Source organism: Oncorhynchus gorbuscha, linkage group LG16 (genome assembly GCF_021184085.1).
Source record: "Oncorhynchus gorbuscha isolate QuinsamMale2020 ecotype Even-year linkage group LG16, OgorEven_v1.0, whole genome shotgun sequence".
Taxonomy (NCBI): Eukaryota; Metazoa; Chordata; class Actinopteri; order Salmoniformes; family Salmonidae; genus Oncorhynchus; species Oncorhynchus gorbuscha.
In genome coordinates this window covers 32146607-32217861 of record NC_060188.1, presented here as the reverse complement: position 1 = coordinate 32217861, position 71255 = coordinate 32146607, and the positions used below count along the sequence as shown (strand labels likewise).

The 71255-nt window shown below is 42.8% G+C and overlaps 27 non-coding genes across 27 annotated transcripts; all 27 read right to left on the bottom strand.

The window, feature by feature from the left end:
- Positions 1-28373: 28373 nt before the first annotated feature.
- Positions 28374-28454, bottom strand: trnas-cga. Its single transcript has one exon. It is a non-coding gene; the product is annotated as a tRNA-Ser (tRNA).
- Positions 28455-29876: 1422 nt separating this feature from the next.
- Positions 29877-29958, bottom strand: trnas-uga. Its single transcript has one exon. It is a non-coding gene; the product is annotated as a tRNA-Ser (tRNA).
- A 777-nt stretch (positions 29959-30735) lies between these two features.
- Positions 30736-30817, bottom strand: trnas-uga. The gene has a single exon. It is a non-coding gene; the product is annotated as a tRNA-Ser (tRNA).
- A 779-nt stretch (positions 30818-31596) lies between these two features.
- trnas-uga lies at positions 31597-31676 on the bottom strand. The gene has a single exon. It is a non-coding gene; the product is annotated as a tRNA-Ser (tRNA).
- A 493-nt stretch (positions 31677-32169) lies between these two features.
- trnas-uga lies at positions 32170-32251 on the bottom strand. The gene has a single exon. It is a non-coding gene; the product is annotated as a tRNA-Ser (tRNA).
- A 483-nt stretch (positions 32252-32734) lies between these two features.
- trnas-uga lies at positions 32735-32816 on the bottom strand. Its single transcript has one exon. It is a non-coding gene; the product is annotated as a tRNA-Ser (tRNA).
- Positions 32817-33594: 778 nt separating this feature from the next.
- trnas-uga lies at positions 33595-33676 on the bottom strand. Its single transcript has one exon. It is a non-coding gene; the product is annotated as a tRNA-Ser (tRNA).
- Positions 33677-34456: 780 nt separating this feature from the next.
- Positions 34457-34537, bottom strand: trnas-uga. Its single transcript has one exon. It is a non-coding gene; the product is annotated as a tRNA-Ser (tRNA).
- A 495-nt stretch (positions 34538-35032) lies between these two features.
- trnas-uga lies at positions 35033-35113 on the bottom strand. Its single transcript has one exon. It is a non-coding gene; the product is annotated as a tRNA-Ser (tRNA).
- A 483-nt stretch (positions 35114-35596) lies between these two features.
- On the bottom strand, positions 35597-35678 carry trnas-uga. The gene has a single exon. It is a non-coding gene; the product is annotated as a tRNA-Ser (tRNA).
- A 1336-nt stretch (positions 35679-37014) lies between these two features.
- On the bottom strand, positions 37015-37096 carry trnas-uga. Its single transcript has one exon. It is a non-coding gene; the product is annotated as a tRNA-Ser (tRNA).
- Positions 37097-38149: 1053 nt separating this feature from the next.
- On the bottom strand, positions 38150-38231 carry trnas-uga. The gene has a single exon. It is a non-coding gene; the product is annotated as a tRNA-Ser (tRNA).
- Positions 38232-39011: 780 nt separating this feature from the next.
- Positions 39012-39092, bottom strand: trnas-uga. Its single transcript has one exon. It is a non-coding gene; the product is annotated as a tRNA-Ser (tRNA).
- A 494-nt stretch (positions 39093-39586) lies between these two features.
- trnas-uga lies at positions 39587-39668 on the bottom strand. Its single transcript has one exon. It is a non-coding gene; the product is annotated as a tRNA-Ser (tRNA).
- A 482-nt stretch (positions 39669-40150) lies between these two features.
- On the bottom strand, positions 40151-40232 carry trnas-uga. The gene has a single exon. It is a non-coding gene; the product is annotated as a tRNA-Ser (tRNA).
- A 1053-nt stretch (positions 40233-41285) lies between these two features.
- trnas-uga lies at positions 41286-41367 on the bottom strand. Its single transcript has one exon. It is a non-coding gene; the product is annotated as a tRNA-Ser (tRNA).
- Positions 41368-41850: 483 nt separating this feature from the next.
- trnas-uga lies at positions 41851-41932 on the bottom strand. Its single transcript has one exon. It is a non-coding gene; the product is annotated as a tRNA-Ser (tRNA).
- Positions 41933-42995: 1063 nt separating this feature from the next.
- trnas-uga lies at positions 42996-43076 on the bottom strand. Its single transcript has one exon. It is a non-coding gene; the product is annotated as a tRNA-Ser (tRNA).
- Positions 43077-43570: 494 nt separating this feature from the next.
- On the bottom strand, positions 43571-43652 carry trnas-uga. The gene has a single exon. It is a non-coding gene; the product is annotated as a tRNA-Ser (tRNA).
- A 483-nt stretch (positions 43653-44135) lies between these two features.
- trnas-uga lies at positions 44136-44217 on the bottom strand. Its single transcript has one exon. It is a non-coding gene; the product is annotated as a tRNA-Ser (tRNA).
- Positions 44218-45281: 1064 nt separating this feature from the next.
- trnas-uga lies at positions 45282-45362 on the bottom strand. The gene has a single exon. It is a non-coding gene; the product is annotated as a tRNA-Ser (tRNA).
- Positions 45363-45855: 493 nt separating this feature from the next.
- Positions 45856-45937, bottom strand: trnas-uga. Its single transcript has one exon. It is a non-coding gene; the product is annotated as a tRNA-Ser (tRNA).
- A 2151-nt stretch (positions 45938-48088) lies between these two features.
- On the bottom strand, positions 48089-48170 carry trnas-uga. The gene has a single exon. It is a non-coding gene; the product is annotated as a tRNA-Ser (tRNA).
- Positions 48171-48665: 495 nt separating this feature from the next.
- On the bottom strand, positions 48666-48746 carry trnas-uga. Its single transcript has one exon. It is a non-coding gene; the product is annotated as a tRNA-Ser (tRNA).
- A 494-nt stretch (positions 48747-49240) lies between these two features.
- On the bottom strand, positions 49241-49322 carry trnas-uga. Its single transcript has one exon. It is a non-coding gene; the product is annotated as a tRNA-Ser (tRNA).
- Positions 49323-51431: 2109 nt separating this feature from the next.
- Positions 51432-51513, bottom strand: trnat-cgu. The gene has a single exon. It is a non-coding gene; the product is annotated as a tRNA-Thr (tRNA).
- A 660-nt stretch (positions 51514-52173) lies between these two features.
- trnas-uga lies at positions 52174-52256 on the bottom strand. The gene has a single exon. It is a non-coding gene; the product is annotated as a tRNA-Ser (tRNA).
- Between the last annotated feature and the right edge of the window lie 18999 nt (positions 52257-71255).

Below are 71255 nucleotides of genomic sequence, written 5' to 3'. Positions count from 1 at the left end.
TGCCACTTTTATGTTTACATACCCTACATTACTACAGACCAGTATCCCTTCTTTCTTTTCTCTCCAAAACTCTTGAACGTGCCGTCCTTGGCCAGCTCTCCCGCTATCTCTCTCTGAATGACCTTCTTGACCCAAATCAGTCAGGTTTCAAGACTAGTCATTCAACTGAGACTGCTCTTCTCTGTATCACGGAGGCGCTCCGCACTGCTAAAGCTAACTCTCTCTCCTCTGCTCTCATCCTTCTAGACCTATCGGCTGCCTTCGATACTGTGAACCATCAGATCCTCCTCTCCACCCTCTCCGAGTTGGGCATCTCCGGCGCGGCCCACGCTTGGATTGCGTCCTACCTGACAGGTCGCTCCTACCAGGTGGCGTGGCGAGAATCTGTCTCCTCACCACGCGCTCTCACCACTGGTGTCCCCCAGGGCTCTGTTCTAGGCCCTCTCCTATTCTCGCTATACACCAAGTCACTTGGCTCTGTCATAACCTCACATGGTCTCTCCTATCATTGCTATGCAGACGACACACAATTAATCTTCTCCTTTCCCCCTTCTGATGACCAGGTGGCGAATCGCATCTCTGCATGTCTGGCAGACATATCAGTGTGGATGACGGATCACCACCTCAAGCTGAACCTCGGCAAGACGGAGCTGCTCTTCCTCCCGGGGAAGGACTGCCCGTTCCATGATCTCGCCATCACGGTTGACAACTCCATTGTGTCCTCCTCCCAGAGCGCTAAGAACCTTGGCGTGATCCTGGACAACACCCTGTAGTTCTCAACTAACATCAAGGCGGTGGCCCGTTCCTGTAGGTTCATGCTCTACAACATCCGCAGAGTACGACCCTGCCTCACACAGGAAGCGGCGCAGGTCCTAATCCAGGCACTTGTCATCTCCCGTCTGGATTACTGCAACTCGCTGTTGGCTGGGCTCCCTGCCTGTGCCGTTAAACCCCTACAACTCATCCAGAACGCCGCAGCCCGTCTGGTGTTCAACCTTCCCAAGTTCTCTCACGTCACCCCACTCCTCCGCTCTCTCTACTGGCTTCCAGTTGAAGCTCGCATCCGCTACAAGACCATGGTGCTTGCCTACGGAGCTGTGAGGGGAACGGCACCTCAGTACCTCCAGGCTCTGATCAGGCCCTACACCCAAACAAGGGCACTGCGTTCATCCACCTCTGGCCTGCTCGCTTCCCTACCACTGAGGAAGTACAGTTCCCGCTCAGCCCAGTCAAAACTGTTCACTGCTCTGGCTCCCCAATGGTGGAACAAACTCCCTCACGACGCCAGGACAGCGGAGTCAATCACCACCTTCCGGAGACACCTGAAACCCCACCTCTTTAAGGAATACCTAGGATAGGATAAAGTAAATCCTTCTCACCCCCCCCTCCCCTTAAAATATTTAGATGCACTATTGCAAAGTGGCTGTTCCACTGGATGTCATAAGGTGAATGCACCAATTTGTAAGTCGATCTGGATAAGAGCGTCTGCTAAATGACTTAAATGTAAATGTAATGCTAAATTTCTATACACACACCCGCCCACTCAAGGTTTAAGCAAGTTACATCCTATCAACCACGGACCCACGCCGACGTCTTCTAGATGTTTTTTGTGTGTCCTTTTTGTCCCCTTTTGGGGGGGGGGGGGGGGGGGTTCTGGATTGGACCAAATCGGAAACAAATCACAGACGTCAATGTTTGGTTCAGATTTGGTCAGGTCTGTACTGGCCTTGATTTCAACGTCCACAGACATCTAGTCAAGGAAGGCCTTTATTTGGCCTAAACATAGACATCTACAATTGGTTCAGATTTGGTCCTGTCCGGATTTGGCCAAAACATTGACAGATGTCTATGATTGGTTCAGATATCTCAACCTATCATAGACATCTATGTTTCACAGGTTTGGACAGCACAGTACAGTAATGTAGAGCACAGCAGAGTACAGTACAGTAAATAAAAGTAAAGTATAGTTCAAAACAGCAGTGCACAGTAGAGTATAGTACTGTATTGTACCCTACTTTACTCTAATGTACTCTACTGAACTAAACTGTACTCTACTGAATTACACTGTACTGTACTCTAATGTATTAAACTTTACTGTATTGTTCTCAACTGTACTCTACTGAAGTAAACTATACTGTACTGTATCGTACTGTGCTCTACTATACTCTACTGAATAAAACCCTGATTAAACTGTGTAACAAAACAAATTGTAGTCTACAGAATTGATTTGGTAAAATTATTTATCCTATTTTGTATGATCTTGAGTGTACTGTGTACACTAACACCAGTTACTGACCTATTGCTAGCTGGTAGTAACAGGTCTCAGAATGTTATTGTACGAGTGGAAATTGGAGTTGATGATCATTGATTCATAAGGCCTGATGTGTGTCCATAAATTCCTGTCTGTCACATAAACTTATTGAGGTGGTGGTTGCTTCTAGAGAATCAAGTCTATCACTCCACTCCAGCCTTAATTTGACAACCCTCACAAATTGGACCATAATTTTGTATTTGACCCCTCCTGCAGAAGCTGATTGGGATGAGGAGTAAGGAGGTGAGGGAGAAGGGTGTGTACCAGGTGTTGGACTGGGTGGAGGCAGAGAGGCCCAACAGCATCAAGGTGTTCTGGAACTGTGTGTTCAGGGACCACCTCCTGCAGCAGTACCCCACGTTACGCCTGCTCCGAAACCGCCTGCTCGACGGTCAGTTCTGGAGTCTTCACTCTTATTATTGTATTATCATGGCATTCGTTTGCATAAGTTAATATCAGTATATAATTCTAATTCCTAGTTTAATATAAATGTAACCACAATGGTGGATGCTTAGACGTTGAGGTTCAATGCCCTGTCAAATGTATATTCTAATTGTTTTAATTAGTTGTAAATTATTTAGGTTGCATGGTTTACTAAATGTTGCCTCCAATCCCATGCAGGGTCATTCACATTCTATGAGAAACTGCCAAAGAAGGTGGAGAAGGAAGAGGAGGAGGAGGATAAAAAGAAGGCTACAGCTGAAGGAGAAGATGAGGAAGAGGAGAAAGAGGTGGATAAGAAGAAGGCTTCAGAGGAAGTAGAAGAGGAGGAGAAGACAAGACGGAAAAATAGTAAACAGAAAGAGAGAAGTGATAGTGCTGAGAAGGAGCAGCCCAGCACATCCACCCAGTCCAATCCCAGTCAGAAGAGGAAAGTCCAGAGTCCGACCAACTGTGAGTCCCAGGATTCATGCTGCCTTCTGGGAAAGAGGAGGACTTGAGTCAGAAAGTCTAAAGTCCCTCTGTAACCTTTTTGGGGGGTGAAATATGTTTATTTTTAATTTCAAGTCACATCTTAATGTTTGTCCGGAATGTGTCCCCATGCAGGTTTTCCTTCCAGGAAGGGGGAGAAAGATGACATCTGGACCTGGCCCATCTACAAGACCAAGCTCCCAGTCACCTGTGGGGCCAAAGAAGGCATTCTCATCAGGAACAAGCTGGCCAAAGGTAGGTCGTAACAATGCACTTAATGTGATGTGATTCTCTGTGTTTCTGTGTAACGGTGGATGTGGTTCGGTCCCAATAACCGTGCCTGAGACCTTAAAGGGGCAATCTGCAGTTGCTACATCCATTTCTGGACATGTATGATATGTATCAATTGATTGTTGATGAATAGAACTTACAAATGCCTCATGAGCAAAAGTTCAACTGTCAGAACAAAATATAAGCTTGTTTAACTCCAATGTTTGTTAACAAAGTAAATGTAAACAAACCCTCAAAACATGGTTAAAACTAGAATGTTAATAGTATGGATGTTCAGTCTTTGCACCCATAGCACATTTGATGAATTTGAGAGTGGTTAAATTTATCCAACCCAGAGACCAGAGCCCATATCAACAAAGCATCTCAGAAAAAGGTCCTAGGGATCCTGTTAAAACAAAACAAAATAAAACAACAAAAGACAACTCACAGTAGGTTTTAGGATATCATAAAATACTGCCCAGACCAATTCTGAGCCAGGATTCAAATCAAGTTTATCTCAGCGGGGAATGGCAACATTTTGAGCAAAGGAAATATAGTGATGATGCTCATTGACAATGTGGCAAATGATGGGGAATAACCAATCGTGATGAGACATTGCCAGTTGTGAACTCTATAGGTAATGCGCTTCAGACAACCACGCCGAATCGGACACTAGCCAAATGTTGCAAAAGTAAAAAGTTTGATATAATTTTCGCCTGGCACGATCACTTTTCCTACTCTAATATGTTGGCAAATATAACCTGTTTTTTATTCTTCTGATGGTTTCTAAAAGTTAATTATTTTCACAAGATTACCTTTATATCAACACACTCGTCACTCCCATTTAACAACTCTGAATTGCTTTGCCACAGGAGACATCAAGTCACTTGCCGATAATGTTGCATACAACGTTTGAACGGTCTATCATATCCATCGAACACAAGTCAACATAAGCCCTAGATGCCTTCAATTGCCAAATAAGTATATATATACTTGTAGATTAGTTCTCGTGAAATCGTTGTCAAAAGCTCAAGACATACTGTTAAATGGACTGTAGGTCTATATTATTTTGGATTGATCATATAGAAATATTAAAACATTATTTTAACAACTCCAAAGTAATTGCATGTGGGGCAGGAACCACAGACTTGCTGCATTTTTCTATTATCAAGACACCTGCTGAAAACCCTTAACTGGTTAGGACTGTTTATGAGGTGTACAAAGTATCTGTCGGCATGGTGTGACTTTTATGACTAAATGCATAGCTTTTATGTTTACCCATCAGCACTTACAATAAATGTTCTACTCTGAGACCCTTTCTGGATACGGGCCCAGATCTAATGCATAGTCTTTAGTGGGTTAACACAGTATTGTGATGCAGGATAGCCAGGTTTCAATTACAGTCAGGCACGTGTACTACAGTCTATTTGACTTTGCATGGTTTTAATTTGTGGTGGTGTGTATGATGTCTGACTTCCTCATTGGTTTGTTTCAGGGGAGAGGTGCATTGTGGTCCAGGGTCGCTGGTTCACCCCAAGTGGCTTTGAGGAGTTTGGGGGGGAAGAAGAGCAGTAAGAACTGGAAGTGCAGTATCCGCTGTAGAGGCACCACTCTGGGAAAACTGATCCAGGTACAGCATATATTTTAATTTGATTTATTTGACCATTTAAAAACACAATTCAACCAGACGTGGATACAATTGATTTAAAATCATCAAATAAAACACAGAAAAGTTGAACAGCTTTGTCACTTTTCATACTCTAATCAGGCCTATGTTATTTGGACAATGTTGCCATACACTACTACACTCTGGGATATATATATAGGTCTGTATCATATACAATATCATATAGAGGAGACTGGGGTTGGTTGTCACACTTTTTACTCTCGTGTGTATTTCTCAGGACCAGCATATTTTACAAGACTTTTCAATATTAGGAGAAACACCAAGGTCGGGTTGAAATGGGGACCCTTTTTAGCCTCATCTTATTCCATCACGGAGTCACTGTAAGACCTTTAAACAGGTTCATATTCACAAGGTCGCAGGGCCGGACATTTTACCAGAACGCATACTCAGAAAATGCACTAACCAGCTGGAAAGTGTGTTCACATACGTATTTTTTTGGAACTCAGTCCGGCTGTCAACTTACTTTTGAAAGGTGAAACTTAGACATTGGGCTGTGCATCATCAGTTTTCCTCGTCAGATCAACTAGTCCATGTCAGTTAATGTTGTTTAGCTAGGTTTTTTAGCCCATAGATTTTCTAGGTGGGCGCAGGATGTTCCCTAATGCTGGGAGCCTGAGTTAAAAAGTAGCCATGAAATGCCATGAAAAGGAACACCTACTTGAGAATGCTGTTCATTGACTACAGCTCAGAGTTCAACACCATAGTGCCCTCGAAGCTCATCAATAAGCAAAGGACCCTAGGACTGAACACCTCTCCCTGCAACTGGATCTTGAACTTCCTGACAGAAACTTTCTGTCCAAAAATGATGCAGAAAAAATAATCCATGCTTTTGTCACTTCTAGGTTAGACTGCTGCAATGCTCTACTTTCCGGCTACCCGGATAAAGCACTAAATAAACTTCAGTTAGTGCTAAATACAGCTGCAAGAATCCTGACTAGAACCAAAAAATTTGATCATATTACTCCAGTGCTAGCTTCCCTACACTGGCTTCCTGTCAAGGCAAGGGCTGATTTCAAGGTTGTACTGCTAACCTACAAAGCATTACATGGGCTTGCTCCTACCTATCTCTCTGATTTGGTCCTGCCGTACATACATACACGTACGCTACGGTCACAAGACGCAGGCCTCCTAATTGTCCCTAGAATTTCTAAGCAAACAGCTGGAGGCAGGGCTTTCTCCTATAGAGCTCCATTTTTATGGAATGGTCTGCCTACCCATGTCAGAGACGCAAACTCGGTCTCAACCTTTAAGTCTTTACTGAAGACTCATCTCTTAAGTGGGTCATATGATTGAGTGTCGTCTGGTCCAGGAGTGGGAAGGTGAACGGAAAGGCTCTGGAGCAACAAACCGCCCTTGCTGTCTCTGCCTGGCCGGTTTCCCTCGTTCCACTGGGATTCTCTGCCTCTAACCCTATTACAGGGGCTGAGTCACTGGCTTACTGGGGCTATTTCATACCGTCCCTGGGAGGGGTGCGTCGCTTGAGTGGGTTGAGTCACTGATGTGATCTTCCTGTCTGGATTGGACCCCCCCCCCCCCTTGGGTTGTGCCGTGGCGGAGATCTTTGTGGGCTATACTCGTCCTTGTCTCAGGATGATAAGTTGGTGGTTGAAGATATCCCTCTAGTGGTGTGGGGGCTGTGCTTTGGCAAAGTGGGTGGGGTTATATCCTTCCTGTTTGGCCATGTCCGGGGGTGTCCTTGGATGTGGCCACAGTGTCTCCTGACCACTCCTGTCTCAGCCTCCAGTATTTATGCTGCAGTAGTTTATGTGTCGGGGGGCTAGGGTCAGTTTGTTATATCTGGAGTACTTCTCCTGTCCTATTCGGTGTCCTGTGTGAATTTTAGTGTGCTCTCTCTAATTCTCTCTTTCTCTCTTTCTTTCTCTCTCTCGGAGGACCTGAGCCCTAGGACCATGCCTCAGGACTACCTGACATTATGACACCTTGCTGTCCCCAGTCCACCTGGCCATGCTGCTGCTCCAGTTTCAACTGTTCTGCCTTATTATTATTGGACCATGCTGGTCATTTATGAACATTTGAACATCTTGGCCATGTTCTGTTATAATCTCCACCCGCCACAGCCAGAAGAGGACTGGCCACCCCACATAGCCTGGTTCCTCTCTAGGTTTCTTCCTAGGTTTTGGCCTTTCTAGGGAGTTTTTCCTAGCCACCGTGCTTCTACACCTGCATTGCTTGCTGTTTGGGGTTTTAGGCTGGGTTTCTGTACAGCACTTTGAGATATCAGCTGATGTACGAAGGGCAATATAAATACATTTGATTTGATTTGATTTTACAGGACGCCCCCAGGTGGTGAGGGTAGGCAACAACACAGGGCCCATCAGGGGTGCGCGCTTCCTAAGGATCTATCATGGTCGAAACACACCAACACAGTAGTGAAGAGGGCATGACAATGCCTCTTAGCCCTCAGGAGGCTGAAAATATTTGTTATGGTCCCTTAGATCCTCAAAAAGTTTTACAGCTGCACTATTGAGAACATATTGACTGGCTGCATAACCACTTGGTATGGCAACTGCTTGGCATCTGACTCCAAGGCGCTACAGAAAGTAGTGTTTGCGGCTCAGTACATCACTGGGGCCGAGCTCCCTGCCATCGAGGACCTCTATACCAGGCGGTGTCAGAGAAAGGCCTTACATTTTTTCAAGGACTCCAGCCACCCAAGCCATATACTGTTCACTCTGCTACCGCACAGGAAACGGTACCAATGCACCAAGTCTGGAACCAACAGGACCCTGAACAGCTTCTACCCCCAAGCCATAATACTTCTAAACAAGACTGCTAAATAGCTAATCAAATGGCTACCCAGACAAACTGGGCTCTACCCACACATTCACACATACTTACACTGACACCCGACACACATACACACACACTACACACACCCAGTGAGGATGAATATTTTCCAGGGAATCTACCAATGTTCAATACCTGGAATAATACGTAATTATCCTGAGAGTCCCGGGAAATACTGTGCCACCTTGAAGTAAATGTGCTAGGCTAAAGGTTTCCATACAACAACCTGCTAGGATAATGTGCTATTTTATTTTTTGCTAATCTGATGCTGCTCATGTTGCGGGAAAATGTCATTATATTTTTTGGGGGAAATATGAATAGTGTTCCGGATCCCGGTTTCTCATGTTAATCCTTAACACACACAGACACTTTCACACGCACGCTGCTGCTACTGTCTATTTATCCTGTTGCCTAATCACTTTACCCCTACCTACACTACATAGCTACCTCAATTACCTAATTATCTTTAATTCTACATGGTTGGAAATGGATCCATTAGTTAGTCTACACCTGTTGTTTACGAAGCGTAACAAATAAAATGTCATTCGATTTGATACGCCATCAAACACACTCTTCCCACTTGTTACAACCAGCCCCAGTTGGATGTCACACAGTATGGGGTTGGATGTCACACAGTATGGGGTTGGTTGTCACACAGTATGGGGTTGGTTGTCACACAGTATGGGGTTGGATGTCACACAGTATGGGGTTGGATGTCACACAGTATGGGGTTGGTTGTCACACAGTATGGGGTTGGATGTCACACAGTATGGGGTTGGATGTCACACAGTATGGGGTTGGTTGTCACACAGTATGGGGTTGGTTGTCACACCGTATGGGGTTGGTTGTCACACAGTATGGGGTTGGTTGTCACACAGTATGGGGTTGGATGTCACACAGTATGGGGTTGGATGTCACACAGTATGGGGTTGGTTGTCACACAGTATGGGGTTGGTTGTCACACAGTATGGGGTTGGTTGTCACACAGTATGGGGTTGGATGTCACACAGTATGGGGTTGGATGTCACACAGTATGGGGTTGGATGTCACACAGTATGGGGTTGGTTGTCACACAGTATGGGGTTGGTTGTCACACAGTATGGGGTTGGTTGTCACACAGTATGGGGTTGGATGTCACACAGTATGGGGTTGGATGTCACACAGTATGGGGTTGGTTGTCACACAGTATGGGGTTGGTTGTCACACAGTATGGGGTTGGTTGTCACACAGTATGGGGTTGGATGTCACACAGTATGGGGTTGGATGTCACACAGTATGGGGTTGGATGTCACACAGTATGGGGTTGGTTGTCACACAGTATGGGGTGGTTGTCACACAGTATGGGGTTGGTTGTCACACAGTATGGGGTTGGATGTCACACAGTATGGGGTTGGATGTCACACAGTATGGGGTTGGATGTCACACAGTATGGGGTTGGTTGTCACACAGTATGGGGTTGGTTGTCACACAGTATGGGGTTGGTTGTCACACAGTATGGGGTTGGATGTCACACAGTATGGGGTTGGATGTCACACAGTATGGGGTTGGTTGTCACAATGTTTGCTAGTAGCTTATTACTTTTGTAACAAGAAGTGAAACAATATCGCAAACACATTCATAGAAATAGCCAAGCATTTTTATTATTTAATTTTTTACCCCCTTTTTCTCTCCCATTTCAATCTTGTCTCATCGCTCCAACTTCCCATCGCTCCAACTCCCCAAACGGCTTGGGAGGCGAAGGTCGAGCCATGCGTCCTCTGAAACATGACCCGCCTAATCGCACTTCTTTACACCCGCCCGCTTAACCCAGAAGCAAACCGCACCAATGTGTCAGAGGAAACACTGTAGACCAGCCTGCAGGCGCCCGGCCCGCCACAAGGAGTTGATAGAGCGCGATGAGCCAAGTAAAGCCCCCACCCAAACCCTCACCTAACCTGGTGACGTTGGGCCAATTGTGCGCCGCCCTATGGGACACCCAATCACGGCTGGTTGTGATACAGCCCGGGATCAAACCCGGGTCTGTAGTGACGCCTATAGCACTGCGATGCAGTGTCTTCGTCCACTGCGCCACTCGGGAGGCTTTCTTGGTTGAAAAGACATGCTCTGGAACTTTGGCGACTAGTAAGCTTTTTTTTCAACCTCCCACTTTGGGCTGTATGTGTCAATGTGTAGTTCACACATGCATAACCTATGAGCAGAATGACTCTATTACCTCAATTAGTCATGAAATCCCTAGTTTAAAAGGGATTGTTTCCTGGGATCTGTGTGGTGTAATTTTCCCTACATTTACCCCAATGTGGACAAGCCCCCTAGCAATTAGAGTTCTATCCAATGAGCTTCAGTCCTTTACCATTTGAGTGACAGCTATCGAGATGCACATAGCAGAGCGAGATAAATAGGTTTAAAATATTTCTCTCCCTTGACCCCTTTTCAACAAACGTACGTGTTGACTGATATTCCCATAATTCAAACATTTACTAAATAATTTTTAAAAAATATGAAAAACATAAAACACCTCAATATTTTGTCATGCTGACATGAATCGACCAGGTGGATGAGTTCTTTCAAAGAATTCACATATTTTAATGGAAAAAATATTACACAGCTCCATTTAGATTGGGAGTAATTAGCATTGTGACAACCAAAACGTAAGACAACCAACCCCGGTCTCTGGGGAAGCATGTCAGTTTATCATACATATAGCAGAAAATAGGGACAGACAGAGCAACAAACTATAGCTACACATTATACCCTTTTTATTTTTCTGTAAAGAAACTAACTGTACAGGTATTTCACTGACATTTATTTGAAGTGTTGAGTGACTGAATGGCATGTCTGTTCCCCCTTTTCTCCCCCTTCATTTCACCATCCCACCCACCTCAGGAAGGCCATTTAACTTCACCAGACTTTAAAAGAAGAAAGAGTGCACAGGTAGGAGACCAATCTTTCAATATACCACATCCTCTGGATTAACAGCCACACTACATTTGACTATAGGTTAAGTGCTGCCTCGTCATAGCATCTCAGTACATGTTGTCTAAACTTGACAATAGCTTAGCCTTAGCCGTTGATATTTTGACATTTATACGGGCATGAATTGATATTTATTGTGCGTGATCATACTTTGGCCAATGATAATTTATTTGTCCATGTTCTTACCATATTATATAAAGATTCTATTATGTAACTGATATATGTACAACTGGTCTGTCCCTTTTCTAAAATTCCAAACATCTGCCTCTAACCCTAGGAAGCTCTTTGCCACCTTCTCCTCCCTCCTGAATCCTCCTCCCCCCCCCTATTCCCTCTCTGCAGATGACTTCGTCAACCATTTTGAAAAGAAGGTCGATGACATCCGATCCTCGTTTGCTAAGTCAAACGACACCGCTGGTTCTGCTCACACTGCCCTACCCTGTGCTCTGACCTCTTTCTCCCCTCTCTCTCCAGATGAAATCTCGCGTCTTGTGACGGCCGGCCGCCCAACAACCTGCCCGCTCGACCCTATCCCCTCCTCTCTTCTCCAGACCATTTCCGGAGACCTTCTCCCTTACCTCACCTTGCTCATCAACTTATCCCTGACCGCTGGCTACGTCCCTTCCGTCTTCAAGAGAGCGAGAGTTGCACCCCTTCTGAAAAAACCTACATTCGATCCCTCCGATGTCAACAACTACAGACCAGTATCCCTTCTTTCTTTTCTCTCCAAAACTCTTGAACGTGCCGTCCTTGGTCAGCTCTCCCGCTATCTCTCTCAGAATGACCTTCTTGATCCAAATCAGTCAGGTTTCAAGACTAGTCATTCAACTGAGACTGCTCTTCTCTGTATCACGGAGGCGCTCCGCACCGCTAAAGCTAACTCTCTCTCCTCTGCTCTCATCCTTCTAGACCTATCGGCTGCCTTCGATACTGTGAACCATCAGATCCTCCTCTCCACCCTCTCCGAGTTGGGCATCTCCGGCGCGGCCCACGCTTGGATTGCGTCCTACCTGACAGGTCGCTCCTACCAGGTGGCGTGGCGAGAATCTGTCTCCTCACCACGCGCTCTCACCACTGGTGTCCCCCAGGGCTCTGTTCTAGGCCCTCTCCTATTCTCGCTATACACCAAGTCACTTGGCTCTGTCATAACCTCACATGGTCTCTCCTATCATTGCTATGCAGACGACACACAATTAATCTTCTCCTTTCCACCTTCTGATGACCAGGTGGCGAATCGCATCTCTGCATGTCTGGCAGACATATCAGTGTGGATGACGGATCACCACCTCAAGCTGAACTTCGGCAAGACGGAGCTGCTCTTCCTCCCGGGGAAGGACTGCCCGTTCCATGATCTCGCCATCACGGTTGACAACTCCATTGTGTCCTCCTCCCAGAGCGCTAAGAACCTTGGCGTGATCCTGGACAACACCCTGTCGTTCTCAACTAACATCAAGGCGGTGGCCCGTTCCTGTAGGTTCATGCTCTACAACATCCGCAGAGTACGACCCTGCCTCACACAGGAAGCAGCGCAGGTCCTAATCCAGGCACTTGTCATCTCCCGTCTGGATTATTGCAACTCGCTGTTGGCTGGCCTCCCTGCCTGTGCCATTAAACCCCTACAACTCATCCAGAACGCCGCAGCCCGTCTAGTGTTCAACCTTCCCAAGTTCTCTCACGTCACCCCGCTCCTCCGCTCTCTCCACTGGCTTCCAGTTGAAGCTCGCATCCGCTACAAGACCATGGTGCTTGCCTACGGAGCTGTGAGGGGAACGGCACCTCAGTACATCCAGGCTCTGATCAGGCCCTACACCCAAATAAGGGCACTGCGTTCATCCACCTCTGGCCTGCTCGCCTCCCTACCACTGAGGAAGTACAACTCCCGCTCAGCCCAGTCAAAACTGTTCGCTGCTCTGGCTCCCCAATGGTGGAACAAACTCCCTCAAGACGCCAGGACAGCGGAGTCAATCACCACCTTCCGGAGACACCTGAAACCCCACCTCTTTAAGGAATACCTAGGATAGGATAAAGTAATCCTTCTCACACCCCCCTTCCCCCCTTAAAATATTTAGATGCACTATTGCAAAGTGGCTGTTCCACTGGATGTCATAAGGTGAATACACCAATTTGTAAGTCGCTCTGGATAAGAAGGTCTGCTAAATAACTTAAATGTAAATGTTAAATGTAAAATCTAGGCCAAGAGAGCACGCTTTCCCTTCAACCAATCAGCGGCCTCAATCACAGGTATGTACACCAATCACAACTCAATGGATTCTTTCTGAATCCTTTAGACATGACTATCTGGTAAAGGGGATGGTGTTGTCTCTCTAACTTTGTGTTTTTGTTGTTATATGGTTTTGTGAATAACACAGGCCTGACCCTTTACGCTTATATAGTAAACCATCTTTCCCTAAACCTCTTTGTTTATCTTTACTTCAGAATCTGAGGAGGATGATGAGGAGGAAGAAGAGGGAAATGAAGCTGAGCAGGAAAGAGAGGAAGGAGAGAGAAGAGATCAGGCAAACACTGCTAGAGAGAGCAGTACAGGAGGCAGCCATTGTGGTGTGAAGAAGTCTGTCTTCAAAGTCACCTGTGGAGCCATCAATGGAATGCTACATAAGGATCGGTTTGCATCAGGTACAATTTTTATTCTCAGAAGGTTTAATAAACAACATTCTATAGCTGTTGCCATGTCTTTGAAACGATTGAAGGTACTGGAGACACTTTTACATGTTGGCAAACCTCATTCTCTGGCTGCACCTCAAATACTGACCCCACTTAGTGCTTTTATCAAGCAGAAAACCCATTTCAGCAGACCCACAAGGTCTGCCATGATATAGTTCCCTTAAGGAAAAGCACCTTCAGTCAGACGGCTTTCACTGTGAGAGCTTCCCATGTCTGGAACTCGCTGCCTTCAGACACACGTAACTGTGCAACACTCAACCTGTCTGTAGTTTGTGAGGTGAGTGTTAGTTGTCATATGTTGCTGCTCTCTGCTCTGTATGTGCTCATTGTCTGTCTGTACAGGGACTATGGTCAAAAATGTGCTGACTGACTAAAACCGGCACTTGTACTGAAAATGTCCCCACAAAAATAAACTTAATATTATCGATAATACACTACAAGTTATTTTAACATAGCCCTATGTCACTCTGGTCAGCTGTAGTGACCCATATTGGATTCATCTGAGTTTGCTCTGCCCCTATCTTCTCCCCTTTTCCCCCTTTTTCCTTCAAACATAACAATGGTCATTATGGCCAAACGGTTCTATTTTTGTTTCATCAGACCAGAGAAAATTTCTCCAAAAATTGCAATCTTTATCCCCATGTGCAGTTGCAAACCGTAGTCTGGCTTTTTTATGGCGGTTTTGGAGCAGTGGCTTCTTCCTTGCTGAGAGGCCTTTTAGGTTATGTCGATACAGAACTTGTTTACTCTGGATATAGATACTTTTGTACCTGTTTCCTCCAGTATCTTCACAAGGTCCTTTGCTGTTGTTCTGGGATTGATTTGCACTTTTCGCACCAAAGTACATTCATCTTTAGGAGACAGAACGCATCTCCTCCTGAGCGTTATGATGGCTGCGTGGTCCCATGGTGTTTATACTTGCATACTATTGTTTGTACAGATGAACGTGGTACCTTCAGGCATTTGGAAATTGCTCCCAAGGGTGAACCAGATGTGTGGAGGTCTACAATTCTTTTTCTGAGGTCATGGCTGATTTATTTAGATTTTCCAATGATGTCAAGCAAGGAGGCACTGAGTTTGAAGGTTGGCCTTGAAATACATCCACAGGTACACCTCCAATCGACTCAAATGATGTCAATTATCAGAAGCTTCTAAAGCCATGACATCATTTCTGGAATTTTCCAAGCTGTTTAAATGCACAGTCAACTTAGCGTATGTAAATTTCTTACCCACTTGAGTTGTGATACAGTGAATTATAAGTGAAATAATCTGTCTGTAAACAATTGTTGGAAAAATGACTTGTGTCATGCACAAAGTAGATGTCCTAACCGACTTGCCAAAACTTTTGTTTGTTAACAAGAAATTTGTGGAGTTGTTGAAAAACAAGTTTTAATGACTCCAACCTAAGTGTATGTAAACTTCCGGCTGTAAGTATTCAGACCCTTTGCTATGTGACTCGAAATTGAGCTCAGGTGCATCCTGGTTCCATTGATCATTCTTGATGTTTCTACAAATTGATTGGAGTCCGCCTGTGGTAAATTCAATTGATTGGACGTGATTTGGAAAGACACACACGTCCAGGTAAGGTCCCACAGTTGACAGTGTACTAGTTTGCCAAAAGGCACCTAAAGGACTCTCAGACCATGAAATACAAGATTCTTTGGTCTGATGAAACAAGATTGAACTCAAGCGTCACGTCAGGAGGAAACCAGGCACTGCTCATCACCTGGCCAATACCATCCCTACGGTGAAGCGTGGTGGCAGCATCATGCTGTGGGGATGTTTTTCAGCAAAATACAGAGAGATCCTTGATGAAATCCTGCTCCAGAGCACTTAGGACCTTGGAAGGTGAACCTTCGCCTCAGTCTGACAGGACAACAACCCTAAGCATACATCCAAGACAACGAAGTAGTGGTTTCAGGAAAAGTCTCTTAATGTCCTTGAGTACCCCAGCCAGAGCCCGGACTTGAATCAGATCGAACATCTCTGAAGAGAACTGAAAATGTCTGTTCAGTGACGCTCCCCTTCCAACCTGAGAGAACTTGAGAGGATCTGCAGAGAAGAATGGGAGAAACTCCACAAATACAGGTGTGCCAAGCTTGTAGTGTCATAGCCATGAAGGCACGAGGCTGTAATCGGTGCCAAATGTGCTTCAACAACGTACTGAGTAAAGGGTCTGAATACTTATATAAATGTGATATTTCCGTTTTCTATTTTGAATACATTTGCAAACATTTCTAAGAACCTGATTTTGCTTCATCATTATGGGGTAATGTGTGTAGATTGATGGGGGATAAAAACAATTGAATACATTTTAGAATAAGTGTAACGGCGTTCGTCTGTTGAATGAAGAGAGTCGGACCGAAATGCAGCGTAGTGGTTACTCATGACTTTAATGAAGGAAAACGGAACGATACATGAAATAACTCATAAATACAAAAACAACAAACGGAACGTGAAACCTATTACAGCCTATCTGGTGAACACTACACAGAGACAGGAACAAACACCCACAAAATACAAAGCGAAACTGAGGCTGCCTAAATACGGTTCCCAATCGGAGACAACGATAAGCACCTGACTCTAATTGAGAACCGCTTCAGGCAGCCAAACCTATACCACACCCCTAATCAGCCGCAATCCCAAATAAATACAAACCCCAATACGAATACAACATATAAACCCATGTCACACCCTGGCCTACCCAACCATATAACAAAAACACAAAATACAATGACCAAGGCGTGACAGAACCCCCCCCTAAGGTGCGGACTCCCGGACGCACCTCAAGAGCATAGGGAGGGTCCGGGTGGGCGTCTGTCCATGGTGGCGGTTCTGGCTCGGGACGTGGACCCCATTCCATAAATGTCCTATTTCCTCCCCTTCGCGTCCTGGGATAATCCACCTTCTCCACCGACCATGGCCTAATAGTCCTCACCCAGATCCCCACATAACTGAGGAGCAGCTCGTGACAGAGGGGCAGCTCGGGACAGAGGGGCATCTCAGGACAGAGGGGCATCTCAGGACAGAGGGGCATCTCAGGACAGAGGGGCAGCTCGGGACCGAAGCAGCCCGGGACTGAGGGAAAGCCCGGTACTGAGGGGAAGCCCGGTACTGAGGGGAAGCCCAGTACTGAGGGGAAGCCCGGTACTGAGGGGAAGCCCGGTACTGAGGGGAAGCCCAGTACTGAGAGGAAGCCCAGTACTGAGATGAAGCTCAGGCAGGTAGTAGGCTCCGGTAAATCCTAGCTGGCTGGTAGATCTGGAAGAGATTGGTTGTCGAGCAGCGCTGGGCTGACTGGCGGCACTGGCGGCGCTGGGCAGACTGGCGGCGCTGGGCAGACTGGGAGCACTGGCGGCGCTGGGCAGACTGGGAGCACTGGCGGCGCTGGGCAGACTGGGAGCACTGGCCTCGCTGGGCTGACTGGGAGCACTGGCCGCGCTGGGCAGACTGGGAGCACTGGCCGCGCTGGGCAGACTGGGAGCACTGGCCGCGCTGGGCCGACTGGGAGCACTGGCGGCGCTGGGCAGACTGGAGACTCCGGCAGCGCAGGAGAGGAGAAAGGCTCTGGCTGTGCTAAACAGGCGAGGCGCACTGGAGGCCTGGTGCGTGGTGCTGGAACTGGTGGTACTGGATCGAGGACAAGCACAGGAAGCCTTTTTAAATAGTGTCTAAGTCCGCAAAAATGGAAGAGGCAAATGGAAGGGGGAGAATGTAAGGAACTTGTCTGTCAAAATTGGTTTGAAGAAAATAGTGATAAATAAAAAGTATACCAGTTTCATTTAAGGACCAATGGTTTGTCAACTAATTCCAAAATGACAACCGGATTCAAAACCTTTTCAATTTAAATTATTATATACAATTCTTACATCCAATCGAATGTTATATAAATTATATGGGGGATATAACCATCCCAGTTCTGCAGATTTTGCTGCGAAGAGGCAGAATCATTAGATCACCTTTTTTTGTGGTACTGCCCATATCTAGCTTGTTTTTGGTTGCAGATTCAGGAATGGATGAAGAATTACAACATTTACCTAGAGCTAACTCTGCAAATAGCACTGCTGGGTGATTTGAAAAGTCTTACTCAAATCGATCAATAGTATAATAATACTCTTAGCAAAACAATGTTATCTTCAATCTGTAGGAACTACAAGAGTAGAAGGGTTCAGGATTTTGTGAGATATCACCACAAAACTGGAGTGTGTTCAGAGATAGATTGGAGGGGTTGAGGGAAGCTAAAGGGTGGGACAAACAATAAATACAAATTAAGATAACTAATGTAAAATATACTGTCTCTGTAAAATGTATAGAGTATGTATAAACTGGAATTAGAAGCGAATGTATTGTGGTCTATTAGTTTACTCCAATTAGGGGAGGGATGATAGGGTTAGGGGAAAGTAATAAAGGAAAAGACAGTATATGACAAATACACAGTACCAGTCGAAGGTTTGGACACACCTACTCATTTCAGAGTTTTTCTTTATTTGTACTATGTTCTACCTTGTAAAATTATATAAAAACACATATGGAATCATGTAGCAACCAAAACCGTGTTAAACAAATAAAAAATATATTTTACATTTGAGACTTTTCAAAGTAACCACCCTTTGCCTTGTTGTCAGCTTTGCACACTCTTGGCATTCTCTCAACCAGCTTTGAGGTAGTCACTTGGAATGCATTTCAAATAACAGGTGTGCCTTGTTAAAAGTTATTTTGTGGAATTTCTTTCCTTCTTAATGCGTTTGAGCCAATCAGTTGTGTTGTGACAAGGTAGGGGAGGTATACAGAATATGGCCCTGTTTGGTAAAAGACCAAGTCCATATTATGGTAATAACAGCGCAAATAAGCAAAGAGAAACGGCAGTCTATAATTTCTTTAAGACATGAAGGTCCGTCAATCCGGAAAATGTGAAGAACTTGGAAAGTTTCTTCAAGTGCAGTTGCAAAAACCATTAAGCGTTATGATGAAACTGGCTGTCATGAGAACCGGCACAGAAAAGGTCAACCCAGAGTTACCTCTGCTAAAGAGGATAAGTTCATTAGAGTTACCAGCTTCAGAAATGGCAGCCCAAATAAATGCTTCAGAGTTCAAGTAACAGACACATCTCAACATGAAATGTTCAGAGGAGACCGCGTGAAACAGGCCTTCATGGTCAAATTGCTACAAAGAAACCACTACTAAAGTACTCCAATAAGAAGAAAAGACTTGCTGGGACCAAGAAACACGAGCAATGGACATTAGACCGTTGGAAATCTGTCCTTTGGTCTGAGTCCAAATTTGCGATTTTTGGTTCCAACTCCTGTGTCTTTGTGAGATGCAGAGTAGGTGAACGGATGATCTCTGCATTTGTGTTTCCAACCATGAAGCATAGAGGAGGATGTTTGATAAGGTGGGGGTGCTTTGCTGGTGACACTCAGTGATTTATTTAGAATTCATGGCACACTTAACCAGCATGGCTACCACAGCATACTTCAGCGATACACCATCCCATCTGGTTTGCGCTTAGTGGGACTATCATTTATTTTTTCAACAGGACAATGACCCAAAGCACACCTTCATGCTGTGTAAGGACTATTTGAACAAATAGAGGGATGGAGTGCGGCATCAGATGACCTAGCCTCCACAATCCCCCGACCTCAACCCAATTGAGATAGTTTGGGATGAGTTGGACCGCAGAGTGAAGGAAAAGCTGCCAATAAGTGCTCAGCATGTGTGGGAACTCCTTCAAGACTGTTCGAATAGCATTCCTCACAAAGCTGGTTGAGAGAATGCCAACAATGTGCAAAACTGTCATCAAGGTGAAGGGTGGCTACTTTGAAGAATCTAAAATATATTTTGATTTAACACTTTTTTGGTTACTATATGTGTCACACCCTGATCTGCTTCACCTGTCTTGTGCTTGTCTCCACCCCCCACCAGGTGTCTCCCATTTGTTCCTGTTATTCCCTGTGTATTTATACCGGTGTCTTCTGTCTGTCTGTTGCCAGTTCATCTTGTCTTGTCAAGTCAACCAGCGTGTTTTTCCGTGCTCATATTTTCCTCGTCTGTTTTTCTACTTCTCCGGGTTCTGACCCTTTCTCTGCCCGGAGACTGAACCTGCCTGCCTGACCATTCAGTCTGCCCTGACCTCGAGCCTGCCTGCCGCCCCATACCTTTTGGACTCTGACCTGGTTCATGAACTTTTGCCTGTCCTCGACCTCTCTTGCTTGCCCCTTGTTTTTCAATAAATATCAGAGACCCGAACCATCTACCTCCGGTGTCTGTATCTGGGTCTCGCCCTGTGTCGTTATAACATGATTCCATATGAGTTATTTCATAGTTTTGATGTCTTCACTATTATTTTACATCGTAGAAAATACTCAATACCCTTGAATGAATAGGTGTGTCCAAACTTTTGACTGGTTCTGTATATTTACCCAAAAGTATATGGGGGATTGAAAATTATGCAGACAATTAGATTGTGGCTTCTATCAATGTATCTGCAATATTAAAGCTGATCTACCTCCTAAAAATGTATATATTAAAAGAGCATCTGTCTTGCTTAAATTGTTTTCAAACAAATGGTCAATGTCAGACTGCTGGCAAAGTTCAGACTTTGATGGGTATTCTGGCAATTGGCATATCCCACAGTCTATTCCAAAGTCTCACCATGCAGGCCTTCCATCTCACCATGTCCCCAGTTATTGCGCAAACTTGTGGGGGAAAAAAATCACGTAAGCAAAAAACCATGTACTGCTTTGAGATACCTCTTAGCATCCCACACTCCTCCTGAATAGAACAGGAGACATACACATGTCTGACACAGTTTGGAATAAGTGGCATAACCAATATCTTTGAGTGGTTTTGTTCTTCCTATGACTCCCCCAAGAGCTCTACTTGCTGAGTCAGCCAGGTCAGATGTGTCGTACAGAAAGTCATACGTTCACCAAAATAAATACCCAAATATTTGTCATTGCTAGTAAACTCAAGAATTTCTCCACTACAACTGAAAAACACTTCTCTTATTACTTGGTATTCTAAAATGCATTTGAAGTTTTTAAAATGTTTTTATTGATCACGAGTCTCCATCTTTTACACCAATTGACAGTACTTAATATAATTTTCCGCAGGTCTTGTTCAGTTTCTGCCATCAAAATAATATAATCAGCATTTCACCATTATATATCTTACTCTAGTATTTAACTTGTCAAATCATTAATAAACATAGCAAACAGGATCGGTGATCAGGAGTCTCCTTGTTTTAAACCCGAGGGTGTGGGAAATCAATCTGTACGATATTTAACACACAAACAGGCAGTTGGTGCTTGTTTGTTTCCAATTCCTTCTCACCTTCCTCTCTTCTCTGTCTTGGCAGCATGATCAGGATAACGATGATGACTGCTTCATCTGTAGAAGCCAGGGCAGCTTGATATGCTGTGATGAGTGTCCTCGCTCCTTCCATCAGTGATGTCATCTTCCTAATAAGAGCGTCTGCTAAATGACTTAAATGTAAATGTAATGTGGATGACACTATGCTGGGGTGAGAACAGAGAACAGAGTGAGATTGATACAAGTGAGGTCTGTTTGTTTTGTGTTTTGTTTTGTTTTAGCTGTCAGTTAGTGTGTGTGTGTGTGTGTGTGTGTGTGTGTGTGTGTGTGTGTGTGTGTGTGTGTGTGTGTGTGTGTGTGTGTGTGTGTGTGTGTGTGTGTGTGTGTGTGTGTGTGTGTGTGTGTGTGTGTGTGTGTGTGTGTGTGTGTGTGTGTGTGTGTGTGTGTGTGTGTGTGTGTGTGTGTGTAATCATAGGGATAATCTTCCGTGGGTGTGTACATTTTGTGTACTGAGAGCCAGTCAGCCGTGGCGTTACCCCAGTCATAAGACTTACCAGGAAGCCTTGACCTGCCGAATCTCTGACCACCTACTGGTAAGGAGCCTGAACAAATGACTGCTACCATTGTTTCATTGATTGACAGGCAATTGGACCAATCTATCTATATATCTATCTGTCAGTCTGTCCATTATAACCATCAACATATACTTGACATTAAATAATGATTCACTTAAATGTAAACAATCTTTGACTAGTCACATAAATGTGTGTTTACTCTCACAGGAATGCCAATACCTCCTGCTGTGTCTATACCAAGCTGACAAGGACCACATCATTGTGGCAGATCCTTGTATCAATGTAAGTTTGCTTGGTTCTCTCTCTCTCGTGTGTGTGTGTGTGTGTGTGTGTGTGTGCGTGCGTGCGTGCGTGCGTGCGTGCGTGTGTGTGTGTGTGTGTGTGTGTGTGTGTGTGTGTGTGTGTGTGTGTGTGTGTGTGTGTGTGTGTGTGTGTGTGTGTGTGTGTGTGTGTGTGTGTGTGTGTGTGTGTGTGTGTGTGTGTGTGTGTGTGTGTGTGTGTAAATATTTGTATGAACATAAGATTCAGCAACTGAGACATAAACTAAACAAGTTCCACAGACATTGGACTAACAGAAATTGAATGTGTCCCTGAACAAAGGGGGGGGGGTCTAAATCAAAAGTAACAGTCAGTATCTGGCGTGGCCACCAGCTGTATTAAGTACTGCAGTGCATCTCATCCTCATGGGCTGCACCAGATTTGCCAGTTCTTGCTGTGAGATGTCACCCCACTCCACCAAGGCACCTGCAAGTTCCTGGACATTTCTGGGGGGAATGGCCCTAGCCCTCACCCTCCGATCCCACAGGTCCCAAATGTGCTCAATGGGATTGACATCCGGGCTCATCGCTGGCCATGGCAGAACACTGACATTCCTGTCTTGCAGGAAATCACGGACAGAACGAGCAGTATGTCTGGTGGCATTGTCATGCTGGAGGATCATGTCAGGATGAGCCTGCAGGAAGGGTATCACATGAGGGAGGAGGATTTCTTCCCTGTAATGCCCAGCATTAGATTGCCTGCAATGACAACAAGCTCAGTCCGATGATGCTGTGACACACCGCCCCAGACAATGACGGACCCTCCACCTCCAAATCGATTCCGCTCCAGAGTACAGGTCTCAGTGTAACGCTTAGTCCTTCGACGATAAACGCGAATCTGACCATCACCCCTGGTGAGACAAAAACGCCACTGGTCTGTGAATAGCACTTTTTGACAGTCCTGTCTGGTCCAGCGACGGTGGGTTTGTGCCCATAGGCGATGTTGTTGCCAGTGATGTCTGGTGAGGACCTGCCTTACAACAGGTCTACAAGCCCTCAGTCCAGCTTCTGTCAGCCTATTGAGGACAGTCTGAGCACTGATGGAGGGATTGTGCGTTCCTGGTGTAACTCGGCAGTTGTTGTTGAGTTGGTTCCGTTTTCCTGTGCTCCGTTTTATTTACTTAATAACAAATAAGGAAAACTCAAAACGTGCACTTATGAATCCTAACAATTTTAATCCAAATAAAGCTGTAGACAGAAGTCAAAGATCAAATATCACACATATAACAGATGTCTCATGAGTTCTGCACCATAGGAAAAGTCCAAGTTGCTTTTATCATGCTTGTAGTTAACCCCTGTGATGTCACTGCATACGTCATTACCTGCTACTCCTCAGACCAAGCTCATGCATACACAGCTATACAAACTTGCAAGAGATACAATAGTTCCAGTGTTTTCTAAGGCCTCAACAGTAAATGTCCACTCCCACAAGTTGATTTATAGAGGTATGTCTGACTAGCCTCTTATCTCTTCTACTCCCCTGCAGGGCTCTTTGTTTATCTTTGAAATGCTTTCTCACAGACCATTTCTTAATAAGAGGCAGAGACTTAGAAAAGACTGTGGAACAATTCTAAAACCTTACAATGAATATATATTGTTAATCTGTAGTCTAGGACCATATAAACGCAGAGGAGGGGTCCCATACCATAGCCCCTCCCCTTGTATTAATACAACATAAGCATAATCAATTATTATAATACATCAAACATTTGGTGCAGCCCCTATCATGACCTCAATTTGACCCATCAGTTGCCCTCCTGTACCTGTCCCGCAGGTGTGATGTTTGGATGTACCGGTCCTGTGCAGGTGTTGTTACACATGGTCTGCCACTGCGAGGACGATCAGCTGTCCGTCCTGTCTCCCTGTAGCTCTGTATTAGGCGTCTCACAGTACGGACATTGCAATTTATTGCCCTGGTCACATCTGCAGTCCTCATGCCTCCTTGCAGCAGGCCTAAGGCACGTTCATGCAGATGAGCAGGGACCCTGGCCACTTTTAATTTGGTGTAATTCAGAGTCAGTAGAAAGGCCTCTTTAGTGTCCTTAGTTTTCATAACTGTGACCTTAATTGCCTACCATCTGTAAGCTGTTAGTGTCTTAACGACTGTTCCACAGGTGCATGTTCATTCATTGTTGATGGTTAAAAAATATATATATATATGGTTAATTGAACAAGCATGGGAAACGATGTTTAAACCCTTTACAATGAAGATCTGTGAAGTTATTTGTATTTTTACAGATGATCTTGGAAAGATAGGGTCCTGAAAAAGGGATTTTTTTTTTTTTGTTGAGTTTATCTCCATCTGTATGTTTCATTGCCAGGTGAGAAACTACACCAGTGTGATAAAGATCCCTATATGGCTGGACATGGTTGTGGAGAAGCTGCAGCAGAATCTCTACCAGTCAGTGCAACACTTTGTGTATGATGTGTTGCTTATCTTCACCAACTGTGCCACATTTAACAGGGTAAGACTGCACTACTGCGGTATCCAATGTGAAGACTTAGGGCAACATTTTTTTAAACAAATCTTGGAATTGTGGTAATGCATGAATAACACTTTAACAATGCGTCTTTTTTTAATCCATAACAAATATGAATTAGGCTAAATGAGTTGTGTTTTATGCATTACTAGTTTATTATGTTTTCTATACAAATGTGTCTGTCTTTTTTCTGAAGGATAATGCAGAGTACTGTGTGATGGGCGAAAGATTGAAGGATCTATTTGAGAGAGAGTTCAAGAGTACATTCAGCATCCAACTTCAGCATCCAACTGCATCCAACAGCCAGTAGAGCCTTCATCAAGTCTGTACTGTCATCTCACTATGAGACAACAGGGAATATTCACCATGCAATGGTCTTTCTATACAGCCTTCATACAGACATGTACACCAAGTTGTACAGATCTTATTTACCATGCATGTACATTGTTATCCATCTAGTTCTTTCATGAATTTCTTTCATTTGTTCTAAATCAAATCAAAATCCAATCAAATCCAATTTTATTTGTCACATACACATGGTTAGCGGATGTTATTGCGAGTGTAGCGAAATGCTTGTGCTTCTAGTTCCGACAATGCTGTAATAACCAACGAGTAATCTAACCTAACAATTCCACAACAACTACCTTATACACACAAGTGTAAAGGGATGAACAATATGTACATAAAGATACATGAATGAGTGATGGTACAGAACGGCATAGGCAAGATGCAGTAGATGGTATAGGGTACAGTATATACATATGAGATGAGTAATGTAGGGTATATAAACATGATATTAAGTGGCATTGTTTAAAGTGGCTAGTGATACATGTATAACATTAAGATGGCAAGATGCAGTAGATGGTATAGGGTACAGTATATACATATGAGATACGTAATGTAGGGTATATAAACATGATATTAAGTGGCATTGTTTAAAGTGGCTAGTGATACATTTTGCATCCATTTTCCCATTATTAAAGTGAATGGAGTTGAGTCACTATGTTGTCAGCAGCCACTCAATGTTAGTGGCTGCAAGCAGTCAAAATGGGTGTGTGATGATAATTGAAATAGAATGATGGTGATAACATTGCATTTCACACAGTAAATGTTGCTTTCCTAACTTCTCGTGCAAGAGCCTTAGAAGTCCTTACCTTCCATTCTTCTTACTTCTGGTTAGGCCTTACTAGATGTATGTCCAGGGATTCATGAATGGGACTCGAGTCAGATTCGAGTCACAGATATGATGACATGCAACTCGACCTTGACTTTAACACCAATGACTCGTGACTTGACTTGGACATGAGAATTATGACTCGACCTGACTTGATTCCCTCCCCAAGCCCAAATATGAAAAATGATGCTGTTAAAAAAAGTGTGCAGCGCATCAACTCTTCATTTAACGAATTACAGTTTGAATCGGACAGCAGCCAATCAACTGAGAAAAAGTTGTGCGTGGCAGTGCAGAGGAACGTCAGTGGGTGAATTCAGATGGAGCCCTTGGAAAGATGATACCCAGAATTATTATTTTCGGATATAAAGACAACTCTGTATCAAGAAAAAACGGATTCGAACTTGCAAAACAAGCGGGAAGAAAGTTACAGACGGAAGCGCAACAATTTCAAACTTTGTTTGACATTTAAAGCTGCACAAAGAATAGTAAGTCGTGGCAAAGATAGCCGACAGCTATATATTTTATTACTTTACTGGTGTATCATGTAGGCAACGTAATGTTAAATCAATGAGCCTCCACACAGTCAGTCAGTGCGGGAACGTGATCATTGGAACCAAGATTGAGCTCCAACTGGCAAGGCAGTTGGTAGCCTAAATCCTGCCTGATGTTACTGCTTTTCCTAAAACCAATGACATACGTTAGCCTACTGTAATCACACAGAGAGAGTGTGTGTGTGTGTGTTAAGGTTGGGCGATTGTGTACAAGCCTACATTGGTGGGTCATTCAGGTGGGTCAGAAGTTTACATGCACTAAGTTGACTATGCCTTTAAACAGCTTCGAAAATTCCAGAAAATGATGTCATGGCTTTAGAAGCTTCTGATAGGCTAATTGACATCATTTGAGTCAATTGGAGGTGTACCTGTGGATGAATGTCAAGGCCTACCTTCAAACTCAACTTCTCTTTGCTTGACATCATAGGAAAATCAAAAGGAATCAGCCAAAACCTCAGAAAAAAATTGCAATTGGATCAATTGCCAAATGCCTGAAGGTACCACGTTCATCTGTACAAACAATAGTACACAAGTATAAACACCATGGGACCACGCAGCCATCATACCTCTCAGGAAGGAGATGCGTTCTGTGTCCTAGAGTTGAACGTACTTTGGTGCGAAAAGTGCAAATCAATCCCAGAACAACAGCAAAGAACCGTGTGAAGATGCTGGAGGAAACAGGTATAAAAGTATCTACATTCACAGTAAAAACGAGTCCTATATCGACATAAACTGAAAGGCCTCTCAGCAAGGAAGAAGCCACTGCTCCAAAACCTCCATAAAAAAGCCAGACTACGGTTTGCAACTGCACATGGGGATAAAGATTGCAATTTTTGGAGAAATGTTCTCTGGTCTGATGAAACAAAAATAGAACTGTTCGGCCGTAATGACCATCGTTATGTTTGGAGGAAAAATGGGGAGGCTTGCAAGCCGAAGAACACCATCCCAACCGTGAAGCACGGGGGTGGCAGAATCATGTTGTGGGGCTGCTTTGCTGCAGGAGGGACTAGTGCACTTCACAAAATAGATGGAATCATGAGGTAGGAAAATTATGTGGATATAGTGAAACAGCATTTCAAGACCTCAGTCAGGAAGTTAAAGCTTTGTCCAAATGAACAATGACCCCAAGCATACTTCCAAAGTTGTGCCAAAATGGCATAAGGACAACAAAGTCAAGGTATTGGAGTGGCTATCACAAAGCCCTGACGTTAATCCTATAGAACATTTGTGGGCAGAACTGAAAAAGCGTGTGCGAGCAAGTAGGCCTACTAACCTTACTCAGTTACACTAGCTCTGTCAGGAGGAATGGGCCAAAATTCACCCAACTTATTGGGGGAAGTTTGTGGAAGGCTACCTGAAACATTTGACCCAAGTTAAACAATTTAAAGACAATTGAGTGTATGTAAACTTCTGACCCACTGGGAATGCAATGAAAGAAATAAAAGCTGAAATAAATCATTATCTCTACTATTATTCTGACATTTCACATTCTTAAAATAAAGTGGCAATCCTAACTGATTTAAGACAGGGAATTTTTCTAGGATTAAGTGTCAAGAATTGTGAAAAACTGAGTTTAAATGTATTTGGCTAAGGTGTATGTAAACTTCCATCTTCAACTGGAATTTCAATTGAAATATAATGTTTATTTGGAAAGTAATAAATATATAGATATTTTTGAAAGCATTCATGATTTGCGTAAATGTAATATACTATTAATCTTGTTAAAAATATGAAATGGTATTACATTTGGTGAAGAGCACATTATGACTTGTTTAGGACTCGAAGCTCAATGTTTCGGTCTTGAGATTTGACTTGATACTTGAGGGTCTTGACTTAACTCGGACTTGCCTGTCTCGACTTGGGACTTGAGTGCTAAGACTTGAGACTTACTTGTGACTTGTAACACAATGACTGGTCTCACCTCTGCAACATACTGTAGGTCTACTTGTTTGACTGTTTAGCCTACCACAGTGGTCACCAACCAATCGATCGACTGGTTGATCTTCAACGAACGATAAAGGCTTGCGCTCTTTTTTTAAAATCGTGTTGAACTGTTGCCTGTCGGTGCACTTGTTTCTAAAGTCCTGTGCACAGGCCATCGCAGCTTGCTATGCTAAAAATCAGGCCTTAACCAGTCGGCTATCTGATTCTGTACATTTTCCTTCTGTAAAGACTCAACTTTCTACTGAAGAGCATATTTGAACTGTTTGTCAAGGAAAAATATTCTGAGCACTTGAATCAAAGGACGAGTCCATGCATTAAGCACATTATCCATATCATGTCACCTAGGATATGTTAAAAATGAAAACTGGTTTGCCATAGCGCTGTGAGTAGGGTTCGAACCTGCGGGGGAGACCCCATTGGATTTCGAGTCCAACGCCTTAACCTCTCGGCCATCACAGCATCTCCTGTTACCTACAGACCATTAGCCAGTCCGCTATCTCGTTCTGTCCATTTTACCTCTAAAGTGACCAGATTATTGCTATTGAAGAGCCTACTTGAAACATTTGTCATGGAAGATCAATTCTGAGCACTTGAATCAAAGGACATGTCCAAGCATTATCCATATCAAGTCCCCAATGACATGTTACAAATAAAGAGTGGATTGTCAAAGCGCTGCTCGCAGGGTTCAAACCTGCACTGGGCAACCCCAATGGATCTGGAGTACAACAATTTAACCATTCTGCAATCACAGCTTTCTGAGTTACCTCACACAAGGACAAAAGTATCCAAATTCAACTGCCTAGTTGACATTTATTTCAAGCAAAGTTTAAAAAAAAACAATTTTCTAAGCAGTTCAATCGTGGGACGAGCACATAAAGTAAGGACCATTTAAATTCAAAGGAGATAGACCCAATTATTAAAGGTCTACTTTATCATCACCCAGTAAGCAGAGTTGAAAACTGTACAGGGAGAATATATTGGACTTCAATTACAATGCTTAAACCACTTAGCCATCACAGCAGTAGGAATCTAAGGAAATTGATGAGAAGAAAGCAGAAGTGGGCTATATGCTTCAAGCAAGTTAAGAACATGGGTGGGGAGACCCCATTGAAATTCAGGTCCAACGTCTACAGAACTCGGCCATTGCAGCTGTTGGAATGCAAGTAAAGGGATTGGGATTTGGAAACAGACATCATTGGTGAAAAATGGTAAACTTGATGGCACAACATTTTGATCTTATTGCGCCAAGTAACCTCGGTCCTTTCCAAAGCTGTGAAGGTTGGAAGTTTAATGTGCAAGTCAAAAAACTATGTGCAGAGAAAGTACAAGTGGACTATTCACTGAGAATAAGATTTTAAAAAGAGCAGAGAGACCCCATGGGGTTTCAACTCCAACGCAATTTACAACTCTGCAGCTTGCTATGTTAAAAACCAGCCAGTTATGTGATTCTGTACATTTTACTTCTGCAAAGACTAGACATTCTACTGAAGAGCCTGTTTGAACTGTTGGTCAATGAATTTTATTCTGACCACCTGAATCAAAGGACAAGTCCAGATATTATCCATATCAAGTCTCCAATGACATGTTGCAAATAAAGACTGGTTTGTCAAAGCGATGTGAGCAGGGTTCGAATCTGCGCGGGTGAGACCCAATTGGATTTCAAGTACAACGCAATTTACAACTCTTGCTATGTTATAAACCAGCCAGTTATGGGATTCTGTACATTTTACTTCTGTAAAGACTATACCTTCCACTAAAGAGCCTGTATGAACTGTTGGTCAATGAATTGTATTCTGACCACTAGAATCAAAGGACAAGTCCAGACATTATCCATATCAAGTCTCCAATGACATGTTGCAAATAAAGACTGGTTTGTCAAAGCGCTGTGAGCAGGGTTCTAACCTGCACGGGGAGACCCCATTGGATTTCAAGTCCAACGCCTTAACCACTCGGCCATCACAGCTTCCTACTTTAAAAACCAGGCCTTAACGAGTCGGCTATCTGATTCTGTACATTTTACTTCAGTAAAGACAATACTTTCTACTGAAGAGCCTATTTGAACTGTTTGTCAAGGAAAAAATATTCTGAGCACTTGAATCAAAGGACAAGTCCATGTATTTAGCACACATTATCCATATCAAGTCTCCAATGACATGTTGCAAATAAAGACTGGTTTGTCAAAGCGCTGTGAGCAGGGTTCGAATCTGCGCGGGGAGACCCCATTGGATTTCCAGTCCAATGCAATTTACCACTCTGCATCTTGCTATGTTAAAAACCAGCAGGTTATGTGATTCTGTACATTTTACTTCTGTAAAGTCTCAACTTTCTACTGAAGAGCATATTTGAACTGTTTGTCAAGGAAAAATATTCTGAGCACTTGAATCAAAGGACGAGTCCATGCATTAAGCACATTATCCATATCAAGTCTCCAATGACATGTTGCAAATAAAGACTGGTTTGTCAAAGCGCTGTGAGCAGGGTTCGAATCTGCGCGGGGAGACCCCATTGGATTTCAAGTCCAACGCAATTTACCACTCTGCAGCTTGCTATGTTAAAACCCAGCCGGTTATGTGATTCTGTACATTTTACTTCTGTAAAGACTATACCTTCCACTAAAGAGCCTGTATGAACTGTTGGTCAATGAATTGCATTCTGACCACTAGAATCAAAGGACAAGTCCAGACATTATCCATATCAAGTCTCCAATGACATGTTGCAAATAAAGACTGGTTTGTCAAAGCGCTGTGAGCAGGGTTCTAACCTGCACGGGGAGACCCCATTGGATTTCAAGTCCAACGCCTTAACCACTCGGCCATCACAGCTTGCTACTTTAAAAACCAGGCCTTAACGAGTCGGCTATCTGATTCTGTACATTTTACTTCTGTAAAGACTAGACTTTCCACTGAAGAGCCTATTTGAACTGTTTGTCAAGGAAAAAATATTCTGAGCACTTGAATCAAAGGACAAGTTCATGCATTAAGCACACATTATCCATATCAAGTCTCCAATGACATGTTGCAAAGAAAGACTGGTTTGTCAAAGCGCTGTGAGCAGGGTTCGAATCTGCACGGGCAGACCCCATTGGATTTCAAGTCCAACGCAATTTACCACTCTGCAGCTTGCTATGTTAAAAACCAGTAGGTTTTGTGATTCTGTACATTTTACTTCTGTAAAGACTAGACATTCTACTGAAGAGCCTGTTTGAACTGTTGGTCAATGAATTTTATTCTGACCACCTGAATCAAAGGACAAGTCCAGACATTATCCATATCAAGTCTCCAATGACATGTTGCAAATAAAGACTGGTTTGTCAAAGCGCTGTGAGCAGTGTTCAAAGCTGCGCGGGAGACCCCATTGGATTTCCAGTCCAACGCAATTTACCACTCTGCATCTTGCTATGTTAAAAACCAGCAGGTTATGTGATTCTGTACATTTTACTTCTGTAAAGACTAGACTTTCTACTGAAGAGCCTATTTGAACTGTTTGTCAAGGAAAAAATATTCTGAGCACTTGAATCAAAGGACAAGTCCATGCATTAAGCACACATTATCCATATCAAGCCTCCAATGACATTTTGCAAGTAAAGACTGGTTTGTCAAAGCGCTGTGAGAAGGGTTCGAACCTGCGCGGGAGACCCCATTGATTTCAAGTCCAACGCCTTAACCACTCGGCCATCACAGCTTGCTAGTTTAAAAACCAGGCCTTAACCGGTCGGCTATCTGATTCTGTACATTTTACTTCTGTAAAGACTAGACTTTCCACTGAAGAGCCTATTTGAACTGTTTGTCAAGGAAAAAATATTCTGAGCACTTGAATCAAAGGACAAGTCCATGCATTAAGCACACATTATCCATATCAAGTCTCCAATGACATGTTGCAAATAAAGACTGGTCTGTCATAGCACTGTGAGCAGGGTTCGAATCTGCGCGGGAGACCCCATTGGATTTCAAGTCCAACGCAATTTACCACTCTGCAGCTTGCTATGTTAAAAACCAGTAGGTTATCTGATTCTGTACATTTTACTTCTGTAAAGACTAGACCTTCCACTAAAGAGCCTGTATGAACTGTTTGTCATGGAATTGTATTCTGACCACCTGAATCAAAGGACAAGTCCAGACATTATCCATATCAAGTCTCCAATGACATGTTACAAATAAAGACTGGTTTGTCAAAGCACTGTGAGCAGGGTTCAAAGCTGCGCGGGGAGACCCCATTGAATTTCAAGTCCAACGCCTTAACCACTCGGCTATCACAACTTGCTACATTAAAAAACAGGCCTTAACCAGTCGGCTATCTGATTCTGTACATTTTACTTCTGTAAAGACTAGACTTTCTACTGAAGAGCCTATTTGAACTGTTTGTCAAGGAAAAAATATTCTGAGCACTTGAATCAAAGGACAAGTACAGACATTATCCATATCAAGTCTCCAATGACATGTTGCAAATAAAGATTGGTTTGTCAAAGCGCTGTGAGCAGGGTTCGAATCTGCGCGGGGAGACCCCATTGGATTTCAAGTCCAACGCAATTTACCACTCTGCATCTTGCTATGTTAAAAACCAGCAGGTTATGTGATTCTGTACATTTTACTTCTGTAAAGACTAGACTTTCTACTGAAGAGCCTGTTTGAACTGTTGGTCAATGAATTTTATTCTGACCACCTGAATCAAAGGACAAGTCCAGACATTATCCATATCAAGTCTCCAATGACATGTTGCAAATAAAGACTGGTTTGTCAAAGCGCTGTGAGCAGGGTTCTAACCTGCACGGGGAGACCCCATTGGATTTCAAGTCCAACGCCTTAACCACTCGGCCATCACAGCTTGCTACTTTAAAAACCAGGCCTTAACGAGTCGGCTATCTGATTCTGTACATTTTACTTCTGTAAAGACTAGACTTTCCACTGAAGAGCCTATTTGAACTGTTTGTCAAGGAAAAAATATTCTGAGCACTTGAATCAAAGGACAAGTTCATGCATTAAGCACACATTATCCATATCAAGTCTCCAATGACATGTTGCAAAGAAAGACTGGTTTGTCAAAGCGCTGTGAGCAGGGTTCGAATCTGCACGGGCAGACCCCATTGGATTTCAAGTCCAACGTAATTTACCACTCTGCAGCTTGCTATGTTAAAAACCAGTAGGTTATCTGATTTTGTACATTTTACTTCAGTAAAGACTAGACTTTCTACTGAAGAGTCTATTTGAACTGTTTGTCAAGGAAAAATATTCTGAGCACTTGAATCAAAGGACAAGTCCATGCATTAAGCACACATTATCCATATCAAGCCTCCAATGACATTTTGCAAGTAAAGACTGGTTTGTCAAAGCGCTGTGAGCAGGGTTCGAACCTGCGCGGGAGACCCCATTGAATTTCAAGTCCAACGCAATTTACCACTCTGCAGCTTGCTATGTTAAAAACCAGTAGGTTATGTGATTCTGTACATTTTACTTCTGTAAAGACTAGATATTCTACTGAAGAGCCTGTTTGAACTGTTGGTCAATGAATTTTATTCTGACCACCTGAATCAAAGGACAAGTCCAGACATTATCCATATCAAGTCTCCAATGACATGTTGCAAATAAAGACTGGTTTGTCAAAGCGCTGTGAGCAGGGTTCTAACCTGCACGGGGAGACCCCATTGGATTTCAAGTCCAACGCCTTAACCACTCGGCCATCACAGCTTGCTACTTTAAAAACCAGGCCTTAACGAGTCGGCTATCTGATTCTGTACATTTTACTTCTGTAAAGACTAGACTTTCCACTGAAGAGCCTATTTGAACTGTTTGTCAAGGAAAAAATATTCTGAGCACTTGAATCAAAGGACAAGTTCATGCATTAAGCACACATTATCCATATCAAGTCTCCAATGACATGTTGCAAAGAAAGACTGGTTTGTCAAAGCGCTGTGAGCAGGGTTCGAATCTGCACGGGCAGACCCCATTGGATTTCAAGTCCAACGCAATTTACCACTCTGCAGCTTGCTATGTTAAAAACCAGTAGGTTTTGTGATTCTGTACATTTTACTTCTGTAAAGACTAGACATTCTACTGAAGAGCCTGTTTGAACTGTTGGTCAATGAATTTTATTCTGACCACCTGAATCAAAGGACAAGTCCAGACATTATCCATATCAAGTCTCCAATGACATGTTGCAAATAAAGACTGGTTTGTCAAAGCGCTGTGAGCAGTGTTCAAAGCTACGCGGGGAGACCCCATTGGATTTCCAGTCCAACGCAATTTACCACTCTGCATCTTGCTATGTTAAAAACCAGCAGGTTATGTGATTCTGTACATTTTACTTCTGTAAAGACTAGACTTTCTACTGAAGAGCCTATTTGAACTGTTTGTCAAGGAAAAAATATTCTGAGCACTTGAATCAAAGGACAAGTCCATGCATTAAGCACACATTATCCATATCAAGCCTCCAATGACATTTTGCAAGTAAAGACTGGTTTGTCAAAGCGCTGTGAGAAGGGTTCGAACCTGCGCGGGAGACCCCATTGGATTTCAAGTCCAACGCCTTAACCACTCGGCCATCACAGCTTGCTAGTTTAAAAACCAGGCCTTAACCGGTCGGCTATCTGATTCTGTACATTTTACTTCTGTAAAGACTAGACTTTCCACTGAAGAGCCTATTTGAACTGTTTGTCAAGGAAAAAAATATTCTGAGCACTTGAATCAAAGGACAAGTCCATGCATTAAGCACACATTATCCATATCAAGTCTCCAATGACATGTTGCAAATAAAGACTGGTCTGTCATAGCACTGTGAGCAGGGTTCGAATCTGCGCGGGGAGACCCCATTGGATTTCAAGTCCAACGCAATTTACCACTCTGCAGCTTGCTATGTTAAAAACCAGTAGGTTATCTGATTCTGTACATTTTACTTCTGTAAAGACTAGACCTTCCACTAAAGAGCCTGTATGAACTGTTTGTCATGGAATTGTATTCTGACCACCTGAATCAAAGGACAAGTCCAGACATTATCCATATCAAGTCTCCAATGACATGTTACAAATAAAGACTGGTTTGTCAAAGCACTGTGAGCAGGGTTCAAAGCTGCGCGGGAGACCCCATTGAATTTCAAGTCCAACGCCTTAACCACTCGGCTATCACAACTTGCTACATTAAAAAACAGGCCTTAACCAGTCGGCTATCTGATTCTGTACATTTTACTTCTGTAAAGACTAGACTTTCTACTGAAGAGCCTATTTGAACTGTTTGTCAAGGAAAAAATATTCTGAGCACTTGAATCAAAGGACAAGTACAGACATTATCCATATCAAGTCTCCAATGACATGTTGCAAATAAAGATTGGTTTGTCAAAGCGCTGTGAGCAGGGTTCGAATCTGCGCGGGGAGACCCCATTGGATTTCAAGTCCAACGCAATTTACCACTCTGCATCTTGCTATGTTAAAAACCAGCAGGTTATGTGATTCTGTACATTTTACTTCTGTAAAGACTAGACTTTCTACTGAAGAGCCTGTTTGAACTGTTGGTCAATGAATTTTATTCTGACCACCTGAATCAAAGGACAAGTCCAGACATTATCCATATCAAGTCTCCAATGACATGTTGCAAATAAAGACTGGTTTGTCAAAGCGCTGTGAGCAGGGTTCTAACCTGCACGGGGAGACCCCATTGGATTTCAAGTCCAACGCCTTAACCACTCGGCCATCACAGCTTGCTACTTTAAAAACCAGGCCTTAACGAGTCGGCTATCTGATTCTGTACATTTTACTTCTGTAAAGACTAGACTTTCCACTGAAGAGCCTATTTGAACTGTTTGTCAAGGAAAAGATATTCTGAGCACTTGAATCAAAGGACAAGTTCATGCATTAAGCACACATTATCCATATCAAGTCTCCAATGACATGTTGCAAAGAAAGACTGGTTTGTCAAAGCGCTGTGAGCAGGGTTCGAATCTGCACGGGCAGACCCCATTGGATTTCAAGTCCAACGTAATTTACCACTCTGCAGCTTGCTATGTTAAAAACCAGTAGGTTATCTGATTTTGTACATTTTACTTCAGTAAAGACTAGACTTTCTACTGAAGAGTCTATTTGAACTGTTTGTCAAGGAAAAAATATTCTGAGCACTTGAATCAAAGGACAAGTCCATGCATTAAGCACACATTATCCATATCAAGCCTCCAATGACATTTTGCAAGTAAAGACTGGTTTGTCAAAGCGCTGTGAGCAGGGTTCGAACCTGCGCGGGAGACCCCATTGAATTTCAAGTCCAACGCAATTTACCACTCTGCAGCTTGCTATGTTAAAAACCAGTAGGTTATGTGATTCTGTACATTTTACTTCTGTAAAGACTAGATATTCTACTGAAGAGCCTGTTTGAACTGTTGGTCAATGAATTTTATTCTGACCACCTGAATCAAAGGACAAGTCCAGACATTATCCATATCAAGTCTCCAATGACATGTTGCAAATAAAGACTGGTTTGTCAAAGCGCTGTGAGCAGTGTTCAAAGCTGCGCGGGGAGACCCCATTGGATTTCCAGTCCAACGCAATTTACCACTCTGCATCTTGCTATGTTAAAAACCAGCAGGTTATGTGATTCTGTACATTTTACTTCTGTAAAGTCTCAACTTTCTACTGAAGAGCATATTTGAACTGTTTGTCAAGGAAAAATATTCTGAGCACTTGAATCAAAGGACGAGTCCATGCATTAAGCACATTATCCATATCAAGTCTCCAATGACATGTTGCAAATAAAGACTGGTTTGTCATAGCACTGTGAGCAGGGTTCGAATCTGCGCGGGGAGACCCCATTGGATTTCAAGTCCAACGCAATTTACCACTCTGCAGCTTGCTATGTTAAAACCCAGCCGGTTATGTGATTCTGTACATTTTACTTCTGTAAAGACTATACCTTCCACTAAAGAGCCTGTATGAACTGTTGGTCAATGAATTGCATTCTGACCACTAGAATCAAAGGACAAGTCCAGACATTATCCATATCAAGTCTCCAATGACATGTTGCAAATAAAGACTGGTTTGTCAAAGCGCTGTGAGCAGGGTTCTAACCTGCACGGGGAGACCCCATTGGATTTCAAGTCCAACGCCTTAACCACTCGGCCATCACAGCTTGCTACTTTAAAAACCAGGCCTTAACGAGTCGGCTATCTGATTCTGTACATTTTACTTCTGTAAAGACTAGACTTTCCACTGAAGAGCCTATTTGAACTGTTTGTCAAGGAAAAAATATTCTGAGCACTTGAATCAAAGGACAAGTTCATGCATTAAGCACACATTATCAATATCAAGTCTCCAATGACATGTTGCAAAGAAAGACTGGTTTGTCAAAGCGCTGTGAGCAGGGTTCGAATCTGCACGGGCAGACCCCATTGGATTTCAAGTCCAACGCAATTTACCACTCTGCATCTTGCTATGTTAAAAACCAGCAGGTTATGTGATTCTGTACATTTTACTTCTGTAAAGACTAGACTTTCTACTGAAGAGCCTATTTGAACTGTTTGTCAAGGAAAAAATATTCTGAGCACTTGAATCAAAGGACAAGTCCATGCATTAAGCACACATTATCCATATCAAGCCTCCAATGACATTTTGCAAGTAATGACTGGTTTGTCAAAGCGCTGTGAGCAGGGTTCGAACCTGCGCGGGAGACCCCATTGAATTTCAAGTCCAATGCAATTTACCACTCTGCAGCTTGCTATGTTAAAAACCAGTAGGTTATGTGATTCTGTACATTTTACTTCTGTAAAGACTAGACATTCTACTGAAGAGCCTGTTTGAACTGTTGGTCAATGAATTTTATTCTGACCACCTGAATCAAAGGACAAGTCCAGACATTATCCATATCAAGTCTCCAATGACATGTTGCAAATAAAGACTGGTTTGTCAAAGCGCTGTGAGCAGTGTTCAAAGCTGCGCGGGGAGACCCCATTGGATTTCCAGTCCAACGCAATTTACCACTCTGCATCTTGCTATGTTAAAAACCAGCAGGTTATGTGATTCTGTACATTTTACTTCTGTAAAGACTAGACATTCTACTGAAGAGCCTGTTTGAACTGTTGGTCAATGAATTTTATTCTGACCACCTGAATCAAAGGACAAGTCCAGACATTATCCATATCAAGTCTCCAATGACATGTTGCAAATAAAGACTGGTTTGTCAAAGCGCTGTGAGCAGGGTTCTAACCTGCACGGGGAGACCCCATTGGATTTCAAGTCCAACCCCTTAACCACTCGGCCATCACATCTTGCTACTTTAAAAACCAGGCCTTAACGAGTCGGCTATCTGATTCTGTACATTTTACTTCTGTAAAGACTAGACTTTCCACTGAAGAGCCTATTTGAACTGTTTGTCAAGGAAAAAATATTCTGAGCACTTGAATCAAAGGACAAGTTCATGCATTAAGCACACATTATCCATATCAAGTCTCCAATGACATGTTGCAAAGAAAGACTGGTTTGTCAAAGCGCTGTGAGCAGGGTTCGAATCTGCACGGGCAGACCCCATTGGATTTCAAGTCCAACGCAATTTACCACTCTGCAGCTTGCTATGTTAAAAACCAGTAGGTTTTGTGATTCTGTACATTTTACTTCTGTAAAGACTAGACATTCTACTGAAGAGCCTGTTTGAACTGTTGGTCAATGAATTTTATTCTGACCACCTGAATCAAAGGACAAGTCCAGACATTATCCATATCAAGTCTCCAATGACATGTTGCAAATAAAGACTGGTTTGTCAAAGCGCTGTGAGCAGTGTTCAAAGCTGCGCGGGGAGACCCCATTGGATTTCCAGTCCAACGCAATTTACCACTCTGCATCTTGCTATGTTAAAAACCAGCAGGTTATGTGATTCTGTACATTTTACTTCTGTAAAGACTAGACTTTCTACTGAAGAGCCTATTTGAACTGTTTGTCAAGGAAAAAATATTCTGAGCACTTGAATCAAAGGACAAGTCCATGCATTAAGCACACATTATCCATATCAAGCCTCCAATGACATTTTGCAAGTAAAGACTGGTTTGTCAAAGCGCTGTGAGCAGGGTTCGAACCTGCGCGGGAGACCCCATTGGATTTCAAGTCCAACGCCTTAACCACTCGGCCATCACAGCTTGCTAGTTTAAAAACCAGGCCTTAACCGGTCGACTATCTGATTCTGTACATTTTACTTCTGTAAAGACTAGACTTTCCACTGAAGAGCCTATTTGAACTGTTTGTCAAGGAAAAAATATTCTGAGCACTTGAATCAAAGGACAAGTCCATGCATTAAGCACACATTATCCATATCAAGTCTCCAATGACATGTTGCAAATAAAGACTGGTCTGTCATAGCACTGTGAGCAGGGTTCGAATCTGCGTGGGGAGACCCCATTGGATTTCAAGTCCAACGCAATTTACCACTCTGCAGCTTGCTATGTTAAAAACCAGTAGGTTATCTGATTCTGTACATTTTACTTCTGTAAAGACTAGACCTTCCACTAAAGAGCCTGTATGAACTGTTTGTCATGGAATTGTATTCTGACCACCTGAATCAAAGGACAAGTCCAGACATTATCCATATCAAGTCTCCAATGACATGTTACAAATAAAGACTGGTTTGTCAAAGCACTGTGAGCAGGGTTCAAAGCTGCGCGGGGAGACCCCATTGAATTTCAAGTCCAACGCCTTAACCACTCGGCTATCACAACTTGCTACGTTAAAAAACAGGCCTTAACCAGTCGGCTATCTGATTCTGTACATTTTACTTCTGTAAAGACTAGACTTTCTACTGAAGAGCCTATTTGAACTGTTTGTCAAGGAAAAAATATTCTGAGCACTTGAATCAAAGGACAAGTACAGACATTATCCATATCAAGTCTCCAATGACATGTTGCAAATAAAGACTGGTTTGTCAAAGCGCTGTGAGCAGGGTTCGAATCTGCGCGGGAGACCCCATTGGATTTCAAGTCCAACGCAATTTACCACTCTGCATCTTGCTATGTTAAAAACCAGCAGGTTATGTGATTCTGTACATTTTACTTCTGTAAAGACTAGACTTTCTACTGAAGAGCCTGTTTGAACTGTTGGTCAATGAATTTTATTCTGACCACCTGAATCAAAGGACAAGTCCAGACATTATCCATATCAAGTCTCCAATGACATGTTGCAAATAAAGACTGGTTTGTCAAAGCGCTGTGAGCAGGGTTCTAACCTGCACGGGGAGACCCCATTGGATTTCAAGTCCAACGCCTTAACCACTCGGCCATCACAGCTTGCTACTTTAAAAACCAGGCCTTAACGAGTCGGCTATCTGATTCTGTACATTTTACTTCTGTAAAGACTAGACTTTCCACTGAAGAGCCTATTTGAACTGTTTGTCAAGGAAAAAATATTCTGAGCACTTGAATCAAAGGACAAGTTCATGCATTAAGCACACATTATCCATATCAAGTCTCCAATGACATGTTGCAAAGAAAGACTGGTTTGTCAAAGCGCTGTGAGCAGGGTTCGAATCTGCACGGGCAGACCCCATTGGATTTCAAGTCCAACGCAATTTACCACTCTGCAGCTTGCTATGTTAAAAACCAGTAGGTTATCTGATTTTGTACATTTTACTTCAGTAAAGACTAGACTTTCTACTGAAGAGTCTATTTGAACTGTTTGTCAAGGAAAAAATATTCTGAGCACTTGAATCAAAGGACAAGTCCATGCATTAAGCACACATTATCCATATCAAGCCTCCAATGACATTTTGCAAGTAAAGACTGGTTTGTCAAAGCGCTGTGAGCAGGGTTCGAACCTGCGCGGGAGACCCCATTGAATTTCAAGTCCAACGCAATTTACCACTCTGCAGCTTGCTATGTTAAAAACCAGTAGGTTATGTGATTCTGTACATTTTACTTCTGTAAAGACTAGACATTCTACTGAAGAGCCTGTTTGAACTGTTGGTCAATGAATTTTATTCTGACCACCTGAATCAAAGGACAAGTCCAGACATTATCCATATCAAGTCTCCAATGACATGTTGCAAATAAAGACTGGTCTGTCATAGCACTGTGAGCAGGGTTCGAATCTGCGTGGGGAGACCCCATTGGATTTCAAGTCCAACGCAATTTACCACTCTGCAGCTTGCTATGTTAAAAACCAGTAGGTTATCTGATTTTGTACATTTTACTTCTGTAAAGACTAGACCTTCCACTAAAGAGCCTGTATGAACTGTTTGTCATGGAATTGTATTCTGACCACCTGAATCAAAGGACAAGTCCAGACATTATCCATATCAAGTCTCCAATGACATGTTACAAATAAAGACTGGTTTGTCAAAGCACTGTGAGCAGGGTTCAAAGCTGCGTGGGGAGACCCCATTGAATTTCAAGTCCAACGCCTTAACCACTCGGCTATCACAACTTGCTACATTAAAAAACAGGCCTTAACCAGTCGGCTATCTGATTCTGTACATTTTACTTCTGTAAAGACTAGACTTTCTACTGAAGAGCCTATTTGAACTGTTTGTCAAGGAAAAAATATTCTGAGCACTTGAATCAAAGGACAAGTACAGACATTATCCATATCAAGTCTCCAATGACATGTTGCAAATAAAGACTGGTTTGTCAAAGCGCTGTGAGCAGGGTTCGAATCTGCGCGGGGAGACCCCATTGGATTTCAAGTCCAACGCAATTTACCACTCTGCATCTTGCTATGTTAAAAACCAGCAGGTTATGTGATTCTGTACATTTTACTTCTGTAAAGACTAGACTTTGTACTGAAGAGCCTGTTTGAACTGTTGGTCAATGAATTTTATTCTGACCACCTGAATCAAAGGACAAGTCCAGACATTATCCATATCAAGTCTCCAATGACATGTTGCAAATAAAGACTGGTTTGTCAAAGCGCTGTGAGCAGGGTTCTAACCTGCACGGGGAGACCCCATTGGATTTCAAGTCCAACGCCTTAACCACTCGGCCATCACAGCTTGCTACTTTAAAAACCAGGCCTTAACGAGTCGGCTATCTGATTCTGTACATTTTACTTCTGTAAAGACTAGACTTTCCACTGAAGAGCCTATTTGAACTGTTTGTCAAGGAAAAATATTCTGAGCACTTGAATCAAAGGACAAGTTCATGCATTAAGCACACATTATCCATATCAAGTCTCCAATGACATGTTGCAAAGAAAGACTGGTTTGTCAAAGCGCTGTGAGCAGGGTTCGAATCTGCACGGGCAGACCCCATTGGATTTCAAGTCCAACGCAATTTACCACTCTGCAGCTTGCTATGTTAAAAACCAGTAGGTTATCTGATTTTGTACATTTTACTTCAGTAAAGACTAGACTTTCTACTGAAGAGTCTATTTGAACTGTTTGTCAAGGAAAAATATTCTGAGCACTTGAATCAAAGGACAAGTCCATGCATTAAGCACACATTATCCATATCAAGCCTCCAATGACATTTTGCAAGTAAAGACTGGTTTGTCAAAGCGCTGTGAGCAGGGTTCGAACCTGCGCGGGAGACCCCATTGAATTTCAAGTCCAACGCAATTTACCACTCTGCAGCTTGCTATGTTAAAAACCAGTAGGTTATGTGATTCTGTACATTTTACTTCTGTAAAGACTAGACATTCTACTGAAGAGCCTGTTTGAACTGTTGGTCAATGAATTTTATTCTGACCACCTGAATCAAAGGACAAGTCCAGACATTATCCATATCAAGTCTCCAATGACATGTTGCAAATAAAGACTGGTTTGTCAAAGCGCTGTGAGCAGTGTTCAAAGCTGCGCGGGGAGACCCCATTGGATTTCCAGTCCAACGCAATTTACCACTCTGCATCTTGCTATGTTAAAAACCAGCAGGTTATGTGATTCTGTACATTTTACTTCTGTAAAGACTAGACTTTCTACTGAAGAGCCTATTTGAACTGTTTGTCAAGGAAAAAATATTCTGAGCACTTGAATCAAAGGACAAGTCCATGCATTAAGCACACATTATCCATATCAAGCCTCCAATGACATTTTGCAAGTAAAGACTGGTTTGTCAAAGCGCTGTGAGCAGGGTTCGAACCTGCGCGGGAGACCCCATTGGATTTCAAGTCCAACGCCTTAACCACTCGGCCATCACAGCTTGCTAGTTTAAAAACCAGGCCTTAACCGGTCGGCTATCTGATTCTGTACATTTTACTTCTGTAAAGACTAGACTTTCCACTGAAGAGCCTATTTGAACTGTTTGTCAAGGAAAAAATATTCTGAGCACTTGAATCAAAGGACAAGTCCATGCATTAAGCACACATTATCCATATCAAGTCTCCAATGACATGTTGCAAATAAAGACTGGTCTGTCATAGCACTGTGAGCAGGGTTCGAATCTGCGCGGGGAGACCCCATTGGATTTCAAGTCCAACGCAATTTACCACTCTGCAGCTTGCTATGTTAAAAACCAGTAGGTTATCTGATTCTGTACATTTTACTTCTGTAAAGACTAGACCTTCCACTAAAGAGCCTGTATGAACTGTTTGTCATGGAATTGTATTCTGACCACCTGAATCAAAGGACAAGTCCAGACATTATCCATATCAAGTCTCCAATGACATGTTACAAATAAAGACTGGTTTGTCAAAGCACTGTGAGCAGGGTTCAAAGCTGCGCGGGGAGACCCCATTGAATTTCAAGTCCAACGCCTTAACCACTCGGCTATCACAACTTGCTACGTTAAAAAACAGGCCTTAACCAGTCGGCTATCTGATTCTGTATATTTTACTTCTGTAAAGACTAGACTTTCTACTGAAGAGCCTATTTGAACTGTTTGTCAAGGAAAAAATATTCTGAGCACTTGAATCAAAGGACAAGTACAGACATTATCCATATCAAGTCTCCAATGACATGTTGCAAATAAAGACTGGTTTGTCAAAGCGCTGTGAGCAGGGTTCGAATCTGCGCTGGGAGACCCCATTGGATTTCAAGTCCAACGCAATTTACCACTCTGCATCTTGCTATGTTAAAAACCAGCAGGTTATGTGATTCTGTACATTTTACTTCTGTAAAGACTAGACTTTCTACTGAAGAGCCTGTTTGAACTGTTGGTCAATGAATTTTATTCTGACCACCTGAATCAAAGGACAAGTCCAGACATTATCCATATCAAGTCTCCAATGACATGTTGCAAATAAAGACTGGTTTGTCAAAGCGCTGTGAGCAGGGTTCTAACCTGCACGGGGAGACCCCATTGGATTTCAAGTCCAACGCCTTAACCACTCGGCCATCACAGCTTGCTACTTTAAAAACCAGGCCTTAACGAGTCGGCTATCTGATTCTGTACATTTTACTTCTGTAAAGACTAGACTTTCCACTGAAGAGCCTATTTGAACTGTTTGTCAAGGAAAAATATTCTGAGCACTTGAATCAAAGGACAAGTTCATGCATTAAGCACACATTATCCATATCAAGTCTCCAATGACATGTTGCAAAGAAAGACTGGTTTGTCAAAGCGCTGTGAGCAGGGTTCGAATCTGCACGGGCAGACCCCATTGGATTTCAAGTCCAACGCAATTTACCACTCTGCAGCTTGCTATGTTAAAAACCAGTAGGTTATCTGATTTTGTACATTTTACTTCAGTAAAGACTAGACTTTCTACTGAAGAGTCTATTTGAACTGTTTGTCAAGGAAAAAATATTCTGAGCACTTGAATCAAAGGACAAGTCCATGCATTAAGCACACATTATCCATATCAAGCCTCCAATGACATTTTGCAAGTAAAGACTGGTTTGTCAAAGCGCTGTGAGCAGGGTTCGAACCTGCGCGGGAGACCCCATTGAATTTCAAGTCCAACGCAATTTACCACTCTGCAGCTTGCTATGTTAAAAACCAGTAGGTTATGTGATTCTGTACATTTTACTTCTGTAAAGACTAGACATTCTACTGAAGAGCCTGTTTGAACTGTTGGTCAATTAATTTTATTCTGACCACCTGAATCAAAGGACAAGTCCAGACATTATCCATATCAAGTCTCCAATGACATGTTGCAAATAAAGACTGGTTTGTCAAAGCGCTGTGAGCAGTGTTCAAAGCTGCGCGGGGAGACCCCATTGGATTTCCAGTCCAACGCAATTTACCACTCTGCATCTTGCTATGTTAAAAACCAGCAGGTTATGTGATTCTGTACATTTTACTTCTGTAAAGACTAGACTTTCTACTGAAGAGCCTATTTGAACTGTTTGTCAAGGAAAAAATATTCTGAGCACTTGAATCAAAGGACAAGTCCATGCATTAAGCACACATTATACATATCAAGCCTCCAATGACATTTTGCAAGTAAAGACTGGTTTGTCAAAGCGCTGTGAGCAGGGTTCGAACCTGCGCGGGAGACCCCATTGGATTTCAAGTCCAACGCCTTAACCACTCGGCCATCACAGCTTGCTAGTTTAAAAACCAGGCCTTAACCGGTCAGCTATCTGATTCTGTACATTTTACTTCTGTAAAGACTAGACTTTCCACTGAAGAGCCTATTTGAACTGTTTGTCAAGGAAAAAATATTCTGAGCACTTGAATCAAAGGACAAGTCCATGCATTAAGCACACATTATCCATATCAAGTCTCCAATGACATGTTGCAAATAAAGACTGGTCTGTCATAGCACTGTGAGCAGGGTTCGAATCTGCGTGGGAGACCCCATTGGATTTCAAGTCCAACGCAATTTACCACTCTGCAGCTTGCTATGTTAAAAACCAGTAGGTTATCTGATTCTGTACATTTTACTTCTGTAAAGACTAGACCTTCCACTAAAGAGCCTGTATGAACTGTTTGTCATGGAATTGTATTCTGACCACCTGAATCAAAGGACAAGTCCAGACATTATCCATATCAAGTCTCCAATGACATGTTACAAATAAAGACTGGTTTGTCAAAGCACTGTGAGCAGGGTTCAAAGCTGCGCGGGGAGACCCCATTGAATTTCAAGTCCAACGCCTTAACCACTCGGCTATCACAACTTGCTACGTTAAAAAACAGGCCTTAACCAGTCGGCTATCTGATTCTGTACATTTTACTTCTGTAAAGACTAGACTTTCTACTGAAGAGCCTATTTGAACTGTTTGTCAAGGAAAAAATATTCTGAGCACTTGAATCAAAGGACAAGTACAGACATTATCCATATCAAGTCTCCAATGACATGTTGCAAATAAAGACTGGTTTGTCAAAGCGCTGTGAGCAGGGTTCGAATCTGCGCGGGGAGACCCCATTGGATTTCAAGTCCAACGCAATTTACCACTCTGCATCTTGCTATGTTAAAAACCAGCAGGTTATGTGATTCTGTACATTTTACTTCTGTAAAGACTAGACTTTCTACTGAAGATCCTATTTGAACTGTTTGTCAAGGAAAAAATATTCTGAGCACTTGAATCAAAGGACAAGTCCATGCATTAAGCACACATTATCCATATCAAGTCTCCATTGACATGTTGCAAATAAAGACTGGTTTGTCATAGCACTGTGAGCAGGGTTCGAATCTGCGCGGGGAGACCCCATTGGATTTCAAGTCCAACGCAATTTACCACTCTGCAGCTTGCTATGTTAAAACCCAGCCGGTTATGTGATTCTGTACATTTTACTTCTGTAAAGACTAGACCTTCCACTAAAGAGCCTGTATGAACTGTTTGTCATGGAATTGTATTCTGACCACCTGAATCAAAGGACAAGTCCAGACATTATCCATATCAAGTCTCCAATGACATGTTGCAAATAAAGACTGGTTTGTCAAAGCTCTGTGAGCAGGGTTCGAATCTGCGCGGGGAGACCCCATTGGATTTCAAGTCCAACGCAATTTACCACTCTGCATCTTGCTATGTTAAAAACCAGCAGGTTATGTGATTCTGTACATTTTACTTCTGTAAAGACTAGACTTTCTACTGAAGAGCCTATTTGAACTGTTTGTCAAGGAAAAAATATTCTGATCACTTGAATCAAAGGACAAGTCCAGACATTATCCATATCAAGTCTCCAATGACATGTTGCAAATAAAGACTGGTTTGTCATAGCGCTGTGAGCAGAGTTCGAATCTGCGCGGGGAGACCCCATTGGATTTCAAGTCCAACGCAATTTACCACTCTGCAGCTTGCCATGTTAAAAACCAGCCGGTTTGGTGATTCTGTACATTTTACTTCTGTAAAGACTAGACCTTCCACTAAAGAGCCTGTATGAACTGTTTGTCAAGGAATTGTATTCTGACCACCTGAATCAAAGGACAAGTCCAGACATTATCCATATCAAGTCTCCAATGACATGTTGCAAATAAAGACTGGTTTGTCAAAGCGCTGTGAGCAGTGTTCAAAGCTGCGCGGGGAGACCCCATTGGATTTCGAGTCCAACGCAATTTACCACTCTGCATCTTGCTATGTTAAAAACCAGCAGGTTATCTGATTTTGTACATTTTACTTCAGTAAAGACTAGACTTTCTACTGAAGAGTCTATTTGAACTGTTTGTCAAGGAAAAAATATTCTGAGCACTTGAATCAAAGGACAAGTCCATGCATTAAGCACACATTATCCATATCAAGCCTCCAATGACATTTTGCAAGTAAAGACTGGTTTGTCAAAGCGCTGTGAGCAGGGTTCGAACCTGCGCGGGAGACCCCATTGAATTTCAAGTCCAACGCAATTTACCACTCTGCAGCTTGCTATGTTAAAAACCAGTAGGTTATGTGATTCTGTACATTTTACTTCTGTAAAGACTAGACATTCTACTGAAGAGCCTGTTTGAACTGTTGGTCAATGAATTTTATTCTGACCACCTGAATCAAAGGACAAGTCCAGACATTATCCATATCAAGTCTCCAATGACATGTTGCAAATAAAGACTGGTTTGTCAAAGCGCTGTGAGCAGTGTTCAAAGCTGCGCGGGGAGACCCCATTGGATTTCAAGTCCAACGCAATTTACCACTCTGCAGCTTGCTATGTTAAAAACCAGTAGGTTATCTGATTCTGTACATTTTACTTCTGTAAAGACTAGACCTTCCACTAAAGAGCCTGTATGAACTGTTTGTCATGGAATTGTATTCTGACCACCTGAATCAAAGGACAAGTCCAGACATTATCCATATCAAGTCGCCAATGACATGTTACAAATAAAGACTGGTTTGTCAAAGCACTGTGAGCAGGGTTCAAAGCTGCGCGGGGAGACCCCATTGAATTTCAAGTCCAACGCCTTAACCACTCGGCTATCACAACTTGCTACGTTAAAAAACAGGCCTTAACCAGTCGGCTATCTGATTCTGTACATTTTACTTCTGTAAAGACTAGACTTTCTACTGAAGAGCCTATTTGAACTGTTTGTCAAGGAAAAAATATTCTGAGCACTTGAATCAAAGGACAAGTACAGACATTATCCATATCAAGTCTCCAATGACATGTTGCAAATAAAGACTGTTTTGTCAAAGCGCTGTGAGCAGGGTTCGAATCTGCGCGGGGAGACCCCATTGGATTTCAAGTCCAACGCAATTTACCACTCTGCATCTTGCTATGTTAAAAACCAGCAGGTTATGTGATTCTGTACATTTTACTTCTGTAAAGACTAGACTTTCTACTGAAGAGCCTATTTGAACTGTTTGTCAAGGAAAAAATATTCTGAGCACTTGAATCAAAGGACAAGTCCATGCATTAAGCACACATTATCCATATCAAGCCTCCAATGACATTTTACAAGTAAAGACTGGTTTGTCAAAGCGCTGTGAGCAGGGTTCGAACCTGCGCGGGAGACCCCATTGGATTTCAAGTCCAACGCCTTAACCACTCGGCCATCACAGCTTGCTAGTTTAAAAACCAGGCCTTAACCGGTCGGCTATCTGATTCTGTACATTTTACTTCTGTAAAGACTAGACTTTCCACTGAAGAGCCTATTTGAACTGTTTGTCAAGGAAAAAATATTCTGAGCACTTGAATCAAAGGACAAGTCCATGCATTAAGCACACATTATCCATATCAAGTCTCCAATGACATGTTGCAAATAAAGACTGGTCTTTCATAGCACTGTGAGCAGGGTTCGAATCTGCGCGGGGAGACCCCATTGGATTTCAAGTCCAACGCAATTTACCACTCTGCAGCTTGCTATGTTAAAAACCAGTAGGTTATCTGATTCTGTACATTTTACTTCTGTAAAGACTAGACCTTCCACTAAAGAGCCTGTATGAACTGTTTGTCATGGAATTGTATTCTGACCACCTGAATCAAAGGACAAGTCCAGACATTATCCATATCAAGTCTCCAATGACATGTTACAAATAAAGACTGGTTTGTCAAAGCACTGTGAGCAGGGTTCAAAGCTGCGCGGGGAGACCCCATTGAATTTCAAGTCCAACGCCTTAACCACTCGGCTATCACAACTTGCTACATTAAAAAACAGGCCTTAACCAGTCGGCTATCTGATTCTGTACATTTTACTTCTGTAAAGACTAGACTTTCTACTGAAGAGCCTATTTGAACTGTTTGTCAAGGAAAAAATATTCTGAGCACTTGAATCAAAGGACAAGTACAGACATTATCCATATCAAGTCTCCAATGACATGTTGCAAATAAAGACTGGTTTGTCAAAGCGCTGTGAGCAGGGTTCGAATCTGCGCGGGAGACCCCATTGATTTCAAGTCCAACGCAATTTACCACTCTGCATCTTGCTATGTTAAAAACCAGCAGGTTATGTGATTCTGTACATTTTACTTCTGTAAAGACTAGACTTTCTTCTGAAGAGCCTGTTTGAACTGTTGGTCAATGAATTTTATTCTGACCACCTGAATCAAAGGACAAGTCCAGACATTATCCATATCAAGTCTCCAATGACATGTTGCAAATAAAGACTGGTTTGTCAAAGCGCTGTGAGCAGGGTTCAAACCTGCACTGGGCAACCCCAATGGATTTTGAGTCCAACGATTTAACCATTCTGCAATCACAGCTTTCTGAGTTACCTCACACAAGGACAAAAGTATCCAAATTCAACTGCCGAGTTGAATTTTTTTTCAAGCAAAGTTTCAAAGAAAGCAATTTTCTAAGCAATTCAATCGTGGGACGAGCACATAAAGTAAGGACAATTTAAATAAAAATGGAGATAGACATAATTATTATTGGTCTACTTTTTCATCATTGTGAGCAGGGTTCGAACCTGCACGGGGAGAACCGAATGGATTTCAAGTTCAACGCATTAACCACTCAGCCATCGCATTAACCACTCAGCCATCGCAGCTTAATATGTTAAAAACCAGGCCTTAACCAGTCGGCTATCTGATTCTGTACATTTTACTTCTGTAAAGACTAGACTTTCAACTGAAGAGCCTATTTGAACTGTTTGTCAAGGAAAAATATTCTGAGCACTTGAATCAAAGGACAAGTCCATGCATTAACCTGTTTTTCCTACCCCCTACTTCTTTGAACATTCTGTTAAAAATCGCGCAACATTTCAGTGCCATGCTGCTCATGCCAGGAATATAGTATATGAATAAGATTAGTATGTGTGGATAGAAAACACTCAGACGTTTATAAAACTGGTTAAATCACTGCTGTGACTATAACAGAACGTGCGTTTCATCGAAAAGTGCAGGAAAATCTGATCACTGAAAATGGAAATAAATATCCATGCGCCACTTCCAGGAATTGTTCAAGAAGAACCGAATTAAATGAGACCGAGGTTGCAGTACCTACAGCTTCCACACGATGTCTAGAGTCTTGTCATTTGCTTCGGCTTTGATTCTTGGTCAAACCGAATCAAGGGAACCGATTCCCTCCGGTCTCCGACCGGATGTTTTGGTTGAGAAATATCCGGACATTTTTTCCAGACGGACACCTATAGAATTTACATCGCCTCCTGATGAATTTTAACGCTTATTAACATGTACTAATACCTAAAGTTGCATTACAAAAGTATTTCGAAGTGTTTTGTGAAAGTTTATCGTCGACTTTTTTAATTTAAAAAAATGATGTTACGTTATGAAACGCAATTTTTTTCCGTTTATCACACAGTCTTCATAGATCGATATCTAGGCTATATATGGACCGATTTAATCGTAAAAAAGACCCAATAGTGATTATGGGACATCTAGGAGTGCCAACAAAGAAGATGGTCAAAGGTAATAAATGTTTTATATTTTATTTGTGCGGTTTGTGTAGCGACGACTATGCTAATTATTTTGTTTACGTCCCCTGCGGGTCTTTTGGGGTGTTACATGCTATCAGATAATAGCTTCTCATGCTTTCGCCGAAAAGCATTTTAAAAATCTGACTTGTTGCCTGGATTCACAACGAGTGTAGCTTTAATTCAAAACCCTGCATGTGTATTTTAATGAACGTTTGAGTTTTAACTAATACTATTAACATTTGACGTAGCGCATTTGCATTTCCAGATCTCTAGATGGGACGCCTGCATGCCAGGTAGGAGCAAGAGGTTAAGCACATTATCCATATCATGTCACCAAGGATATGTTAAAAATGAAAAATGGTTTGACATAGCGCTGTGAACAGGGTTCGAACCTGCGCGGGGAGACCCCATTGGATTACGAGTCCAACGCCATAACCTCTCGGCCATCTCAGGATCTCCTTTTACCTACAGACCGTTAACCAGTCCACTATCTTGTTCTGTCGAATTGATCTCTAAAGTGACCAGATTATTGCTATTGAAGAGCCTACTTGAAACATTTGTCATGAAGATCAATTCTGACAACTTGAATCAAAGGACATGTCCAAGCATTATCCATATCAAGTCCCCAATGACATGTTACAAATAAAGAGTGGATTGTCAAAGCGCTGCTCGCAGGGTTCAAACCTGCACTGAGCAACCCCAAAGGATTTTGAGTCCAACGATTTAACCATTCTGCAATCACAGCTTTCTAAGTTACCTCACACAAGGACAAAAGTATCCAAACTCAACTGCCTAGTTGACATTTTTTTCAAGCAAAGTTTAAAAGAAAGCAATTTTCTAAGCACTTCAATTGTGGCACGAGCACATAAAGTAAGGACCATTTAAATTCAAAGGAGATAGACCCAATTATTAAAGGTCTACTTTATCATCACCCAGTAAGCAGAGTTGAAAACTGTACAGGGAGAATATATTGGGCTTCAATTACAATGCTTAAACCACTTAGCCATCACAGCAGTAGGAATCTAAGGAAATTGATGAGAAGAAAGCAGAAGTGGGCTATATGCTTCAAGCAAGTTAAGAACATGGGTGCAAATAAAGACTGGTTTGTCAAAGCGCTGTGAGCAGGGTTCGAACCTGCGCGGGGAGACACCATTGGATTTCAAGTCCAACGCAATTTACCACTCGGCAATCACAGCTTACTATGTTAAAAAACAGGCCTTAACCAGTCGGCTATCTGATTCTGTACATTTTACTTCTGTAAAGACTAAACTTTCTACTGAAGAGCCTATTTGAACTGTTTGTCAAGGAAAAAATATTCTGAGCACTTGAATCAAAGGACAAGTCCATGCATTAAGCACACATTATCCATATCATGTCACCTAGGATATGTTAAAAATGAAAACTGGTTTGCAATAGCGCTGTTCAAACCTGTGCAGGGAGACCCCATTGGATTTCAAGTCCAACGCCTTAACCACTCGGCCATCGGAGCTTGCTACGTTAAAAACTAGGCCATAACCAGTCAGCTATCTGATTCTGTACATTTTACTTCTGTAAAGACTTTCTACTGAAGAGCCTATTTGAACTGTTTGTCAAGGAAAAAAATGTTCAGTAGAAGGTCTAAGCACTTGAATCAAAGGACAAGTCCATGCATTAAGCACTTCATCAATATCAGGTCACCAATGCTACAAGTAAAGACTGGTTTGTCAATGTGCCGCGAGAAGTTTTAGAAACTGTACGGGGAGACAACCATGGAGAATATTTTCAATGTTTGAACCACTTGGCCATCGCAGCAGTAGCAATCTAAGGAAAGTGGCATTTTTATCAGGGTCTGCGTTGCATCACTGCCCTCGTGCAAGGCCTGTGCACACTGGTATCGTCACCACAATTTTGCTGCAGTGAATCCCTTCCCAGAGCTGCGCAGCAGCGTTGCACAGACATGCTTAGTAAATAATGCAACCCTTTCTCTTCAGCTTGTTGTGAAGCCACAGGTCAGAGAATGCAAATACTACAACAGTGGCTGATGTTGGGGTTTGTATGCATATGTCTTTATATCTAATTGAAAGACTAAACTTTTTCATTCTCATAAGCATTGAGAGAAACAGCAACATAGGCAGCCTATTTCTGTGTAAGTAGTTGGTACTGTATAATCACAGAGATAACATATATTTCAGTCTTGTCTCACGGAAACCTTAACTTTAGAAATATTAGTAGATAATAGCAGAATCTACTGCACAGCCAGAGCTGATTAGCTAGCAAAGGTGCTGGAGGCAAAAACTGGAGAAACAGGAAAAGGTCTGCACAGTTTAGAAATACTATTACAATCTCAAAACCAAACATGACAGAAATACTATTACAATCTATAATGAAAGATCAGAATTGTATTGATGTGAGCAAAACAAACAGTTTTCTTAAAATCGTGGGATTATTAAAACTATATTTTCGTCTGCACAATAAACAATAAATAAATACATTGTGACAGTTGTTAGTTGGTTAGCTAACTAGCGAATTTGAACCACATTATCATAGTCAAAACACCTCAATACAAGACCCTCTTATCTTAACATTCTCTTGCTCTCTATCTGTCTGTCTGTTTCTGTCTCTCTCATAAGATGATGAATGACATGCTTGGTGACACCATTGGCATGGAGACCACCAGCAGCCCAACCCTAGTAACCAGCATGCAGAAGCCTCTCCTCCTTCCCCATGGCAACGTCATTACCGCCTGCATTCCGAAGCTCACCCCAGTTCCTCTCCTCACTTCCACTACCCCACGCCCGTTCCCTCCGTCTCTACACCGTTGTCAGATCCCACCCCTGTCCGCTCCTCCCCTCCCACTCTACAGCCTAAACCCTGCCCTGCTCCGGTCCTGTCATATCCGTCGTCACTTCTGCTCCACCTCCCTGGGCTCCTCCATTTCCAACTTTCTTTCCCAGCAGCAGAGGCAAGAGAAGGAAAGCACATCCCTGCTCTAGGACTTCCTGAAGAGACAGGAGGAGCAGGTGCGTTGTGGCAGGGCGGAGGCCTGGTACTAGAGGGAGGTACTCATGGCTGAGTCCCTGGGTAGGATGACCACGGCTCTGGAGCTGAACTCCTCTCAACAGGTCACAGTCATCGCCCTGGTACAGAGACTTTCCATGAGAGACCGGAAGTGACAGAGACATCACCCTGCTGCAGGGTTGTCACTAGCTTATATAGAACAAAGTCACAGGGCTCATTTGAGTGGTATGGCAAAAGTAGCAGACTCTAGTCGAGGAGTGAAGTCAGGGGAGGTGCATCTTAAACTGCTGAAAGTTGGACACTAATGTGGTTTCCCAACAGCAAGGTTCAGGACGACGCACAAGACATTCTACAAACACCCCACAGGGCCGACTTCCCCATTATTTGCAAGAGAAAGCGACGCAGGTACAGAGGACAAAGAGCCGGATGCCTTGTCATGACCTGGAGAAGGCAACTGGGAAAGCTGCCATTGCCGTCAATACTACTCGCCAACGTGCAATCATTGGACAATAAATTAGACGAGGTACGATCACGAATATCCTACCAACGGGACATCAAAATGTCAGGACCCGGTTATGAACCCGGGTCTCCAGAGTGAGAAACAGTTACTTAACCAACTGAGCCACGAATAGTCGGCAGAACCCAGAAGATGAGGCAGACACAGCAGTACTTGAGACGGTGTATTTAATTAAGTAAAAAGTGAAGTTCTTCAGGAAAACATGTAACTCCACAAGCTCAAAAGGAATTCCACAAGAACAAAGGTAATCCTCCAAGACAAAAAGGTAAATCCACAAGGTGGAAGGTATAGCACAAAAAGCCTCAAAAGATACTCAAAAACAAACAAACAAGAACAAAAAACAGAAATCCACAAGAGCGTCCACCGGGATCAACAAGAGTTCACAGAGTACTAGGGCTGGGTGCTAACATACAAACACAGAGCAAAGAACTGAGGAAAACAAAGGGTTTAAATACAATCAGGGGAAACGAGGCACAGGTGCAAATAATAACGGGGGATCAAGGGAAAACAAAAGGTCAAAAGGCACAATGGGGGCATCTAGTGACCAAAAACCGGAACAACCCTGGCCAAATCCTGACACAAAAACTGTAATATCCTACGTTTCACGGAATCGTGGCTGAATGACGACATGGATATTCAGCTAGCGGGATATATACTGCACCAGCAAGATAGAACAGCACACTCCGGTAAGACGAGGGGGGGGGGGCAGTCTATGCATATTTGTAAACAACAGCTGATTCACGAATTCTAAGGAAGTCTCTAGATTTTGCCCGCCTGAAGTAGAGTATATTGTGATAAATTGCAGGCCACACTACTTGCCTAGAGAGTTTTCAGCTATACTATTCGTGGCTGTTTATTTACCACCACAGACAGATGCTGGCACTAAGACCGCAGTCAGTCAGCTGTATAAGGAAATAAGCAAACAGGAAACCACTCACCCAGAGGCGGACCTCCTAGTGGCCGGAGACTTTAATGCAGGGAAACTTAAATCAGTTCTACCAAATTTCTATCAACGTGTTAAATGTGCAACCAGAGGGAAATAAATTCTAGATCACCTGTACTCCACACACAGAGACGCGTACAGAGAGCTCTCCCTCTCCCTCCATTTGGTAAATCCCACCACAACTCTATTCTCCTGATTCCTGCTTACAAGCAAAAATTAAAGCAGGAAGCACCAGTGGTCAGATGATGCAGATGGTAAACTACAGGACTGTTTTGCTATCAAAGACTGGAACATGTTCCGGGATTCTTCCGATGGCATTGAGGAGTTCACCACATCAGTCACTGGCATCGAGGACGTCGTCCCCACAGTGACTGTAAATACATACCCCAACCAGAAGCCATGGATTACAGGCAACATTCGCACAGAGCTAAAGGGTAGAGCTGCCGCTTTCAAGGTACGGAACTCTAACCCGGAAGCTTACAAGAAATCCTGCTATGCCCTGCGACAAACCATCAAACAGGCAAAGAGTCAATACAGGGCTAGGATTGAATCATACTACACCGTCTCTGACGCTCGTCTTATGTGGCAGGGCTTGCAAACTATTACAGACTACAAAGGGAAGCACAGCCACGAGCTGCCCAGTGACACAAGCCTACCAGATGAGCTAAGTTACTTCTATGCTCGCTTCGAGGCAAGCAACACTGAGACATGCATGAGAGCATCAGCTGTTCCGGACGACTGTGTGATCACGTTCTCTGTAGCCGATGTGAGTAAGACCTTTAAACAAGATAACATACACAAGGCTGCGGGGCCAGACAGATTACCAGGACATGTGCTCCGGGAATGTGCTGACCAATTGGCAGGTGTCTTCACTGACATTTTCAACATGTCCCTCATTGAGTCTGTAATACCAACATGTTACAAGCAGACCACCATAGTGGAAACCTGCCTAAATGACTAAAGACCCGTAGCACTCACATCCATAACCATGAAGTGTTTTGAAAGGTTGGTAATGGCTCACATTAACATCATTATCCCAGAAACCGTAGACACACCCCAATTTGCATACCGCTCAAACAGATCTACAGATGATGCAATCTATATTGCACTCCACACTACCCTTTCCCACCTGGGCAAAAGGAACACATTTGTGACAATGCTATTCATTGACTACAGCTCAGCGTTCAACACCATGGTACCCCCAAAGCTTATCACTAAGCTAAGGGTCCTGGGACTAAACACCTCCTGAGATCCTCAAAAGGTTCAACAGCTGCAACATCGAGAGCATCCTGACTGGTTGCATCACTGCCTGGCACGGCAATTGCTCGGCCTCTGACCGCAAGGCACTACACAGGGTAGTGCGTACGGCCCAGTACATCACTGTGGCTAAGCTGCCCCCATCCAGGACCTCTACACAAGGCAGTGTCAGAGGAAGGCCCTAAAAATTGTGAAAGACCCCAGCCACCCCAGTCATAGACTGTTCTCTCTACTACCGCATGGCAAGTGGTACTGGAGTGCCGAGTCTATGACAAATAGTTTTCTCAACAGTTTTTACCCCCAAGCCATAAGACTCCTGAACAGGTAATCAAATGACTACCCGAACTATTTGTATTGTGTGCCCCCCCAACCCCTCTTTTTACGCTGCTGCTACTCTCTGTTTATCATAAATGCATAGTCACTTTAACTATACATTCATGTACATACTACATCAATTGAGCCAACCAACCAGTGCTCCCGCACATTGGCTAACCGGGCTATCTGCATTGTATCCCACCCACCAACCGCCAACCCCTCTTTTACGCTACTGCTACTCTCTCTCTGTTCATCATATATGCATAGTCACTTTAACCATATCTACATGTACATACTACCTCAATCAGCCTGACTAACCGGTGTCTGTATGTAGCCTCACTACTTTTATAGCCTCGCTACTGTATATAGCCTGACTTTTTACTGTTATTTTATTTCTTTACTTACCTACTGTTCACCTAACAAATTTTTTGCATTATTTATTAGAGCCTGTAAGTAAGCATTTCACTGTAAGGTCTACACCTGTTGTATTCGGCGCACGTGACAAATAAACTTTGATTTGATCACCATGCCCGTGACATTTGTTTATAAAAAAACATCTTTATATACTAAAAGATTTTACTGATTTTATTGACTTACAGTTCATATAAGAAAATCAGTCAATTGAAATAAATAATGCCCTAATCTATGGACTTCACATGACTGGGAATACAGATTGCATCTGTTGGGCACAGATACCTTAAAAAAGGTAGGGGCATGTTTTTTGAAAATCAGTCAGTATCTGGTGTGACCACCATTTGCCTCATGCAGCGTGACACATCGCCTTGGCATAGAGTTGAACAGGCTGTTGACTGTTGTACCAATGGCTGTGCAAAGTTGCTGGATATTGGCGGGAACTGGAACACGCTGTCTTACACGTCGATCCAGAGCATCTGTTGAGTTTGCAGGTCGTGGATGAACTGGGACATTTTCAACTTCCAGGAATTGTATACAGATCCTTGCGACATAGGGCCATGCATTATCATGCTGAAACAAGAGGTGATGGCGGTAGATGAATGGCACGACAATGGGCCTCAGAATCTCGTCACGTTATCTCTATGCACTCAAACTGCCATCGATAAAATGCTAATGTTTTTGTTGTTCTTAGCTTTTGACTTCCCATGCCATAACCCCACCTCCACCATGGGGTACTGTGTTCACAACGTTGACATCAGCAAAACACTTGCCAACACGACGCCATACATGCTGTCTGCCATCTGTCCTCTACAGTTGAAAGAGCACACTTCTCCAGCGTACCAGTGGCCATCGAAGGTGAGCATTTGCCCACTGAAGTTGGTTACGACGCCGAACTGCAGTCAGATCAAGACCCTGGTGAGTATGATGAGCACACAGAGATGGTTTCTGACAGTTTGTGCAGAAATTCTTTAGTTGTGCAAACCCACAGTTTCATCAGCTGTCCAGATGGCTTGTCTCAGACCATCCCACAGTTGAAGAAGCCAGATGTGGAGGTCCTTGGCTGGCGTGGTTACATGTGGTCTGCGGTTGTGAGGCCAGTTGGACGTACTACCACATTTTCTGGAACGACTTAAGGCGGCTTATGGTGGAGAAATGTACATTACATTTTCTGGCAAGAGCTCTGATGGACATTCCTGCAGTCAGCATGCCAATTGCAGACATCTGGCATTGTGTTGTGTGACAAACTGCACATTTTAGAGTGGCCTTTTATTGTTCCCAGCACAAGGTCCACCTGTGTAATGATCATGCTGTTTAATCATATTATTGATATGTCACACCTTTTAGATGGATGGATTATCTTGGTGAAGAAGAAATGCTCACTAACAGGGATGTAAACAAATTTGTGAACACAATTTGAGATAAATAAGCTTTTTGTGCATATGGAACATTTCTGGGAACTTTTATTTCAGCTCATGAAACGTGATTAACACTTTACATGTTGCATTTATATTTTTGTTTGGTATATTATCATACACTCACAAACTGAAATCATGTGTTACACAAATAATGTATGACATTCATGTATTTGGTCTCATTTGCATGGTCAAACAAAAACAACTTAATGATTGGTTGAAAATAGATCCCTCCACAATGCAGGCGATGGCTGAAGATGGTAAAATGGAACTGCAGAAACTTGCAGTCAAACTTCATGACCTTAGATCACGAGTTTTGTAAAGTTTATGCTGTGGACATGTAGGTGCAAGTCTGGTTATTTTTTACCCCATAATGCAACACACTTTGAAAGGTAGTGACCGACTTGACAAAACTGATCTGCTTGAACTTGCGCATTAACTGTACAGTTTAGGCCATTCAATTAAAAAGTATTGTTGAATTTTAAAATAAGCAATGGGAGAGGAAACGGAGAGAGACATATCGATCTCAATCCAGTGGAGATTTTTTTTAAAGGGGGGGGCTAGATGCTGGAGCATCATGGGACGTCAGAGGGCGTTTGTAAGGGCCATACTGGTTGTGGTGAGTCTGGGAGCTCTCTTTCTCTCTCTTGGAGCATGGACAGCACTGGGACTGGAAGACAGAGGAGGAAAAGGAGAAGAGTCCAGGGGAAGCAGAGCCACTGTCACCAACAAGACAGCTTTGATTACCACTTTTTTTGTGGAGCCGGTGCTGAGAGCCACGGCCAGAGGGGCCCCGTCGGGCTACTTAGAAGAGTAGCAGCCCTCTCAATAGCAGACTGGACCTCTCTGGATAGCAGAGGTCCTGTCTGGCCGCTTCGGTGCTCCGCACCCACTTCTTGGGGCTTCTGATCAGGCTGGGGTTGGGTGCTGCAGATGGGGTGGACTGGGTCGTGGAGTTCCTGGAACCTGGGGTGTAATGGGAGGTTGTGGATAACGGGGTGAGTGGGGCTGGGTGCCAGGGTGGCTGCAGTGAATGTATTTAATCCATTTTAGAATACGGCTGTAGCGTAACAAAATGTGGAAAAAGTCAAGGGGTCTGAATACTCTTCCGAATGCACTTCATCTAACTGTTTTAAGGGATAGACCTTCGGTTAGAGTTAAGGTTAAGGTTTAGTGTTTTTTCTGTAAAAATAACTTGCTCTCTTGCTCCTCGCCGTGGCCATCTGCAGGTACTGCATACCTCTTTCAATACACTCACTGGGCTCACAATCTGAGTAGCAACTGCGTCAGATCTACAAATCACCATTAGCTGCTAAGCAATGAGCTACACCCATCCAATTGGTTTGCAACTCAGTGGACCTGTGCACCATACGCTCTATTTTATGCCTACAATCAAACAGATGTTGACCCATATCAAATTACAAAAAAATCCTAAACCGCCTGTTTAAATTCGTCATATCTTGAAGAAAAAATATGTACATGCGTATTGATTACGTTTTGTACCTTTTTCTGAAAATAATATTGATAACCATGACCAGAAAATGTTGCATTTTTGATGGGTAGGCGCCAGCCATTTCAGTCACCACAATGTCCAGCCAGGAGAGCAGTGCTAGTGCTCACCAAGTAGCCATAACCTGGTAATATCAGAGCACCCTGAATTGAAAATGTTTATGGTTCAAATAAATTATTTTATGGGCAAAAATCCCAATTCCCAATTCATCTGCATTCTTCATTTGGATAATTTATAACAAAACCTTTTGATATAGCCAATCATTTCAATGACTATTTCACCAGTAAAGTGGACAAACTCGTTAGTGAAATGACAACATTGACCAGTGAACCATCATATTTGATTAATAATTTGATTAATAATGAAAGAGAAGGATTGCTGTTTGAATTTGGTCAAGTTTGTGTGGAAGAGGGGGAAGCAGGGTTGTTATTCATTAATAATGATGAGCCAGCAGGTATAGACAACCTAGATGGGACACTATTGAGAATAGTAGCAGACTGTATTGCCACCCCTATTTGCCACATCTTTAACCAAAGCCTAAAGAAGTGTGTGTCCACAGGCATGGAAGAAGCTAAAGTAATTCAACTATCTAAAAATAGTAAAGCACCCTTTACTGGCTCTAACAGCAGCCCAATCAGTTTGCTACCTGTTCTTAGTAAACTGATGGAGAGAATTGTGTTTGAACAAATACAATGCTATTTTAAATAACAAGTTAACTACTGCCGTTCAGCATGCATATAGCAGCTCCTGTTTTATTTGTGACTTGTGGTAACTCTGTGGTTCTAAATCAATAGTTGTTTAGTAGTCTGAAAATGTCAGAAACATTTTGTTTGTTGCATGCAATATGTTTTGTGAACTTCACTGAACAGATTGTACTCTCCGATTTTGTAATGAAACAAATGTGTGGTTGACAGAGATGGTAGCCTCGCTTCGAGTCCTTAGGAAACTATGCAGTATTTAGCTTTTTTTCATGTATTATTTTTTACTTTGTTACCCCAGGAAACCTTCAGTCTTTATTACATACAGCCAGGAAGAACTATTGGATATAAGAGCGAGGTCCTGGTCAGGCTCCGTAGACGTGCACGTCGCCCACCACTCCCAAGTATACAACTCGCCAATGTCCAGTCTCTTGACAACAAGGTAGATGAAATTCGAGCAAAGGTTGCCTTCCAGAGAGACATCAGTGATTGTAACATTCTCTGTTTCACGGAAACATTGCTCTCTCTGGATATGTTGTCGGAATCGGTTCAGCCACTAGCTGGTAGACGAGAGCAGGATCTTCCATTACAAATGAGCACTAACCTTGGTCATTTTCCGATAATTGTCAAAAAAGACAACACCAAGTAGCAAAGAACTTAAATAATCATGCCACGGTTTTCTTATTTTTTCCAGCAAGGCTTTCAAGAGCAAGGCTCTGTGTGGAAAATGCATTTGGCATCAAGACCACCAGTGGCGAGTGTTCAGATCATTCCAGACCTTGTCCTAGCTGCAACAGCACTTCACAACTTCAAAAGGTCACAGAAGAGCACACAACAGGTGTACTCAACCCCAGAATTGGACAGGGAGGAAGTGGGGAGTGGAGTGGTGGTGCCTGGCCAGTGGCGCTCCGAGGCTCCTACATTCCATGCTGCATATCAGGGTAGATTCCAGCAATAACTACGCCAGGGGAGGCAAGAATGTCAGAGACGAGAACAAGGACTACTTCAACTTGACGGTGGGTGGATTCAACTTGCAGTGGAACCTTTTCCAATAATCAGTTACATTTTAACACCATCTTGCTGTATCCCTAATTATTCAGAAACTAGTATGTCAACTTTGTTACCTATATCGATTAAAATGCACACATGACTGTAAGTCGCTTTGGATAAAAGCGTCTGCTAAATGGCATATATTATTATATTATTATTATATTATTATATATTATTAAATTTATCTCATGCATTATTATTATTTCTTTGTACTTAACATCATAAAAATAAAAAGTATAGAGTAATGAGTCAGCACTGTAGGTTAATTGATTTAATAATTAATGTATGCACAAAAAATACATTAACATCAAACATGGCTAGCTGGGGACATGCTGTCGGAGTCCATACAGCCAATGTGATCTTCAGTGTATCATCCCGACTGGAGTAAAAACTCCGGTAAGAAGAAGGGTGGGGGTGTATGTTTAATTTCATTATTAATGACTCATGGGGTAATTGAAACAACATACAAGAACTCAAGTCCTTTTGTTCACATAACCTCGAATTCCTCACAATCAAATGCCGACCGTATTATCTCTCAAGAGAACTCTCCTCTTGAGAGGATGCTGCCACCCCCGTGCTTCATAGATGGTGTTCTTCGGCTTGCAAGATCTCCACCCTTTTTCCTCCAAACATAATGATGGTCATTATGGCCAAACAGTTCTATTTTTGTTTCATCAGTCCAGAGGACATTTCTCCAAAAAGTACTATCTTTGTCCCCATGTGCAGTTGAAAACCGTAGTCTGGCTTTTTTTTATGGCGGTTTTGTACCAGTGGCTTCTTCTTTGCTGAGCGGCCTTTCAGGTTATGTCGATATAGGACTTGTTTTACTCTCTATATAGATACTTTTGTACCTGTTTCCTCCAACATCTTCACACTCTCCTTTGCATTTGTTCTGGGATTGATTTGCACTTTTCACACCAAAGTACGTTCATCTCAGAACGCTTCTCCTTCCTGAGTGGTATGACATCTGGGTGGTCCTGTGGTGTTTATACTTGCACACTATTGTTTGTACAGATGAACGTGGTACCTTCATGCATTTGGAAATTGCTCCCAAGGATGAACCAGACTTTTGGGTGTCTTCATTTCTTTTCTGATATCTTGGCTGTTTTCTTTTGATTTTCCCATGATGCCAATCAAAGAGGCAGTGAGTTTGAAGGTAGGTCTAGAAATATATCCACAGGCACACCTCCAATTGACTCAAATGATCTCAATTAGCCTATCAGAAGCTTCTAAAGCCATGACATAATTTTCTGGAATTTTCCAAGCTGTTTAAAGGCACAGTCAACTTAGTGTATGTAACCTTCTGGTCCACTGGAATTGTGATACAGTGAATTTTAAGTGAAATAATCTGTCTGTAATCAATTGTTGGAAAACCTATTGTGTCATGCACAAAGTAGATGTCCTAACCGACTTGCCAAAACTATAGTTTGTTAACAAGACATTTGTGGAGTGGTTGAAAAATGAGTTTTAATAACTCCAACCACATGTTTGCTCCGGCACCATTTTACTATCATTACAAGAATAATTCAGTCTGTGAATTTGAACCAAGTAAGCTGATAAATCGTTCATTTTACATCTTGCCTGCATCTTGTCTAGGTTACTGTAGGCTATCTGAAATTAGATGTATGCCGATCAGGGGCTGTAGGCTACCTGCATCTATCTAACCAAACTATGGCAAGGTTTAATTACAATATAAATCCCAGATTTTTGTCAGTAGGCCTAGCCTATTCCTATTGAAATGACAAGTCAATCTCGAAAATTGGCCATTTATAACAGTTTGTAGTCTTAAAATCTGGCACACAATAAAGTCACAAATTTCAGAAATTTGCCTAACATCCATTTTTAAATTTTGTCCAAGTATTTCTTTTACAGAGACTTCGAGATCCTCTGTCCAACTTTCATCGCTCAAACAAACTCCTGTCGGATGTATCTATAGTTATGCACATGTCATAAGGTTTTATTTACAATCACAGCAGTTAAATCGACATTAATTGATTGAAAATTATCTGGGGTGTTTAATGAGGAAGAATTATAATTTAAATTCCTTTGTTTGTCAAGTTTGCTTTCAAGAATTATTGTTTTGATGGAAAACCGTATTTTGCTTCTTCTGTCGTTACAAGTTATGTTGATATTCCTTCTTTATTTGCTAGATAACGTTATGGGGAAAGGGTTTATTGGCTAAATGAGGCAACTCCTCCCTTACAGGCCTTGTGGTCCAGTGTTGAGTGGTATTTGGCCTAGACATTTCAGCGAGACCTGTCAACCCTTTCGCCAATGGCTACAACGGCTAAATTACTTCCGAACAAGGCGGGTCCACGGGGCTCCTCACATATAGAATGAGTTAAGAAATCTATAGCCTCTCCCCTTGTGGCTCATATAAAATCACATGAACACTTTCACTTTCCAAACATCACTTGAAGTGTACTTCCGTGCTTGCGGGATATCTATTTTATCTTCGAAAATAATTTTAATAAGAACTTGTTGGCCTACAGTTGAAAGCGTTTTCATTACGTCCTCTACGTCCTTCTTCCAAACTCGTGTCTATCGGTATGTGCATTCGTCTGAATGTATCAATCCGCTCGGGACCTGTATTGAAATGTAAATAGACTACATAATGTCAATCAAACGTTAATTTATCAGTGTATATATATGCCACCCAATATGAACCGGATCGTTCATTGTTAAACTATTAATGATATTCAGTGACCTGGTAAATATTAGATTTTTTTCGACAAAGAAAACTGTATTGAAGAGATGCAGTTGCATCTGCGCCAATGGAGCCGTTGGATTTTCTGGCAGATGAGGAGTTACTGCGTTTTTTTCCACTGTAGTAGGACAGAGATGTCGTGCATGGAGCAACCACACACATTTCTTAACCAGCTCCGACAAGGTGAGAGCAGTAGACTGGACTGCTATATTTCTATACACACACCCGCCCACTCAGTTTAAGCAAGCAGCACTAAACTACATCCTACCAACCACGGTCCCACGCCGACATCTTTTAGATGTTTTTTTGTCCGTTTTGTCCCCTTTTTAATTGGGGAGGGGGTCTGGATTGGACTAAATCGGAACCAATCACAGACGTCAATGTTTGGTTCAGGGTTTGGCCCAAACATTGACAGATGTCTATGATAGGTTGAGAAATCTGAACCAATCATAGACATCTATGTTTCACAGGTTTGGACAGCACAATGCAGTAATGTAGAGCACAGCAGAGTACAGTACAGTAAATAAAAGTAAAGAATTAAACTGTACTCTACTGAATTAAACTCTACTCTACTTTACTCTAATGTATTAAACTCTACTGTACTTTACTGTTCTCAACTGTACTCTACTGAAGTAAACTATACTGTACTGTATCGTACTGTGCTCTACTATACTCTACTGAATAAAACCCTGATTAAACTGTGTAACAAAACAAATTGTAGTCTACAGAATTGATTTGGTAAAATTATTTATCCTATTTTGTATGCTCTTGAGTGTACTGTGTATACTAACACCAGTTACTGTCCTATTGCTAGCAAGTAACAGGTCTCAGAATGTTATTGTACGAGTGGAAATTGGAGTTGATGATCATTGATTCATAAGGCCTGATGTGTGTCCATAAATTCCTGCCTGTCACATGAACTTATTGAGGTGGTGGTTGCTTCTAGAGAATCAAGTCTATCACTCCACTCTAGCCTTAATTTGACAACCCTCACAAATTGGACCATAGTTCTGTATTTGACCCCTCCTGCAGAAGCTGATTGGGATGAGGAGTAAGGAGGTGAGGGAGAAGGGTGTGTACCAGGTGTTGGACTGGGTGGAGGCAGAGAGGCCCAACAGCATCAAGGTGTTCTGGAATTGTGTGTTCAGGGACCACCTCCTGCAGCAGTACCCCACGTTACGCCTGCTACGAAACCGCCTGCTGGACGGTCAGTTCTGGAGTCTTCACTCTTATTATTGTATTATTATGGCATTCGTATATAATTCTATTCGTATATAATTATAATTCCTAGTTTAATATAAATGTAGCCACAATGGTGGATGCTTAGAAGTTGAGGTTCAATGCCCTGTCAAATTTATATTCTAATTGTTTAAATTAGTTGTAAATTATTTAGGTTGCATGGTTTACTAGATTTTGCCTCCAATCCCATGCAGGGTCGTTCACATTCTATGAGAAACTGCCAAAGAAGGTGGAGAAGGAAGAGGAGGATAAAAAGAAGGCTTCAGCTGAAGGAGAAGAGGAGGAGGAGAAAGAGGAGGAAGAGGAGAAAGAGGAGAAAGAGGTGGATAAGAAGAAGGCTTCAGACGAAGTAGAAGAGGAGGAGAAGACAAGACGGAAAAATAGTAAACAGAAAGAGAGAAGTGATAGTGCTGAGAAGGAGCAGCCCAGCACGTCCACCCAGTCCAATCCCAGTCTGAAGAGGAAAGTCCAGAGTCCGACCAACTGTGAGTCCCAGGATTCATGCTGCTTTCTGGGAAAGAGGAGGACTTGAGTCAAAAAAGTCTAAAGTCCCTCCGTAACGTTTTTGGGGGGTGAAATATGTTTATTTTTAATTTCAAGTCACATCTTAATGTTTGTCCGGAATGTGTCCCTGTCATGGGCAATTTACAATTCCTATATGTGTTCATTAAGGGCAGAGAAAGCTTGTTGGACACTAAGATATCTTTGTTGTAGAGCGTTTAACACAAAATCCGGGGTAGGGGCCAGTTGAGTATAAAACTGTATCATCTGCAAATAAATGGATGAGTGAGCTATGTTGTTGATGTAAATTGAGAAGAGCGTGGGACCTAGGATCGACGCTTGGAAACATCCTTGGTGACAGGCAGTTGCAGAGACAGCAGATGTTCTAACTTAATACACTGCACTCTTTGAGGTCATTAGGAAACCAGGCTGAAGACCCCTCAGAGACACCAATACTCCTTAGCCGGTCTACAAGAATGGAATGGTCTACCATATCAAAAGCTTTGGCCAAGTCAATAAAAATAGCAGCACAACATTCCTTTGAATAAAGGCAATGGTTGCAGTGACACATCTATAACCTGAGCGGAAACCAGATTGCATACCAGAGAGAATACTACAGACATCAAGAAAGCCAGTCAGTTGATTATTGACAAGTTTTTCCAACATTTTTGAAAAACAGAGCAAAAATAGAAATAGTTGGGATCAGCTTGAGCTCCCCTTTTAAATAAAGGACTAACCGTGGCTGTCTTCCAAGCAATGGGAACCTCCCCAGAGAGGAGAGACGGGATAAAAAGGTCAGAGATAGGCTTGGCGATGATAGGGGCAGCAACCTTAAAGAAGAAAGGGTCTAAACCATCTGATATGTTTTTTGGGGTCAAGTTTAAGAAGCTGCTTTAGCACCTCTGCCTCAGTGACCACCTGCAGGGAGAAACTTTGTAGCGGGGCAAGGGAAAAAGAGAGAGATCGGGGCTAGTCGCATTAGAAGGGGTGGGAGATGAGGAAATGTTGGGCGGGCAAGGAGGTATGGCTGAGTCAAATAGGAATCCTGACTTAATGAAGTGGTGATTAAAGAGTTCAGCCATGTGCTTCTTGTCAGTAACAACTAAATGATCAACTTTAAGGGACATGGGCAGCTGTGAGGAGGGTTTATTCTCCAGGTCTTCAACCTGTCTAGGACTGGGGTTTTGCTAGCGGGGCGCTAAATACAAATCAACAGAAATCTCATAAATCTAATTTCTCAAACATACAAGTATTAGGCACCATTTTAAAGATAAAAGTATCCTTAATCCAGCCACATTGTCTGATTTAAAAAATGTTTTACAGCGAAAGCTCCACAAATGATTATGTTAGGTCACCACCAACTCAGCCAAAGAGAAGAGTCACAAAAAGCACAAATAGAGATCAAATGAATCACTAACCTTTGATGATCTTCATCAGATGACACTCATAGGACTTCATGTTACACAATACATGTATGTTTTGTTCGGTAAAGTTCATATGTATATCCCAAAATCTCATTTTCCAAAACATGCAGTGATATTGATAGAGAGCCACATGAATTCACAGAAATACTCATTATAAATGTTGATGAAAATTATAGTGTTATGCATGGAACTTTAGATACACTTCTCCTTAATGCAACCTTTGTGTCAGATTTCAAAACAACTTTACGGAAAAAAGCATAATCTGAGAAAGGCACTCAGAGCCCAAACCAGCCAAAAGAAATATCCGCCATGTTGCGCAGTCAACATTAGTCATAAATAGCATTATAAATATTCACTTACCTTTGATGATCTTCATCAGAATTCACTCCCAGGAATCCCAGTTCCACAATAAATGTTTGTTTAGTTTGATAATGTCCATCAGTTATGTCCAAATAGCTTATTTTTATCCAAAAGCTCGTTCAGGTCCAGTTGGACGAAAAGTTCAAAAAGTTATATTACAAGTCGAAGAAACTTGTCAAACTAAGTATAGAATCAATCTTTAGGATGTTTTTATCATAAATGTTCAATAATGTTCCAACCGGAGAATTCCATTGTCTGTAGAAAAGCAATGGAACGAGAGATCATGTGAAATGCGCATGGCTGAGAACAAGGCTGCTGGCAAACCCCTAAGTCAAACAGCTCCCATCCGGCCCCCCTTCACAGGAGAAGCATGAAACAACGTTCTAAAGATGGTTGATATCTAGTGGAAGCTGTAGGAAGTGCAAAATAACACATATCCCACTGTGAATTCGATAGGGGCTGAGTTCAAAAACTACAAACTTCGGATTTCCCACTTCCTGTTTGGATTTTTTCTCAGGTTTTTGCCTGCCATATGAGTTCTGTTATACTCACAGACATCATTCAAACAGTTTTAGAAATGTCAGAGTGTTTTCTATCCAATAATAATAATATGCATATATTAGCATTTGGGACTGAGTAGGAGGCAGTTCACTCTGGGCACACTATTCATCCAAAAGTGAACATGCTGCCCCCTATCCCAAAGAAGTTAACCATTTTCCAGAACTTTTTGGGGTTAGACCCACAGAGTGAGAACTGCTCCTTAAAGTAACTAACTTTGGCTTTCCGGATAGTCTGCGTGCACTTATTTCTCATTTGCCTGAACGAGAGCCAGTCAGCCTAAGTATGCATGTGCCGTGCCTTTCACCAAATGCAAGCATCTTCGACACAGGGGATCAAGCTGATTCTATACAAATTTACAGAGGCCAGGTCATGAAGGAAGGCTTGCTCATTAAAGTTTTTAGCAAGAGTCTATGACAAATCAGGACAGGTTGTTTCACTGAGCAGCCATTACGAACACAGGCTGTAAAACAGTGGTCACTAAGGTCATTACAGAAAACACCAGACTGGTACCTATCAGGACTATTTGTGAGGATAACATCGAGGAGAGTAGCATTTTCTGGGTGTTTGGAGTCATACCTTGTAGGATTGGTAATAATCTGAGAAAGATTTAGGGAGTCCCATTGCTTTAGGACTTGGTCAGGTGGTTTAAGCATGCCCCAGTTTATGTCAGCTAGCAGGACAAATTCAGACTTAGTGTAAGGGGCCAGGAGAGAGCATAGGGCAGGTAGGGTACAAGCCGGTGCTGATGGAGGATGATAAAACCCTGCAACAGTCATCGAAGAGCTATTTTAAAGTGTAATGCTTAAAACCAGCAAATCTAATTGTTTGGGGAGAGACAACTGAGCACTGAAGGTGATCCTTGGTAAAGATTGCCACTCCCCCACCTTTGGAAGATCTGTCTTGCCGAAAAAGGTTATAGCCAGAAAGGTTAACGTCAGTATTCAAAACACTCTTTCTTAACCACATCTCAGTCATGACCAACACATCTGGATTGGAGCTGTGAACCCACACTTTCAACTGACCATTTTAGGTAATAAGCTTCTTGTGTTAACGTGCAGAAAACCCAACCTTTACGAGAGCAGAAATCAGTGAAGCAGATATCAGAGCACAGGTCAAGACTAGTCATTCAACTGAGACTGCTCTTCTCTGTATCACGGAGGCGCTCCGCACCGCTAAAGCTAACTCTCTCTCCTCTGCTCTCATCCTTCTAGACCTATCGGCTGCCTTCGATACTGTGAACCATCAGATCCTCCTCTCCACCCTCTCCGAGTTGGGCATCTCCGGCGCGGCCCACGCTTGGATTGCGTCCTACCTGACAGGTCGCTCCTACCAGGTGGCGTGGCGAGAATCTGTCTCCTCACCACGCGCTCTCACCACTGGTGTCCCCCAGGGCTCTGTTCTAGGCCCTCTCCTATTCTCGCTATACACCAAGTCACTTGGCTCTGTCATAACCTCACATGGTCTCTCCTATCATTGCTATGCAGACGACACACAATTAATCTTCTCCTTTCCCCCTTCTGATGACCAGGTGGCGAATCGCATCTCTGCATGTCTGGCAGACATATCAGTGTGGATGACGGATCACCACCTCAAGCTGAACTTCGGCAAGACGGAGCTGCTCTTCCTCCCGGGGAAGGACTGCCCGTTCCATGATCTCGCCATCACGGTTGACAACTCCATTGTGTCCTCCTCCCAGAGCGCTAAGAACCTTGGCGTGATCCTGGACAACAAACTGTCGTTCTCAACCAACATCAAGGCGGTGGCCCGTTCCTGTAGGTTCATGCTCTACAACATCCGCAGAGTACGACCCTGCCTCACACAGGAAGCGGCGCAGGTCCTAATCCAGGCACTTGTCATCTCCCGTCTGGATTACTGCAACTCGCTGTTGGCTGGGCTCCCTGCCTGTGCCATTAAACCCCTACAACTCATCCAGAACGCCGCAGCCCGTCTAGTGTTCAACCTTCCCAAGTTCTCTCACGTCACCCCGCTCCTCCGCTCTCTCCACTGGCTTCCAGTTGAAGCTCGCATCCGCTACAAGACCATGGTGCTTGCCTACGGAGCTGTGAGGGGAACGGCACCTCAGTACCTCCAGGCTCTGATCAGGCCCTACACCCAAATAAGGGCACTGCGTTCATCCACCTCTGGCCTGCTCGCCTCCCTACCACTGAGGAAGTACAGTTCCCGCTCAGCTCAGTCAAAACTGTTCGCTGCTCTGGCTCCCCAATGGTGGAACAAACTCCCTCACGACGCCAGGACAGCGGAGTCAATCACCACCTTCCGGAGACACCTG